Here is a 70,310-nt window from a genome sequence, read left to right as displayed (position 1 = left end):
GCAGTTTCTTCATTTTAATAGCTTTTTTAGGCTAAATTACTCCATATGGTCTCTTGCTTTATGTGAAACTCACACAACAAAAAGCAAAGATTTTGAACCAACCTTCGTTTGTTGCTGTCACTTGAAAAGTAAAACACAAGATAAATGATGCCTTATTCTTTCCTCATGTTTCTAATCTGTTTCCGATAAAAATGCTTATAATGTCTCTTCTTCGGAATATTACTGTCATTCTTCCTTTTTGTTGTCCAGTAACTTCTGATTTCACATTCACTTTTTCAATACTCTTTCTTGCTTTAGGCAGAATAAAAGTATGAGAATACAGTCTGTGTTCCTACTCAATTAGTTTTCCCTGAGCTAAGACTTCAGAAATAGATCTAACTATCTGACATAGATAAACCATTTTTTAACCTGAGGTTTCCATACAATTGTTGACATATTGGTGTGGGTATGAAGTGCATACAGCAAATCTAATTTCAGACTTGGATAGAAAATGAGAAACTTCACTGAAGTCAACAGGAAGAGGAAGGGTAAGGTGAAAAGACAGACAATAAATACTCATCTTGGCATGTGACAAGAGACTGCAAGGTTCAAACCTGCTATTCATTACCCTGATGAATAAGAAATCCTGAATAATCAATCATCTGTCACGCACTTCCTTTCCTGACCCTTACGATATTTCTCCAATTAGTCCATGCTGCTACTGTAAGGGTTATCCTTTGGTTTTTCTATAGAATATGTTGGGAATCCAGAACAGTTATTTAGGAATCCCACCATCTTGGTTTATTCCTCACCACAGGTGAGGGATGCTTCTTCCATTTACCCTGAAATATTTCTTAACTCAGCACAGATTAAGGTAAAATAGAATTAACATTTATTTACAGCATTTTAGGCAACACAGCTACAAAGACAAGAAATGAAAGAAAAACAGTTTCATCTACTTAAACCAAAATTAAATAGAAAAGTTCCTCTCTCCGTGTATGTAGATGATCAATACAGTTGTTTTTCCCACATGCAGGTATTCTGTCTTTCTGCATACCTTACGTTACAAGTCCCACTCATTACAGACCCCCTTTCCTGGTGGAGCGTGCTGGGTCATAACTAATCTTCTTTCATAGCTTATCTCTTCTAGAAGCCCCCGTAAGGTGTATACTACTTCTCCCTCTTTTCCCAGATGTAATTAATTTTCTTTTTCCCTTTTCCCTAATCTTTTTTTCCTTTCTTCCTTCTCCACAAAATATATATGTTTGGGTTATTTAGGGCATAATCTTGATGATCCTCCAAGTAAGCTAAGTATTATCTCTTTTTCTTGGAGATGTAAATACCATTTTGCTAGACCAAGTGTCACTGCCTATGCTCGACTGGCAAATTAACAACTCCCTGCCTAAGCCAGGAATAAAACTTCCATCTCCTCTTTAGGGAATCAGTGCATAATTTTCATTGTGAAATTTTTATTTTAGATTTGCCTAACAATTAACTTATGCACTTGATACAAATATTTAAACGGGATAAATGCATTCAGTTCTTTACTAGCTCTTGACTTAAATCAGACATGAAGCCCTTCTGGGGTGACACTTTATCCACTAATTTAGGCATATCATGAAATGAAGTTCCCATAATAACCAAACCTAACAAAAAAAAACCCCCATGTTGAAGATTATCAGGTCTCTGCAACTAAAGATTCTCTTGCAAGCCATAATCTTTTCTAGCCCTTTATATTCTTTCTGTCTCTCTCTGCTACCTCCTGTCCCCCAACCTTCTGACTATTTTGCTCTGCAAAACTGCTAACAGGTCACTGCAAAGGAGTGCCCACCTTCTTAATAAAAACAACTGTCATTTAAACTGATGGATTATAACATGAGGTAGTAAAATCAGAAATGTCTTAATGAAGCTATATGGATTTTAGCCCTTCCAAGCTAACTTAGAGAGATGTAATTCTTGAAGAATCGGAACAATCCTTTCAAATGTAACACTCATCTAGTAACTCTTGCTTTGCTTATTGCTCACTTTAAATTTATTTTTTCTCATTAGCTTTAAGTTGTATTCACCTTTATTTAATAATCTGCTTATCTATGGTTTCCCTTTGGTTTTTTCCCATATGGTTCCTGGTGAACTGCAGAAGCTTCTCGTGTTGTTTTGACAATTTCATTTTGTTTCAGTGATAATAGAGTGTATCATCCCCATCTGGGTTTTTATTTTCAAAATTGCTTCATTGTCTTAAAAAAAACCCCAACTTTCCATTCAATTGATTCCAGCTAATTTTCCCCATTCATTTTTCTATAACTTTATGTCAAATCTCCCTCTATAAAGGACCTCCTGCGAACATGCAAACAGACAACTCAGACCTATGCAAAGGCCAGTATGTGGGTTATAAGGCCACACAGAGCTATAAAGCAGATGGGGAGGAGAGGCCTACGCAACCTTGTGACTGGCACGTCCTCTCATCACCCAGAGTGCCTGCGATACATGGCGTGGAGCTGAAATACAGCTACCGCTTTTCTGCTCTGCACCCTGGCAGATCTGTGCCTGGGTTTCTGCTCTGCCGCAAACAAGATTAACCTACCCACCGGCGAGAGTTGGCCGCGTATAATGGCCATATACATATATACATTTATATACACATACATACCTATCTTATAAGTTACCAGAAACACTGAAAACACAGACTGCTAACATTTCAGCCAAAAGAATAACTTCAATGTTTAGTTACATAAGCAATCCCCAGGTCACTGTTTCACAATCCATTTCAAATTTAAGGAACATGTAACCTTTCTGGAAAAGACTATGGACGGTATTATGTAGTCTAACCAACACCATTTTCATTTACAAACATGAAAAACTTTATCTGAACTTTCAATGTTTATTTATTTTTTCACTTTCCCCTCTCATTTGTTTGTTTCCACACTTGCAGGCAGGAGAAGGTGCATGTCACTTTTTCTGCAGCGTTGTCTTTTGTTACTATTTCACACCACATCTTCTGCTAGTTTACAGACCACAAACAGTCCACAGACCACTCAGGATAGGAAACACTGCTCCAGGTGGCTTAGCTTTAAGAAAATACCTATTATATCTGTGCGTGTTTTCAAGCATATTCAAAACCAAACCCCTTCTGATCAGCTTTGCTGTTCTAATTCCATGACCACACGACCTGGTGAATACTGCATGTGCTGTAACTGGGGGGCATCTACCTGGAATTACCAAGTTGACTCACTGCAGTACGTAACTGCATTAAGGTTCAGTTGCTGATCCTACTGACTGTTCAGCATCATCTGCCGGCGTATGTGTACTCCTCTCCCTGTGCAGTATTATCATCTTCAGACTCTCCCTTTTCTAGCTTTGTTAGAGTAACTGAAATTATTAGAATGCTTGGAAGAATTTAAATTACATTTTTTTGGCAGCCTACTTTTATCTGAATTAGCAGTGTCCCAGTTTGCCTTCTTATTCTGACTAGGAGATACAACAAATTTCTAAAATCAGTTCCCATCACTTGATAGAATAATTTTAGCATCAGATGAAACTAGCTTTGCCTGATTCTAGGAAATGCCCTTCAGTCTGCACAGGCTACAATATCCTCTATCGGGTTTCTCCTCTGCTGCGGGTCTACCAGCATCAAAGAGAATCCTCCCCACGCCCGATTCTCCAGCCGCAGTGGGCATGTCAGTAGAGCAAGTCTCTCACAGGATTATACAAAGTGCACCTTAGACACTGGAGCCAGGGGCTCAAAGCTCTTCCAGCTCCCCTATGAAGCAACAATTTAATTTCCCTTTCTTCATCAATTCTTCATTCTCTCGTGATGTCTTGGCAACATTTTGTTCCCGTTCAACATTCATCATTAGCTTCTTTTTTTCTCTCACTTCCTTTTATATTTCTTTCCCTCCCCATCTGCTAATTTAAAAGGAAATTGCATGGTATTCAGCATTATCAGCCAATCTGTTTACTCCGCTCTTGTTCAAATGAAGACCATTTCTCACACACTGAGCTGCTCTGTCTCACTCCCATACACACTATTATTATCCTCAAAGCCCGTATTTTCTTCTGTATGTCACCTAGAGAGCTAAAACCATCCTTCCAGAGGTATAGATCTTCCAAAAACTTTGTCTCTCTTTTTAAAACTAAGACGTGGAAATAGAGATCTATGGGGAGGAGGAGAGATACCCAGATTCAGGATTTTTCTCACTCCCAAGCTGTCATGAAACAGTAGGCACACTGGCATGCGTGAAAAAGGAAGAGGAGGTCCTGACACCATTCCGGCTGAGGAGCAGCATTCAAACCCACAGATTCCACACCCAGCCAGGGGAGACCACCTCTGTGCGGAACAAGCTTTCTCTTGAGAAACAGCTTCTCGACGGGCTAGAATCCCTCACCTCCACCACACCAGGCCAGCCATTCTTAGCAGCAACTCCTTGAAGCACTCTAAATAATTACTGTTCCACATTGCTGTTTTTGCCGATACTGACTTGCTCAATATTACGCAGTTCATCATTTCATTACTGAAAATAACGGATTTTGACCTCACGCTCCAACTCTTTAAGATACAAGATTAATAATGCAAAGTCTCCTTTGATCCTTATCAGAGTGGCTAACAGTAAAAAGCTGAAACAGTTCTTGACAGCAACAATGTGACAGTTTTGCATACTCAGGCACAATAAGCGTAACTGGTATTAATGGCTTTTAAAAGCCAGTGAGAAACAACTAACAGGAAAGGCTTTATTAAATCTGCAAGTGCCAGAACTCTCATGTCATGATCTACTGAAATATTTCAGAGAGATGTTATCCTTTAGAAAGGGGGCTAACATTTTGAGTGATGATCTTATTGCATTATTTAAAATATATATAAACAAAAATTGAACTGAAAAATGCATCTGTTTCTATAGAGATGAGATCAGCTGACAAAAGTGATCCCCACTATGAAATGTCACATATGAATTTACAAATTGGCTTACAGATCAGATTTTTTCAAATTCATAATTCACTTGGCTCTAAACAGAGGAGTTTGGAATAAATGAGATAACTGAGATTCCACCTCATCAAATATTATCGTTTGTATTTCAGGCAGATGTTATGAAAATATACGGGTTGCTCCTGAACACAGATTTGATATCCTGTCTCTGCGCTCAAGGTGACCCGTGTTTAGCAAGGTATTCAAGCACATGTGTAATTTTAAGCATGTAAGCAAACAAACTTGCTTCAAAGTTGAAGCGTTTACTTAACTGATGCTTTGATAAAAGCAAGTCTTGTCAAAGTCAGTGAAAGCTGTACAACTGGCAAAATGGCAAAGACCAACTTCTCTGGGGTTAATTAGGAAAAAAATATTAACGTATATGTATTTAGCACTTGGGAATTTAAAAAAAAACACATCCAAATTTTGTATGAGTTTGTTACTATTAATACAAATATTTATGTGCTGAAAGAAGTGGATTCTTGCGTGACGGAAAAGTAGATCAGAATAATTTTACTGAATATTGGAGCTTGACTCCTTACCAACTGCAGGAGGATATCATGCTGTTATATTGTATGTTGCTTAGCAATGTAATGTGGGAAGCAGCATCACAGTCCTTGACAGCACCATTGTCCATTGAAATGCTTGTGAAATATTACCTGGGTTATATAAAGATAGCATACAGTTACAGAAAAATAGCATAAAGTTTCAAAACAAGACAAAGAGGATGAAGGCTGTGAAGAAAAGGCATTGCTATGCCAATGGCAAAAAGGTCTCCCTGGATGATCTTTCACTATCTGAATACATACAGCATAAATTAAATATGGAGAAATCGTTATCTGTAAAATCTCATTACAGCTCTGCTTACGAATGATATGCTGTACTGTAGAGTAACTACTCTCTAACAGGTGAATAGCTCTGAGTCCATATATGTGCCAACGCCTCTACGTTACTACCATATGAAGACGACCTATTGTTTATTGTTCCGATGTTTTGCTTTGGAGGAAAAGTTTTGCACTCTGATGTACTGATGGCTCAGGCTGAGCAAAGTACGGACAAAAGGAGGAGCACTAAGCAAAGATGGATTTGTTCTACAAACAGATTACACGATAGGGTCTCTTATCCATTAGACAAATGTGAATATTCACCTTTTGTAGCTTCACAGTGTACCAGAGGTTACAGGTGTCGCAGGCACACCCTCTGTATTCACTGCACTTGCTTTTTCTCTGGTGCCTTTTACACAGAGAAGTGTCAATCTGCTCTTGCTTGATTGGTTTTGACAGCCCGAGTATAAAAGCCTCTGCCAAGATTTGCCTTCATGCATGCCCTGTAATGTTTCTTTGGCCCATCTTCCAGCCATTCACCATACTTTAACTAGCTAGAGAAAACAGCTTGGGTAATCTGTTTTCTGACCTTCACAGCAGATGCCAAGACCTGTGTTTTGAAGCATACAAGAGTGCTGTTTCATTGCTTAGTGCTGCAACACTCTGAAACTTCAGCATTTCCAGTGATACTCTCTTTTCTCCTGCCTAGTTTCTCCTATGTTCACCTTTCTGTGGTAAGGGCATTGCATAATTTTGAAACGACATGTGAATGAGCTAGTGTGAAGGTGTCATTAATAACTCAAATGGTAATGAATTCCTCTGAACTGCTGCAATAGGAGGTTTCTCCAAAAGCTGGCAGCCCATGTTACGTTACTCTTGCCAGAGACTATTGCTGAAGGAGGGCAAGCATTTTCACGTAGCATGCCTATGAAGAAATGAGCACATGGGCCATCCACCAATATCACTCAATAAAAGTTTCCTTCATCATCACCACTCCCTTCTTGGCAAAGTAGCTGCTACGAGGACCCTGAAGGAGATGCTAGCAATGCAGAGAGAAAATACACAAAACTAGATCTGTACACAGGAAATACCTCACCATCAGATTGAATCTGAACTCCAGTACTTTGCAGTTGATAAGCACTACCATTGGATTCACCACTCTCTAACTAAGTTTTGTAATTTGAAGAAGCATCAGGCTCATATTCTTACTTGGTCATACGGAACAAACCTTAGATTAGGATAGTTCATAAAGACACAGGAGCATATCTGCATCTTAGTAAAAAAAATACTGAATAGACATGACAGATCCTAGGGGCCTTTCCGAGGAACAATTCAATATTCCCTTTTATAGTATTTGGCAGGAAAACACCACAGAGTTTATTCAGCTTGAATTAACTAATGGATTTGAGCATTCTCTTTAACAAAGAGAAAAGATGTTGAGTTACACTGGCTACAGGGTTACAGAATGCTTTGGACGAATCTCATAAACTGATTTACCACAGAATCTGTGATGGCTTTTCTCTGAACTCACAGGCAGTGATGCCTCGTATTTTAAAATGAGAATTCCTAAAATTTGTTTAGAGCATTTATTTTTGTTGCTATATGTATCGCCAATAAACATGGGAAGTTATTTGCCTTTATTAAAAAAGGGGAGATGGGCAAAATAAAAGATATTACACATATAGCAGAAGCAGAAGTTTCAGGCAGGCCATACCCTTCCAAAATGCCAACAAACCCTATTGCATAAACACATGGAGTACGGATTTCTTTAGAGAAGGACCCAATTCCTTCCCACAGAGCAGAACCACATATTAATATAGGAGTTCCAATGGTGAGATTTACCTTGTAGTAAGCCTCACTCATTTTCAGCCAAGAGGAATATGGTTTTGATCTCAATGAGTATGCATTTGATATATAATAACCATTCCCCTAAATCAACATTAAGTGAGTTGTTTAAGCAGGAAAGGCACTTAGCTGGAAGTAATTGCATTTGTCTGCATATGAAAACAGACGAGTTTGTTGTGGAGACCTTCCTGAGCATACAGCTACTAGTTGTAACAAACTGTGCAGAATATAGGCGGTGTTAAGGACATAAATCTCCCTTCGTGATGCAGGAGTTCCAGAGAGACTGCACTGGAGAAAGACCCATAGAAAGAGCTGTTCCCCATGTGTTAACATGTCCAAGAAGGCAGTATTTTCTCTCTCGAAAAGAAAGCTGGAAAGTTTATGCAGGTCAAAACTAATCACTGGGCGGTGTTCCCAAAATCATACTTGTTACCTGAAAAGAATACATTTGATAATTCAAAATAGTGAATGCAGAACAGTGTATGGGTCATCTCTCTCCACTGGCATCAGAAATATAATGTTTTCATGACAGCCTTCCTTTGGTCTTTGAATCATTTAATATTTCTTTGAATTCCTTAATTTGATTCCCTTAACTTAGCTTTTTAAGCTTCTGCCACATATTCGTGGTGTTTGAGCCTTGGCTTCCTTTTATCCGATCTGAAATTAAGATCTAGTCTGTGGCCTCTGTGCCTCTAATGGATTTTCTGGTTAAACATAAGTGAATGTGTAATTCAGCCAGAAGGTTTTTCATAACAGTGCAGTCTTACAATAGATTAAAAGCAGTTAGCTTTTACTAATGCAAGCCCCTTTTTGGATCCAGTGCTTCAGAGAAGTTCAGTAGAGACAGACTTCTTCCTTTATTCCTTACTTTCATCCTCAAGAGAGGTTTTTCAAATTCACTAAAATTCAAGCCTCTTTATGTTTTTTTATGTTATTTTTAACATTTGCAGCTCAGAACCACAGAAGCTGGCTGGCATGATACAACTGCGCTCTGTCTTGTTCTCTGTATAAATAATTTTAGCAAGGAGAATAACATCCCTATTATCCTAATCAATTGCTCAGAATAACTTTCAAAGTCTGCCCTTACATTTTTCACCTTCCCGAGCGTGCTGAGTTCTGGAAGCACCCAGAAGTGGGGAACAGTTGCAGTTAAAGGGTGAAGAGCAAGACCATTCCTGGCTTCCTCACAGCTGAGCCTTTCAGTATCAATCAGCATCATTTACTTGGCTTGTCAGTTCAAGGCCACAAACCCATCTGATATTCATCCTCGTATTTCCCTCTGACTAAGCTAAGCCTTTGGACTAATTCCCTCTAGTCAGAGGATGAAAAACACACCTGAACAACAGATGGTGTATATGAATCTGCTTCCAATGTAGAAGTTCAGAAGTGACCAAAGTTAGGCGAGGCTCCTTAGCATTTGCAGACCAACGCTCTCACCAAAAGACCTCTCCTCTCATACTGCATTTCCTAAGAGAATGACTACAGAGCTACGCACAGTGAGATTTATCAAGACTGAATTTAGCTGACAGCATTTTGCATTTGTGTATCAAAAAATGTAAAAATGCAGGAAAGGGCAGGGAGTCTACGGAATGGCTGCAGGCACTTTAACTCTTCGTTTCATTTCTAGTTAAAATGTCAGGGAAAAAAGATTTCACCAGGACAGTCAGAAGAAATGGCTTTTCACAGCTCTTCAGTGTAACCAAGATCAGCTTCACACAGTTTATTTTATTTCACAAAAATAAATGTTCTAAACAAATGTTCAGTACTCTGAAGCTAATACACAAACTCCAGACTCCACCTGGGCTGGGGCCTCTCTGACGAATTTGCTGAGGCATATTAGCACTTATCATCATGATTTACCTTGTGAAATGGCCACCTTTCTTGAAAGACTGGCATGAAGTTTATATTTATTTCAGAATTATCTGAACAGGTACCTTACGAAAAAATCTCAGCCACTACTAATTTGGATTGAATCCTTACAAATAAAAAGACTTCTATCCTACAGCTTTTCTGCGGAGACACACAACTCCTCAAAGGAACCATTTTAGATAACTGATGATGGGATTAATTTGCATCTTTGCAAGAGAAAGTAGAACTAAGCTGGCCTCAGTGGACAGGAACAGCAGAGCAGTTGCAAGTGGTAGATCAGCAGTGAAGGAGTTAATATGGTTTCTCTTCAGAGAAGAGGATGAGGATGTCAACGCTCCTTTCACCAGCCATATGACAAAATAAGTGATGAGCTGACATGCAGCAGATGCCTGGCATGCAGTTACTTATCTACCACACAAACCAAAGGTTACAGCAAACCTGGAGCTAAGAGATGAAAGAATGGCACCCACTCATGTTCCAAAGGCTCCTTGCCGGCACAGCAGGAAGACTCATCGTCTTTAACGCACAGCTTACCACCAACAAGTACAATTAAGTGCCAACAGAGTACCTAAATATAGGCCACGGAGACACAAAAAGAAAACAGCTTTTCCTAAAAGACTCCATGGTTAAAGTGCAGCAATGATGTGAACACCTATGACTCCCTCAGCCTGGGATTTGGGGTAATGGATATCGATGCATTCAGCCCTTTTAACTGGGATTACCTGAAGAAACCAGTTTCGGCACCAATGCTTGATGGCGCATTTTGGTACTACCTTTTGTTTCCCTATAGAAAAGGCTTAAACTCCCTCTTGTGGGTAATTTGAGAAAATCCGTTTTGTAACAGAAAGACCACAGCAGAGTTTGAAATAAATCAATCTCTCTCTTTTAAATCTTCAATTTTTCCCATACTATGTCCCCTGACCGTTCCAAAACAGGTTGTGCGGTCTCCATCCTTGGAGGTTTTCAATACCAGACAACACAGACCCCTGAGCAACCTAGTTTGACCTTACAGCTGACGCTGCTTTGAACAGGAGGTTGGATTAGAGACCTCCTGAGGTCCCCTCCAACCTGTATTATATCCTATATTTTTATGATCCTATACACACAAAAAGGAGAAAGCACACTCTAAAGAGAACCCAACAATCGCTGCAGAAGAAGAAAAAGAAGTATGGAAGTATATTAGGAACTCCATACTACTCTTTATTTCATTAGTTCCACATGTAGTTGACATCATAATCTGTTGTTGAAGATTTTAGGCAAATTACTGTAGGAAACACGGAAATGTACTTCGCTGTCCTAATTCCCAAAACAGATGAAGAGAGGCTAAGAATGAAACAAAAGTACAAATAAATGTACAGGATAGGGTTGAAACACACTGACAGCAGCATCTGAAATATTATCTCAAGAGCTTCTTCTTATACCTGTACCCCAAAGTAACCACGAACTGTAAACTCAGGCATATGTACTGCTAAATTACAGTTTTGATTCACCACAGCCTAATTCTTAAAATACTAGCATAGTTCTAAGCATCAATATTTACTTTCTAAAAATAAATAAAACAATACAGCTACATAATGTTTTACATCCACAAGTCTCAAAGCACTTTAGAAAGTCAGAGGAGCACTACAGATCCACTGAGGTTACAACTTGTTTGCTTAAAGTTATGAGATAGGCAAGCACACTGGATCCTGTGCTTTGCTGTTGAACTCAAATCATCTAATGAAAGTTCAGCTCAGTTGCTTTGGGTGCAACATAATGAACATTTTATGAGATGGCAGAGATGGATACAGAAGATACAAAGGCAAAACAGAATTTACCACTCAGGAAACGTTCGCATTCAAAGTCTATATGTAAGAATAAACTCAAGAAATAAAAAGAGCATTTGAGTCACTTCTTACAATGAAGCTTTATAGCACCATAAACAAGATATCAAGGCCACGGTAGTCCAAATGCTCTCCCAGTACAGCTATACCCCTTTGTTGTATACGTTTTTAACCGGAGTCAACTACTTGTCCTTGAATTTATTTTTTTAACAACCCAGCAGTCATTTCAACTGTGGGCAAAGGGCACTATAAACACACGCTTATAAATTCTGCAGTGTGAATGAATAAAATAAGAATAGAGGACATCCAAATCCTTCTAGATTGTATCCCATTCATAAATTAAATGCAGACTTCATCCTCTAAAGTTATTTAATGTAATGTGGAATGGTAATTATGTTGAGTGTTTCCTCTTGGCAGATCTAGATTTTGCAGCTTTCTCACCTTGCTCTACTCTGCAGAGTTTCTAGATTATGCCCTGACCTTCTGTTCGACTGCAGTCACATTGTCAACCCTTCCATGGCAATTTAGTCACCTAATCCAGCTCCAGTGCAAATAATGTGCATCTTCATGGCACTTACATTCTTTCTCATAGGAAAGGACCTTACAGCCTACTTCTAATATCATCTGTTTGTCCTTTCAACCATATGAAGTGTTATATTATGGTTGTCTTGGGTTCCCCTCGTTGATAAATTTTCTCACTCCCTAAATGAACAGCATATTTGTCCTACTATCTAGGGTTTTCTCCCTTTTATTTCCAACACCTATGAAAGGTGAGTTGATTGGACAGGAATAACCAAGTCTGGTTTAGTTGCCTCTTAAATGGAAAAACACAGTTACATGAAAGCAGCACCCCTTTTTCCTGGATTGTTCAGCCACACAGAAGGGAACAAATTTATTCTAAAAATATTTTTCTTTTTCCTCCATCTGAGACACTAGCTATTAAGAAAAAGTTCCAGGCTTGCATCATAAAACATTAGAGCAAGGCAATGTTAGATCCTGCTCCTCCTTCTGAACTGCTCAGACAACACAATGCAAAACATGGACTTCTAATGTCTCCTTATCCCTGTTCAGTCTGCATCACAGCACTCAGTCTTTATTACAAATGTTAGAAATACACTAAATACACCAGCCTGTTCACCTGGGAGTAAGACATTCTTCCTGAGAAAATAACGATGCGACCTCCTGGGACATGCAATACGCTTTGCTTTCAGCTCTGATGATTACGCAGCAATAGAGGCACTTTTGACAACTAATAATGCACCCAAATACACTGTCAGACACAAGACAGACAGCTGATGAGTTCTGACTGGTAAAAACATGCCATTAGCACCAGGGAATGACCTTTCTTTCGTAAAACCTCTGGCAGTAGGTGCGTTGGTCCCTGTGGAGGTTAAGCACATCCAGAAGCACTTCCTCCAGCTCTTGTTCTTCGCGAGATTCACTTTGGTAATTAACACAGTGCAGTCCTCCACACAGTGGTTAAAGCCAGCAGAAGGCACAGAAATTTCAGCTTATGTTTGAAAGTTTTTCCTTAACGAACCAAGTCATCTTCAGATGTTATTGTAAAACATAAGCAACATACAGGCACCTCTATTTCACCATTCCTGGATCCCAAGACACAGTTAGAAGAGGTTAAGTTCAACAGAAGATCACTAGCTCTTCTTGGTTTGTACAATAATTAGAAGACTGATTTTCACATAGGTCTTTGAATTCATTAAATTGCTTCAATGGAATTTCTCTCTATGCGTTCCATAATGTAGAGACTGGTCACCTTTTCCCCTATGGAGTTCTGATAACCTAAACCAGGTATGGCTATTTGTACTAGCTGGAGACATCCCCCCTTCTTAAAACTCAAATTCTTGTAAGGACATACTTAAATTACACTAGAACTTTAACACAGGTTTAAACTACCTAGTGACATAGATCTTATATCAAGATTTTTTTTAAATTGCAAGTGAGAAAATAATTTATCATTTCCAAAAAGTTACAATGGCACCCAAGAGCAACAGAAGCTGGAAGAAATGCATGTAACAAAAAATTGTATTTAAAATCAACAACAAAATCCAGAGATATGGGGGTTTTATGCATAAGGCAAATTCTTTGCTCAGAACAACTGAAATCTTTTTTCTGAAGAGGTTGGTTTAGTATATCACAGAACATTTGGCTTGAAACTAACTGAAAAGCTGGGTTTACAATTTGGTATTAAAGGACAATCAGTGAGTGGAGAATACAATGAACAAGACAGTGCCTGATATGAAATGCTACTTGTCAAGCTTGACATTTTATGTCTATATTTATAACAATCTCAAGGAGATGGAGTTTGCTGACAGCAAATCCCAGCCATTAAAGCAGGATAGAACCCACTGGAAAAGTCTGTCTGACTCTGTTTAATTGGGCAATGTTTATCATTAGCATTATAGTCTTTAACATCTAACCGATAGAAATTATTTTTCTCCTTCAAGTCTTTCTAACCTCTCTAGTGTCATAAAGTCTTGTAAGGGTTTTTGTTGTTTTTCAGAGCTAATTACTTTTGGCTAGGTCCAGTGGCACTCCAAGTTCACGACAAGACCTGAGACTGAACAAGATCACTAACCCGTGTGTCAACACAAGGGATCCCACACCGCACTGTACTCTGAAACATAAAGATATTTCATGTCATGCAAGGTGGATGCATGGCACCACTAAGGAAGCACCTGCTTACAGTATGCAGTGGCATAAAGAAACGCTGCTTTTTTGGCCGTAGGAATTATACATATACTTATAGTGACAGACCAAATTTGTACAGTAGGAAGAAGCTGTCCTGTCTGTACAACAAACACCTTTTAAGATTGCTGAGTGTTGGAAGCTGCCCACTGACATCTATCTAGAAGGATAGAAGCCGTGTCGGGTGAAGAGTTTGTCTTCTGGCTTCTATTTGTGAGGGGAAAATGAGTTAATGTGTCATTTGCACTTAGGCTAAGTAACAGTTTGAGACATTTTGGCTACACGTGGATGCAGAGGAATAAAAGGATGAAAAATCTGCAGCGAATGTGCTGACAATAGGGGGCCTCTCTGACCGTACCTACATCCTGGTGTGTTAGAAGGTGCCTGGAGACAGGGTGATGAAAGGAATCCTTGCTTGGAAACTTTGTGCAAGAATTGTTCTGAGCACTGCATGCAACTGAGCCTCCTCTGAATTTTCAGCGCAGCACTAAAGCAGCTGGCAGAGTAGTGCCGGCACAGAGGCAGCTGTTAAGGCACAAAGAAACGAGACTGCAAAGACTGAAGTTCCATATAAACAGCAGCTTAGGTGAAAAACTGAGGTTCTCTTTCCTTATCAACAGATCTTTTCACTGGTAATTAAACCCCCAGAGAAGTATGTCCCTCAAGAGCAGAAGATGGACCTGTTCGGATTTCGGACTCTGCCAACCCTGAAAAAATTGACTGGAGTACAGGGGAGGAAAGCAGCTAATGCGAGGATGCACTGCCTCATTAGACATTTCCAGCTATGAGAGGAGAACTGACATTAGGCTTACTGCCAAGCTTTGCCACATTAGAGGGAGAAAGCAAAAGGACACAGAATAAAATTGGGAGAAGGAAGTAATAAAATCATTTATACCAAAGGGCAAGACTCCTCCTCCTCATCCCTGCAGTCTACCCCCTTATTCTCCCAGAGTGAATTATATGACATAGTTTAGAGTAATATGTTCTCAAGTAAACTGCAGAATGTCTTTCCCTTTCTTTTTTTTCTTTTAAGTTTTAATGAAAGAATTTTATCAAGGCCAACCAGAGAAACATGGCTCATACAATTGGTGAAAGGGACAACATTTTTCTGACAAGTAGGTTTTTGTCATGGCAGCGTATATTCGGAAGACCAAGCTGGCCACAGAATGGGAACATGGGGGAAAATAATTGAATTTCCAGATGAAACATTTTGTTTTGTCTCCATACTAATTAATGGTTTTAGACTAAATTTAAGTACACTTTCAAATATTTTAGAAGAAAATTAAGGAGACAACAGAAACATTCCATTTGGTATCAGACAACAGAAACAACCAATGTGTGTTCCCTTCAATCCACCTTTTTGTTTCTCAGCAAAAAACAGAAGCTGCTTTTTTTGGAACATTTTTTAGTTTGAATGCATATTCAATTATTTGTATAGTTCTGCTTTGAAGTGCCTGTGTTAGACTTTCTTCTTCTCTTATGAAGTTGGTATTTACCCTTAAGGAAAGGAAAACTGACTAACTATAAAATAGAGATGGTAGCTCATGCCTCTTCCTGGTAGTACTGGCAATAGCCCAATAGAAAGAATATATCAAGAGAGAATTAATATAGTGTGCTCGACAGGAAGTAAATAATTCCTGTATATCAGAATAAGTAATGTATTTTACTCTATAGTAATATTGAGACTTTCAGAAGTACCTACTGCAGGCCTGTGCCAGCTTTCAAAACACAGACAACACATTACATACCACACTGAAGGTGCCATCTGCTCCAGAGTTCTTCATTCCTGGGCCTTTTTTCCCCACTCCATGCTACAGGTCACTGTCTCCTCCACTGTGCCAGTACACTTGGCTCATGGATTGCTAGAATCTGGAACACCAAAATGACACAGCTGAAAACAGCCATTGTTTTTTAACAGGTATTTTTAACTGCATCCTTTCAGTGATCTGCTTTATGCAAACAGTTATTCTTCCATTTTGACAAGCTCTAATTGATAGCCGTTCCTGACTTTCTTCTTTATAAATCACTGGGTACAGTAGAAATAGCACAAGTACAAAAAAGAGATTACAAACCTTCAAATTACCTAACTATAGCATATCACACCAAATGTCTACACAGTAGACTAAAATCTCTTCTTCTTTTCTACCATCCACTGAAAGTTTAGATTTCTTCTCCATGCTTTGATTCCTTCTCCTGTGAATGTGTTTTGCACCTGCCTTTTACCTCAATTTCCCTCTTGATCAACCGATCACTGAACATTCATTGGAGGAGGAATCCACTTACTGTCGCTACAGCCAAAACCAACATCAGTTTCTGTCCTGGTTTCAGCTGGGATAGAGTTAATTTTCTTCCTAGCAGCAGGCACAGTGCTGTGTTTTGGATTTAGTAGGAGAAGAATGTTGATAACACGCTGATGTTTTTAGTTGTTGCTCAGTACTGCTTATGCTAGTCAAGGACTTTTTCAGCTTCCCATGCTCTGCCAGGTGCACAAGGAACTGGGAGGGGGCACAGCCAGAATAGTTGATCCAAACTGCCCCAAGGGCTATTCCATACCATACGGCGTCATGGGCAGTATAGAAACTGGGGGGGTTGGCTGGGGAGCAGCGATCACTGCTCGGGAACTGGCTGGGCATCGGTGAGCAGGTGGTGAGCAATTGCATTGTGCATCACTTGCTTTGTATATTATTATTATTATTATTATTATTATTATTATTATTATTATTATTATTATTATTATTATCATTACTATTTTACTTTATTTCAATTATTAAACTGTTCTTATCTCAACCCAGGAGTGTTTCTCACTCTCACTCCTCCAATTCTCTCCCCCATCCTATTGGGGTAGGGGGAGTGAGCAAGCGGCTGCGTGGTGCTGAGCTGCTGGCTGGGGCTAAACCACGACAGTCTCTGAGGAGCTAGTGCTGTTGAATGGAATGTGGGAAATTCATGTGAAAGTGTGTCGTACAGCCCTGGGGAAGAGCAGATTACCAGTGCTGCAGGTGAAAACCTTTTCTTACAACGTGTGAGTAATGAAAACCTGAAGATCGGAACTGCTGAATGGCAGATGCAAACATGGAGTTTATATCTTATGCTTGGTGTAAATGACTACGGAAAAGCTGAAATCTCTATATGTAAATGGCACACGGACATGATTGAAAATGACACCATATTTGTCTAACTTCTGATCAGGTGGTCCCATGCTCCACAGCTAACTAAGCCTAGATGTAATTTTTAACCTACGCATGACAGTAAAAGTTGAATGCACGAATGTGCAGAGGCAGGAACCAAACTGTTGGAGGACTCTTCAGCCAAGAAGGACTAAGTACACAGTAATTTCTTCTCACAGGCAAGAGTACTTGAAAAACGATGCAGGGAGACTACCAGTGCAATTTTGAGCACAGATGCGTGTAGCCAATGCTAAACAGGAACTGCTCTCACTCCTGGCCAAAGAGAACTGGGCAAATAGCTCATTGCGAGTGCCCAGAGCCAAGAGAGCTTCTCGTAGCAGTATGAACATGTTGCTTGTAAGTACTTTACTGACTAGGAATTTGGCACGTTTAGTCCTGGGTGTGGATTGTTGGACCTGCAGATTGCTCAGAGGAAGTAGTTGAAAATTTGATTGCACATACATGATACACCATCAGCAAAGCAAAAAAAATATCAGCTGCAAAATCTGAACTGGAAAATGTGTATCAAACACCGATTTTGAGCATGTTAGGGGGAAAGAAATTCATAAGGTACTGCAAAGTATGTCCTAGTATGCATATTGCTTGGAGAGGCACAAAGGCTGAAAGTCCATGTGATACGTTTCTCATTTTTATGTTTCTCTGCAATCACAGTAGAAACAAATATTAAGCCACTAGCAGTGAGGCTCATTAGGTACAAGTTGCACCATTTCACTAAGAAAAATAATATATTTCTCTGTGATTTATGAAAGCCAAAAGTCAGCTGACTGCTCAGGTCTCTCCCCAGTTGTGTTATAGCTCAAAAATTGCAAATGGCCATTTAAAACACGTTTCAAAACAATTTGTGTCTGAGTGTACATCTTGTTTACAAGAACAAACTACTGAAGCTGAGTAATAAAACTTGGAGAAATGCATTTTATAGTGGAAACACTGGCACAACTTTAATTACTTCAGTGTAACAGGCATCTCTGTGGACAGACTGTTCAGCCACTTCCAGTGTATTTTAAACCTACATGAAAAAGTCAAAGAAGAAATCCATACAGCAAGAAATAGAAACATAAATCCCTTCCAAATGCAAGATGACTTCAGCTGAGAAAGCTTGCAACCCATTAACACGCAGTCCTTTAGATGAAAGGAGAGGCAAGCCGTGGTATTTCACCTGTTGTCCATGTTGATTCCATTCTAACCAAAGTCAAGGGGAGCTTTACTAACAACTTAATATGGAACAAGACCTCAAGTCCTTTGCAAATTGAACAAAACCAGTCATTTAGGAAATAGATTGCAGGCTTAGAAGGAAAGGCATCTTCAGCTGCCGTATAAGAAGAGACATTCATACCAATGTCTGCTCCCTAGACACAATGCATCAAAACAGAACAAAAATAGGTGGAATATCAGTAAGGGCCAAATAATTAGCAACTTCACGGACTTTTGCTAGGACACCACAAATCCAGCACGGGAGAGAAGCAGCGAGCTGGTCATATGCCATAACTGCTCACTACACCACCATTCCAGTAGGTTTATACGTATTGAAGTAAATATACAACATGATGTTGTAACACACTGTCATCCAGAGAACTCAACAGTATTTTGCAGATTTAATGCAACATATGAGCTATAGTGGAACAATTTCAGCCACCACTGGGGCACATTGCAGCAACTGCCTAGCAAGTAGTAACAATGCATGTAGTAAAATCACTGTATCCAAGGGACGTGAGGCACAGATAAACCAGAATGGATTAAGAGGGCTCTACTGCCCCTATTAGCCATATTCATTTAATAGATCTCACTATTAACTCAAGGCCCCATGATACGGTCACTGACAGTCATACTCCTACCAAGAGCACAGACACATCAATCCCTTGACACAGCAAGATAATTTAGTGAGGCACAGTGAAACTATTCATAACTAGAATTCAAACAAGACAAAGGCCAATGGTTTTGAAGGAGATGTCACAGGATCTTGAATGGAGCACAAGGTGTCAGGGATTGTATTATGCTTCCACTGTGATTTTTTTAACTGTGGCTCTGTATTGACTACCAGTAAACACTTGCAGTTACTGAAATCACAGCACCAATCCCTCCTGGCCTGTGGTGTTCCCTAGAGATTGCTTCCTAAAATCAGGACCTGCCCAGTATATGGAAACTGCTGTGAGTTAAATGCAAAGAAAGAGACCATACACAGAAAACCAGCCTCTTTTCAGGAACATCTGCACCGCATATTATACACAAAATAATTGCTCCTACTTCATCTAGTTCAACTAAAAAATAAAAATAAGTGAGATACCAAAATAGCACTGAAGTCAGATTATTCTGGTTTTTATATATATCAAACTTCTCTCATGTTGTAAATGAAAAAAAGCATCTCATTACTTTAAGTAAAATAATTAACAGTAATAATCCTAAAAAAAGCTTCCTGCGTTTCAATATATGGCAAAAATCAGACCAGTGGGGAGTCATAAAGCAATATATCTGTCACAAAACATCAAAACAAAATCTATACACTTTCTTGGGGCTCCCTCATGTTACTTTAGCTATGACTAATAAGAACAGATGTACTCAATATGAAATCGTCCTGCTGAAGCAGTAGAAATACAAGTAAAATATTTCTTTCACACAGCATACCAGAAACTGTTCTATTATCAGATAATCAGCTGCTCAACAAATATTGCATAGAGGCAAGCAATAAAAGTCATTGACTGAAGAGCCGTCTTGACAGCTCTAAAGAAAGCTTGACTAAAAGCTTCTAGAAGCAGTGCTTTATTAGACAGATTTACTAAATATATCAATATCCTCTTAAAAAGTTTATCATCATATCCAGTAATTTAAACGTAGTCATCAAATTTATCTAACCTAACCAACTAGACCTTGTCAACCAAGTTAGATAGTCAGAGGCCATAACGGTTTAATGATTTCTGTTTTCTTTCTAAATAATGTTATTGCTGGCCCTGTGGGGTAAACATTTTGTCCTAACTCTCCTGTTCTACTATATACTACTGCACGTAATATATTTGGAATTACTGTCGCAATTTCAGCTCAGTCAAGACTTGTAGTTAACCATATTGATAGTGTGGACACAATTCCTAAAATACATGGAGGCAAACACAGAAGATTTAGATGCTAAGGAACTATACCTTCCATCACGAGGCAGAGAGTCTGAGCTGCCAGGCGCAAAGCATGAGCGATCGTCAAAACCGGTGACCCTATGCTTAATACAGCCTTGTTACTAAGTTGTAGCACGTGTCCGAAATCAATGTAAATTCCTTCTTTAACCACCTGTAAAATGGGTATAATAAAACTGACCTCTCTGGGGATGCAGGAGATTTCACTCTGCAGCAGTGATGCCAGAACATGTTGCACAATGAACAAAGCAAAAAGCAGTACTCCCTGGTGGAAAAGGACTTTGTCCCATTGCCTTGTCTGTGCCTTGCTGGCTCAGCCTGGGTAGGAGGAAATTGCTGCCACCGCGACAGACGGGCACATTCTCCTCCTTTCCCAATTTCAGAATAAGCTGGAAAATGAACGGGTACCTATAAAACAACCGATATCTTCAGCCACCTTTGGACTGTCTCCCTTCCCACTGCCTAAATAAGTGGATAATCTCACTGGCAGTGACTGAACAGTGGTTTCAGGTACTCTGGCCTTCATTCAGAATTTGCAAAAGTCACAACTCTGCAGTAGTTTGAGGGAGGCTTTTCCTTTTGTATCTCATCCTTTGCCTAGAAGCATCCACTCCCTCTCCTATCCTACCAAGTTATGAGGTCAAAGATAATTATCCGGAGAAGAATTTCCTCTTGCTTAAAGTCATTTAAATTTGCTGCAATGACTATTTAAATGTTGGAATGAGCCACAGCATTTTAATGACTTTTAGGAATCCCCCCTCCCCCTTTTTTTCCCCCCAAACAATCTGTCACTCGCTCCTCTTTCACAGCAGGGCTAAAAAGCACATGGAACTCCAAGAAAGAAAAAGCCCTTATCGACTACTGTCAAAATTCTGATTTAATAAAAAGGGTCTATGTCCTACAAATGTCAGGCGTCCTGCTCATCTTCTATCAACAGATTTGCATCCTGTGATACAGGATGTATTCTCATGTAGCCTAGATAAAGCTGGATTAAGGAGGTTTGCTTCTCTTTGCACATTAATGAAACACCTTGCTACTACACCTCAACCAGCCATTCTACTGTTCGCTGCTCCTTTGCTTTTGCCTTCATGCTTCCTCCAGTTCCCATGAAATAACTCACGATCCCCACTACTGCTCTACTGAATTTTTTAACTGATTTGGCAGAAGTAATTGAGCAAATTACTTTTGAAAAGCAACTGCCTCACGTGATAGATTTCTCCCTCTGTCTTAACATGCCAAGGATGCTAACTGCAGAGAAAGATTTAGCAGACAAACTCTGGAAAGATGAATGTTTATGAGCTTGCACAGTTCCTTGTAAGATACAGGACACAGAAAGAAAAGGAGGGTGGAAGAATACAAGACTCTTTGGGACTGTCAGTGGTCTAACTAGGTCAGACTTCAATGCACATGTATGCTCTCTAGTTCGGCTCTTTGCTTTCTTCTTTCCCAAAGAGTTACTTGAGGTCCTCAGTATCTTCACAAATGTACAGGAGGCTATACTGATCAAGCTCTCTGTCTCTGCAATCAGATTACAAATCAGGGAAGGAAAAAAAAAAAAATCTCTTCTAACTTGGCACGGTGGTAATTAATCCTTTTCAGGCCTTCTGCCAGCAATTTAGCTTTCTAGAATCCTGCACTGGTATCCCAAATTCTGGGGAGAATGCATGCAGAAGTGAAATGAGAGTGGAATTACGAAGGCCAGAAATGCGTGATACTTGTGGGTTCATTTTTGTCTTCTGAACTGTGAATATGTCATTGGGATAATTTCCGTCCGTTAGCTTAAACAGTCTCATGGAGCTCATGTGATGTCATTATTTTACATTGTTTAACTGCTGGCACCAGCCTATTTCTGTTTGATTTTGTACAATGGAGACAGTAAATTTTTATCCCATTAAACTACTGTCACTATCTTTAAAATTATCTAAACTCATATTAGTTACTCCTTTTATTTTGTGGTAGAGCTCCAAAGACCTGGTGTACTCAATCAGTTTAAAGTAACAAATCAGACCAGTCAAAGCAGAAATATTTCATTTCCAGCATCAAGAAGTTGTGTCAGAATGAAAAATCCTGAACTGGTAGCTGCTGTTGGAAACAGTGCTCTCTGCATTATTTTCCACATTATACTTGTGAAACTATTTCTTGCATCCCCCAAAGGAAAGTAGCAGCAAACGTGTGAAATAGTTCAACAAAAGATGAAGAGCCCAAGCAAGAGGAAAGATACTGCAGGTACCTCTGAGTTTTCTGAGGTGGGAAGAAAGAAAATTCCTTAAATTGGAAATAGAAATTTTTCTATTGTTTTCCATATTACTCTTAGACTTAAAGCACCAATTCAGAAGAGAATCTATACTTAGTGTAAAACAGCCTAAGTAGCTCCTGAACTGGACTGCTGGTACAGTACTGGCTTTAATTATCTCAGTAAAAAACAAATGACAAATCACAGACACACAGGCTTTTAAAGTGCCTTCCAAAACTATCCACATCATTCTAGATTTGTAACAAGTCTTCAAAAGAGTTCTTCTAAAGTTCCAAGTATTCCATTTGCTTACAGACAAAGATCTTTTTGTGTGTGTGTGTAATATGTTCTGATTTCTTCTTTTAATTTGAGACTGGAAAAAAGTTAAGCTATGTTTTTTTTAAAAAAGTTTCTCTTAACGTTTTGGGTCAGGTTGTTTAATAATTTACTCACATCTATACAAGAGAAATACAGCAAAACAGGCTATTTTCTGCATACCTACACTGTATCCCAAAAGTATTTATTCCACTACTATAATCTCTACAAACACCTTAGCTGTACTGAGATTTTACAACACATACAGAAGGTGCAACACATATAAAAGGTGAGAGTCAAGTCCCAGGGCTTTTGTTGTTGGCTGCTAGAGCTATCTGTTGCTTTGTAAGAAACCATCACCATGCAGAAGGGTACGATTCCTTTTGTGTGAGAGAAGAGAGACAGCATTTATTACTACTCAGATAACCTTAATTCAGTATTTTTCCTCATTAGAGTGAAAGTAAAAATACATATGTTATTTCATTTGCTCCAACAGTCAACATTAAAAGGCAGTCAAAGATGAAAATGTCTCAGCCTCAACCAATTCTAAACATGACCATATGCTATTTTCATAATGAAGCTACTTGTGTGGCCCGTGGAATCGCGAAGGAATTAATCACAGCTAGCACAATCACTGACTTTTGAACACAAACCTGATTAAGTGAGGATCAGTCTCTGTCATGAACTACTGAAAGATCTGGTAGAAAGTGGGGATGAATAGATTGTACACAACAAATTCTAAGGATGTGAACTGATCTATGGTGATTAAGAAAGTGAAATCAAAGAGCATAAAAGCACGGACAGAAATAGCACAACGGCTTAGTGAATCATAGCTTTCATCTCTGACCAGCATGCTTCACTTATGATACAATGAATAAATGGCACAGTCTCAGCCTTGTCATCATGGCACTACGGTCCCTACCACAGTATTTGTACAAAGGACGGTGCAGCATAGCGTAACCAGAGGTCAGCTCTGCAGACTACCAGGAGGCCACTGGCAGAGCTGTGCGGGAATCTGGGACCGGAGTAACGTAGCTCAGGAGGTCAGGGTAGACATTTACCAGCAGAGGTGACCAGGCAGAATGAGGAGAGCAGAAATGTGAGGAGTCAGGACTGGAAATCACCAGAGATGTGCACTGGAAATTTCCACAACCTATGACCAACTCTTAGCAAGATGTTAATGCTCTCACATTCAGACTAAGTACAAATAATTAAGTATTTCAACAGCTGAATGGAAACATATACCGATATGCTGACTGCTGAGCTGCAGCTTCTTACCAGCAATCTGTCCTAAAAATCTCATCATTAAAGGCAATGATTAAGACAGAAATGTCACCTTACATTTATACAGCAGTTTTCATCCTGAAGCACTTCATTAACTATCTTTCCAAAGATCGCTTTGCAATACTGATTTTGCTGTATTTATCCTCTGTCTAACCAAATCAGAAAAAAGAGGCAGATTGTACTCTTTTTAGAATCTCATCAGATAAAACCTTAAACTGTAGTTTCCATAGAAACACATCATGGGTCTCTCGGTTTCTCTATCAAACCCGTTCATAAACTTTCAGCTTTACTTAATGCTAGATTTTCAAAAACACCAATTAGCTTTTTCATTATTTACTGCTCTTCCAGTCTTTTGTGCTTACATTAAATAAAGGAAGAACAGCTAGACACGGTTGAACCACGTCACTCTTACGTGGAGCGTCTCGCTTCAACTTTATCATTACAGTGCATCTCTGAGGTGGAAAAGTGGTAAAGAAAGGGAAGGAGGGGCAGTGGCTTCATTCACCCACACATAGCCTGTCACCCCAGAATTAATGCTCCCCAAAGTCTAAGGACAGTATCTGAACTATGTCGTCATTGCTCTACTGAGATGCAAGCTTTTATTTTGTGGAAACCCTGTGGCTATTTCTAATGGCAATATGGATCTGAGGCACAGATCTGCCTCACTGAATGAAACGAGAGGAGAGGGGAGAGGGGAGCTGCCAGGGACAGGGGAACAACAGGGAAAATAATATTTTTTGGTAATCTAGAAAAATCTCTGAGTGTCAAGTCCCATTTGCACTTAAAAATCTCCTGTCAAAGGTCGTTACAGATATTTGAGCCTCATATGAACCCTGACTACAGGAAGAACAGTGCCATGCAAATGATGAACACAGGTCTGGGACATTTCATGAGCATTCTGAGACCAGCAAATTCCATATAAAAATATATTTATAATATGTACAAAGAATGATGCCATGTTTACAAAAGGTATAAAACCGATCTGTACTTTAAACCCAAGGATTACCTAGCCGTTCAAAAACTCCATTTTGCATGCTATTGCCACAGGTGTTTCCTTCTACAAAAGCACACAAATATTACGGAATCCTTGTTTTGGCTCATAACATTTCCCCCATTTGGCATATCCATGGGTATGTGGATGACCCGTGGATGAGTTACAATCACTTCACAGACCACCTTCTGATAGGCGACAGGCTTAGAAATAGAGGTGCCCATGATAATGCTTATGTTCTCTAGAATTGAGCTGGCACTTTCCCTTTGTATAAGAGAGGAGGCTTGCGTGAGTACGGAAAATAAATAGCACCCTGTGCGCTGTTTTGCAGTCTACTAACGTGACTAATACCACCCGCTAGACTCTACTGCCACTGACTCCCCCAGCTCAGAGTCAATTTTGTTGTGAATAACAAGTGAAGTAACACAAACATTTGTCTTTGTTTTCTTTAAGTTTCCTTTAGTTCTTTTATGAATCCAGTAGAGTTGAATCACTGCTGCCGGAAAAGTATTTGCAACAGAAAACGTCCTCAGAGGCTTTGTTACTTTTGTCATCAGATTTAGATTATACTGTTTATCCTGAAATGCTTTCAGTGTCTTACATAGTCATCCATTTTAAAATACAGAACTATTAAATACACTAATATGCTGAAATGTGCGGCACTTTTATATCTACTTTTTTCCAGGAATATAATCTCTTATTCTGCAACTAACTCCTTCACGCATGACAGTGCCTTGGAATGCAGTTCTGCTCCTAAATTCTAGGGATGCAGTAGTTACAAGTGCTAAAACCTCCAGGCTATCTAAGTGTGAGACAAACTTGTAATTTCAGTGACATACTACAAGAGGATTTCTTCTGAGACTGGGTCTCTTGAATAGTAAAGTGACATTCCATTGCTGCTTTAAGGCACCTTGATGACTTTGACTTGTTCTACTAGGCCTACTTTTTTTTTTTTTTTATTTATTACCTAAGGCTTTTTCTGTTTTGTTAAACACAAATTTCCTCTTTTGCCAAACCTATAGAAGCAAAGAAATCATTATATTGAAAAATCAAAAAGAGCACTGGCTGGCCAGATGAATTCTGGGTAAGAGCAGAAATGACAAGTAAAACCCTAGCACACACGACTAGCATATGAAATGGCACAGGGAATAGGAAAAAGGTTTCACAAGAAACTTACCTGAGAGCACTGGGAAATTTGCAACTGTTACATCCATTTTTCTTTTTTTTTTTTCTTTTTTTTGTCTTTTTTCTGACAGATCCCGCTGAAGGGGAAGTTCAACACAATGCCAACAAAGCTGGTTCCTACATCCCTCTCCCCACAGCATCCAGCCAAAGGATGAGAGGTGTGAGGAGCAACAGATCACCCTAACCTGGCTCCAGGGCCATGACAGGAGATCTTAGACTGCTAGCAAGTCATGAAAACTCAGTCCTCTACCTCTCCGAACCGTAAGAAATACTTCAGAAAAAAATTGTTATTTCCAACATATTCTCTATAGGCAAATATCATCAGCAAAGACAGTTTCATTTGACTTTGATTTGTATTTGTGGACCCAAATATCCCTTAAGAGGATGCATGGGAGAATTTAAAGGAGTTAGTTTTGTAGAATTTGCTAGATTTCCAAAATACATATAACGCTTGTAGATAGTTTGGCAGTAAAATAATTTGCTGAAAATTTGACCAGATTTTCTTTATATTTTTAATAATGAAAGCATGTGAGGTCAGGAAAAAAAATGCATATTATCTTGTATACTAATTTGATTCAAATCTCAAATGCTCCCAGGAGCAGCCACCGATTGGAGAGCCAGACTGCTGTAGGCCCCTATTCCTTCCCCTTACGCTACATGGACACCAACCACAAGGACTCAGTCTTCCCTCAGGACAAGCTTTGCTCTGGCTGGTCTTTTATACGTATTCTTTAAGTGTAAACAACGTAAAAATAATGAACCTCCCAGACTCAAAGATATTTTAAACAATGTATCTTTTAACTTGGGAGAAATTACTCTGTTTAAAGAAACCCGATGTCAAAACATTCCTGTTTTGGGATTATTGATTCCAACATATACATATTCTATTTCCACAGAAAGCAAATAATCCCATGATATAAAAATAGGCAACTAAATGAAATGCAGACTTTTATAACGTGGGAAATGTTTGTTGCACTAGCATTCTGGTTTTGATTACTTTTAGACGTTTTAGGAGAAACTGATTCAAAGCAGTGTTCTTCAGAATAAAACTAAAATATATGCAGACAGACCAACTACAAATGTATAATGTTAAGTAAGAGAGCTCTCCAGAGACCTAGCTCCAATTCAAAATTCAACAACATATTTAAACACATATACAGTAAGAATATAGTAGATGTCCTAACACACTTAAAGTTCACCCCTAAAAACTCTGAATGGTAAACAGCAATGGAAAACAATGTTTGTAAGAGTCCCTTAAAACTTATTGTAAACTGGGAAAAGCACAATAAAATAAAGCACAACAACATACCTCATTACCAAATTGTCATGTATAATCCCTGTGGGAAGCAGACAACACGTAACACTTTGTGAGCTTAGAAGAGCATGAGTATAACTGAAGTTTCACATAAAATTTAGTATAGAATGAGCAGCTCCAAACAGGATGCAGAAGCTAAACTTTCCACGTCCAGCAACTTTTTACAGTAAGAATCAAAGACAGTTTCAGGAATAGTCTTTGATATTATTCCATAATCATTATGGACTACGGCGTACTTTACTGTAAGAAAGGGTTTTAAAACAAAGACTGAGGTGACAAAAATCAATATACTTAATATGTGCTTCAAACAAGACTGTCACTGGTAGTAGCTGTGGTTAATATCATGCTGACATCTAATGGTAGCTTTGTATACTGCGCTCAGGTTTTTTTACTTCAGAAAAAAATCACATTGATAAACAATATATGGTAAATAAATATACTGATTGTAGACTATTTCCCTTTTGAGAGGTAACAGAAAGCTGCAGCTGCTGCCCACACACGAAACAGAACAGGCGTTTCCAAGGCCAATACCCCTCACAGAAATGCTCTGCCTAATTAACTGCCTACCAGACACATCACAATTCAAGGAAAGATTAAATAAACGCAGGCTTTACTACAGGGTAATACTGAGGAGTTACTGATGACAGGAACTTCCATATTTGAAATCAAACTGCTTTATGTAAATGATAAAGGCAAAATCCAAAGAAATTTTTCTCTTCCTAAAGCCTAGAGATTAATAAATCAATTTTCAAGCCCACTGTTGTCTTCTAGCCAGACAAAAATCCAACTCCTTTATTTATTGAACCAAAAATTAGAATGAGAAGACATTCAGATATTATTATTTAGTAAAGGTTACATTTTTCACTTTCCTCTCTTCATACTCAATCTTTTAGTATTTCAGGAGCCTTCCCAGTCTGCAGAATGCATCTGATTAACTCTTTAACTCAGATCCCTTGAGGCATCTCACTGCTGTGTGGTAAAGGACTTCCGAGTTACTACAGCTACCTGTTATTAATCCTGATGCTTTTCTTAACTTCAGTATTTAAGGAAAAACTAAAATTGTATTAAATAACAAGGTAACATCACTCAGTTCGCACAGTTGAAAGGAAAGGACTTCTTAGAGCTGATGACTTTTCAATTGTTTATATAACAGAAATATTGTGAAATTTTCCTTAGACACTAAAAATGAAAAGACTATTATTCCACAAGGCACTTAGTAATTCATTCTCTAAGTAACAACAAAGGACCGGGTGATATTGTTGTCCTCGGATCACACAATGAGACGGCAGCTCATGGAATTCCATTAATTCTAATTTAATTATAACATCATGATATTTACTATTCATGGTCAAATATCATACCACACTGCAAGCTGCCTCACAGTATTCATGAGCCACACGGAGATGACAACTTGAGCCTGCATAAGAATGATTCTTTATCAGTTCTCATTTGGACAGCTCAAAGGTTCTCTCTTCCTTTTACGTATTTCAAAGACTCACCCTACATGTTGAATATACACAGCAGTTTTAGAATCATAGAATCATAGAATTGTTTAGATTGGAAAAGACCTTTAAGATCATCCAGTCCAACCATTAACATAACAATACCAAGTCCACCACTAAACCAGTTAAAGGTAGAGTAATAATTAATTTCATGCTTGGTGGCTGGATTCTTTTTTAATGAAAGTAAAACTAGGAATCACTAAGGTTGGAAAGGACCTCTAAGATCATCAGTCCAACCATCAACCCAATGCCCCCATGCCCACTAAACCATGTCCCCAAGTGCCACATCTGCCCATTTTTTGAACACCTCCTGGGATGGTGACTCCACCACCTCTCTGGGCAGCCTGTTCCAATGCCTGACCACTCTTTCCATGAATAAATTTTTCCTAATATCCGATCTAAACCTCCCCTGATGCAACTTGAGGCCATTTCCTCTCATCCTATTGCTAGTTATCACTAGTTTTGGACATTTTAGCGTTTTCTTCCATCCTTCTTATGGATGGTTTGCATGGTAGGGAAATGGAAAGAGACATGATGAATTTCAGAGAACATTTTAGTCAAATCACCTTAAACACTAGCTTGCAATTGCACTGCTCACGGTCAGACAAAACTGTTGCTGGCAGAACCACTTTCATCCATAGTGGTTTATCCACTGTATCCACTCAATGGATAAAGAAAGGCATAGCCTACAAAGTTTAGATTAATTTTGCAAGAGTATAGGTAAACTCACACAAAATTGTAGACAATAGAACGAAACAAAAATATTGAGGAATTACTAATATCAGAACAGCAGGTGTCAGCACTCATAAATGCAACTGTCCACAAGCATGTAAGTAAAGATAAAGGACAGAAGGGAATTTTAAAAGGTCATAAGCACTCAGGGATCTTGGGACAGATTTAGTCTTTAGTCTCACATACCGCTAATCTGGATCAGTCTGAAATCAACAAGCAACAGTGCGGTAGTAGGAGTTTACGTGAGAAATGGAAAGGCTGTTCATTAGATATCTCACTCTCACTGAGGGGGAAAGTGGTGGTTTTTCACTGATGCTGTTCATAGCACTCGGAGACTTCAAGAAACAGACCTACATTTCAGCGCTCCACTCACACACGCATTCTCCTCAATCAATCATGCTGCCTAACCAAAAACTTCACTCCTCTAGTACATAATGGAAAGCAAAATTCAGCCTACCTCCAAGGAGGATTCTAACCACAGACTAGTATCAACACTTAAAATAAACCTCTGTGTATTCTAGTAGTCTAATACCGTTTTTCGTTCATAGGTTGCAATGCGTTTTACAAAAAAGCTATCAATCACACACTATCAGTACAGCAGCGCAATAAGATAAACACAAGTTTGCACACACCCCTCCCTGCCCATTATCAATATCCCCTACATGAATAAAGCTTAAAGAATAGCCATGAATCACCCGCACTCCTCCTAATTCCGCCTAATCTAGAACACAACCTTGGGACTTTTTTAAAAATGTGACGATATTTATGACACCTGGTATGCAACGATTGTGTGTGTAATGACGTGTTTCTACACGCACACACCTTGTTCCTGTGGGATGAACCTTGTAGAAAAGCAGCAGAGATCACAAACTTTGGCATCTTCAAAAAGGGGTGAAAGCTCCAAAGTCTCCATCGCTGCCCTGCAATAGGTCAGGGAGAAAAGCACTATTACCTGAAAATTGAGGTGAATTTGTGAAAAGCAGGGGTTTTTTTTTCTTCAGGATTGTTTTAATTCCCTTCCCATTTTGGACACATACTTCAGCAGGGTCACAGAAAGCAATATGGTGCGTGTTAGCACATAACTCCTCAGACCGAGTGGTTAAAAGGCAGATGTTACCAGTCTGGAAGCTGCTCCCTGCTCGTTCTTTTACGTGAGGCCATCCCTCACCCATTAAACCCCAGCAGCTTTCCTCTGTACGGTAAACGAGGCCTGAGGCCAGGGCACTGCTGGAACTTTCCTCGCCGCTCCCCACACGAGGGGCTGACCGCCCGCTCACCTCAGGCGCTTCGCTCCCGCTGCCCCGCCTTCCCCTCCTTCCTCACGCTCCTGTTCCCGCTCCCCTCTTCCCGCCCCGGGCACGGCGCCCGCCTTCACTAACGCCCCTTCCCTGCCTGCTTCCCGCGGCCGCTTTGCAGCTGCGGCCCGTCCCTTGGCACCCCGGCCGGGTCGCTGAGGGGCGGGAGACCGCCACGGGTGCCCGCCGCCGCGGGTGACCGCCGCCGCGGGTGCCCGCCATGGCCGCCCCCCGGCCGCCCGCTCCCCTCAGCGTGAGGGCGGGCCCCGCGCGCGCAGCGCGCAACCGCCGCGGCCCCACCCTTGAGGCGGCCGCCCCGAGGGGCCGGGCCGGGCCGGGCGGGAGAGCGGGAGCGGCGCTCGGCGTTGTCGGGGCTCGGCGTTGTCGGGGCTCGGCGTTAGCAGCTCTGAGGGGACGGCGGCCATGGCAGACCACGAAGCGGGGATGGCGCCTAAGGCCCGGCGGGGGCAAGGTAACCACGGGTGTGGGGAGCGGGGCTGTCCCCGGGGGGCGGCGGGGGCACGGCCCCTCAGGCAGCGGCTCCCCGCCGGCTGCGAGCCCGGGGCGCTTTCCTGTCGCTCTCCGCTTTGCTCTTTCGGTTTTCCTTGCTTTTACGTAGTCGCTGAGGAAAGTTTGCGGATCCTTCGCCGAAGTTAATCCCGCGGAAAGAGCGAGGAGCGGTTCCGCCTCGCCTCCCGGGCAGCCTCCCGCTTTCCGGGGCCCCCCCCGGGGCGGCCCCCCCGGGGCCTGGGCGCAGGCCGGGGCCCCCCCGCGGCTTCCCCGGCGGCGCGGAGCCCGCCCGCGGCCGGCCGGAGCCCGGCGTTGCCCCGCGGGGCCGCGGGTCCCCGCTTCTCACCGCCTGAGGAGCATCGCGGGGAGCTTGGCCCCCGCTGCCTCCTTTGGGGTTGTGTGCGGGTGTCTCTTGTCCCGTGCGGTAACTCGGGGCGCTCAGGGGAACGCGAAACAAATCATTACCAGCAGACTCGCCAGATGTAATCCCCGAGGCACTGCCCCAGTAAATGAGAGGGGAAAAAAGAATTTGGGGACTCGTTTGCGCCACTAGTGCTTTTCACTCGAGCAAAACGTTAGGTCGGTGTGGCTGGAAGAAGTGACAAAAATCAATTACGTTTCCTCAAGCGGGACAGTGAAGCTGGAGTTAATTTTTGCTTCTTGGTGTCGTTGTTCTAGCAGGCTTTGGCCTCTCGGTTAGCAGGCGTGAGTGTAACCCGGGCCAGGAAGTTTTGGAGAATGATGCACTGAAGTAACACAACTAACAGTCCCTGTTCCTGGAAGCCGGAGCATTTTCCTGGTACCAGCCTTGTTCAGAAACAGACTACAGAGAAGTCATGATTTATTTTATGTTTTTGTCATTTGCAACTGGAGAAGGAAATGTATTTATAAGATCACTTTATATGCAAGGGCTTTGGCTAGGTAATCTGAGTTGTTATTTATATAACTGTAGATCTGTTTGGGCCCCGTGCCTAATGGCACATGCTAGTTCTTATATCCTTGGAGAGGATCTACATTTCATTCTGTAAGTGTGTTAGTTATTAATACCTAACAGTGGTCACTCTGGTGCTAACCTTGTCTGGGACTCGGCAAGCCCTTCGCTTTACATGCTGCCGAGGTTGTTTCTTCTGTAGTTACCGTGTGACGTGTTGTTTTGGAGGCTAAAGCTGGCTACCAGTTGTTTTTGTCATAATAAAGTGTCTACGGAGTAAACGGCATTAGGCATAATTTTGGTGAGTAGATGTAACAGTTTTGGCTATTTCCCATGTGGAATGCTTTGGGAAGCATCTGAAAAGACATTTAGTTCTCATTGCAAGTAGTATTCCTTATTAGTCCTGATTGTTTGCTAATTAGCGAACAGTTGCATAACTGTCGTAGAATAACACCCTTCAGTCATTCTCCGACTATCCTGGATTTGACCGAGCAGCGTGGAAGTGGAGATGTCTCTCTCGTGTTGCTTGCTTTGTGTTCAGTCCAGTTGATCTCCCATATGCATTTTGTTTTAAATCTGGTGGGTCGTTTGCTCGGTTATGGGGGAAGATCCCTTCCTCTCCTGGTACCTAGGAGTCTCGCCCATCTGTGCTATTTGACAGTGATGTGCTTGTTCACGTTGCGTAGTCTTTGCAGAAGAAAATAAATCACAAGTGAAGTGTGTGCCACACCTCTAGCGGTAATGAAAACGTCCCCCTTCCACCTCTGCCTCCAGCACTAAGTGTTTGTCGTAAATTGTTAATACTGTTTGATGATCCAAGTGATAATTTTTTGCTAAAGTAATGGTAACTCTTCCAGTCAGCCTTAAAGGGATCGAAGGTTGCTTCAATTAATTTTTTTTTTTTAATATTCTTTGTCCTTGTGGTTTATTTCTTAGAGGTACGTGATCTATTGCACACTGTCCACAAATAAGATTCCTCTGATTAAATTCCAGGTGTGAGTTTTTAATATCTTGATAATAAAAGAGCAAGTATATGGCAAGTGTTTGAACAGAAGCTGTAGGGGAGTATGACAGAGTGTTCGGCCCTTTAGAAAATCAAGCAAGAGAGAACCAAGGTTGAGTAGCTAAAGTTACTGCGAGTTAAAAAAATGGACTTTCTGCTGTTGGTGCCTCTTTAGCATCTGCAGCATGGAGAACTGCTTCACGACTGACTTATAATTAACCCTTGCGACTCTTCTGTGTCAATAGTTGCCTTTAAATTGTAGCTGTTCATGATAGCTGAAGTTGCAAAGAGAGATTATTAAACACTGGTATTTAATAAAATATTAGAATACTAATGCTACTTATTTTCAAGTAGCTTTGATTTATTTTTAGGCTTTCTATTTTTTATAGCTCATGCCTGTATTGGTATGGCTAGTTCAAATGTACCTTTTCAGACTGATATTGGTCATTTCTTTGCAAATTTAAAATCTCTCTCTCTTGTGGAAGAAATTAATTTTATTCCACATATACTGCCTTTAGCATATTATTCCAACAGCTAGCTGCATATATCTATCTGCTCAAAAAATCCTAAACTCAACACTCTTTCTAAGAGGAAAGATGATAGGAATTGCTTGAGATTAGAACCAGTTTTTGCTTTTAATCAGAGGCCTAGGTGATAGCTGGTATCTCTGTGTTTAATCCCTTGGAATGATACCATATTTTGCAATTCCCTAAACTCTATTTGAAATAAACTTGAAGCTTTAAAACCTTTTAAGGAAGGAAGAAAAAAAAAATACGTATACATATCTAAAAGAATATACAACTTCTGGAATGTGGACTTCAAATGTTAATGGTAGCGTTGGGTGAATCTGTAGCACCCATATTTTGTAAGTAGTTTGATTTTTAATTAATGAAATGAGTTCCAGGGTGTGTTTTCCCCATTCTTTTTAGTCTAGTTGTTAGAAAATTATGTGAATGCTGGATCTCCAGACCTGAAGGGATTCTTTTTGTCTGTTGATGCAAAATGATCCAAAGTCACGATGTACCCGTGTTGCTGCATGTGCATACAGCAGTCAATGCTGTAGAGGATGGCTGAGTCGATGGAGGAACAAGATGGGTGGAGGTCCATCTTGTAATGGAACAAACATTGTCTTCCTACAAGGAGAGGAAATAAGCTAGGAAACCTGAATGGGTTTTTCTTTCTATATATGTATTTAAAAATAATAAAGGTCACATGAAAAATTAAGCAGGAGTCCTAAAGAAGTGATTGTGCCACAGTGCAGAAGCCCTCGAGCTGCACAGTTGCTCAAGAATTTTTGCATTTTTTGATCGATTGCCTTGATTTGCACACCAACAGCCTGCTATAAATTCAAGTTGTGGGCTTGTCTGTGTTTTAACTTACAAGAAAATTCCAGTGGAATGGTTAGAGATGGTGGTGTTGGGCTTGTTCTGGCATAAGCGGGGCTTTGAGCATCTTTTCACGGCCAACAGAGAATAGTTGAAACAGGGCGCGTGTTTTCATCATTAAAGAATATTATTTCTTAATATAAATTATTCCTGTGATTCATAACAGTTCTGTGATTAATAGTAACAGCTGTAATACGACCATCGATTTGCCCTTTTCTTTCATGATTATGTTTTCTAGGCCTTGTTCTGCAAGTCATAGCGCCTTTAAAATGAGGGACAGCTCCCAACAGCAGTAGCGGTGGACTCTGGTTTTTAACATCATCTGAGTTTTTGGTGGTGTCTGTTTTTTGAAGCCATTGCATTGTTGTTCTCATCGCTTTTTCAGCAGCTGCATACATTACAGTGTATTAATATTTAAATATATATTCCCAGCAATTATCATTAATGATCATGCATCTGTTATGTGAGCAAGGTTTTGGTTTGTTTTTTGTTTGGTTTTTTTTTTTTTTTTCTTTGAGAGGAGTAAATTGCTCTTCTCCTTTTTGAGTTTAGTTGTATAATCAGAAATGTCACATGAAGAGTCTGGCTTAGGGAGAAGCAAAACCCAGTTCTCTGGAGTTCCCAGGCAGAACTCTCACTACAAAAGCATTTTGCCTTATTTTTCACTCTAGTTCTCTTTAGCTACTCTTGAATGCTACGGATGCAGCTAAGAAATAAAAAGGCAAACTTTTTGTTCTCGCTTTTCCTCTGGATCACACAAAAGTCTGTTTTCAGTAGCTCTCTAGTTGGCTTGTGGTGACTTAGTGAAAAGAATATCTCTTTGAGCTGTTCTTTGACGCTGCCTGCCAAAAACAAAGATATGTTTTGTCTCTGTTAAAAGGTTCACATACGTGATGGGTGAAGGAGGGCTGGGAGGTTATCTGCTGTAGCCAGCACTTAGGGTGGTGTAAAAGCTTTTCTTTTTTTTCCCCTGGCACATTGGGTGGGCAGGGATATGCATCGTCTGAGGCCGTGCATGACACCTGCACCGTCTCCGTCAGTCTCATTTCAGTGCTGTTGAACCGGCTGCTATTTAGAATCCAGTATCAATGAGCCTGACTGAGAAATCTGGCAAGAATGGCCCATCGATGAAGTTAGCCAAGTCCCATGAATGAGATGTTCAAAAATTGCAATAAGAAAGCTCATTCCACAGATGCCAATCATGTTTCTTGTATTTCATGTAGTTTTTCATGAGACAGCATTTCTCTCGTTTTGTGTTGTGAAATACACCACATGATGGGACAATCGTCACTGCTAAATAGTGTGCCCTTACTCAGTCTTGAAATTTTGACGTTATTTGGTTGTGATGTCTACCTTCATGTTCAACAGGGAAGCAAATGGATAATTTTTTTTTTCCATGCTGTAGTTCTGCTAGGAGCAGGTAGGTGGTTGGTAGTGAAGACTTGATCTTAAACTGTAGAGCAGAACTGAAGCAGGATCCTCAGCTCCTTTAGGTGTATAGAAGTTACTCAGTAAAAGAGAGAGTGAGATGTTTCCTCCTTATCAGTGTAGATTGTGAATACTTTTTATGGTTGTAGGCTGACTAATACCTTGTTGCTAAATGAAAGGTAATGTTCCCTTCACTAACGAGTTTACAGATGTTGCTTAATGCTGACAGCGGCTTAATACCGATATGTGTAGGTAATGCATTTCCTTGAACTTTCACAGAGGGGCTGGAAATTACTCCTCTAATCTGGTGTTTCCACTACGTAATAATAAACCTGTGGGGAAATACCTTCAGGTAACTTTCCATAGAGGAGCTTTAAAATGACTCATGATATCACACTTCCTTGAGGGTTATTATACTGGCATGTGACAGGGATACAAATTATAGATAAGATAGTCAGCTGGCTTCAGAAGCTTTGAGTAACTTCATAAAGTTCAAAGTACTGTGTGAGACAAAACCTTAATATTCTCCACCACCTCTGTATTCCATCTTACTGGAAAGGCTAAGACTAGCTCTAAGACCCACAGTCAGTGAAAACGAGGACTGGAAACTTCAGTATTGGTTCCCAGTTATTTTGCTGACTTCTGTGACTTTAGTCAAATACTGCAGATCTAAATTTGCAAAGTATATACTATTGTTTGCTATTACTTTCAAGGTTAGTGTTCTCTAATGACTGATCTGTCTCACTTCCCTCTTTATCTATGGGATACACTGCTAATGCTGAGCTCAGTTGTGGGCACAATAAAACACTCACGTATCTGGAGTTGTTAAAATCAATGGATATTTTTTCCAAATCAAGATTTTGCTTTATAATAAAATGGGTTCTACCTAAAATAACTGTTAGGGTGGAGACTCGGAGACTTATTTCTTTTAACTGGCCAGTTTTGTAGTATAAATTGAATTGTAGTTGTGCTTGGTGAATACAGAAAACAATTCATGACATAATTCCAGGTAGAACTAAACTAAAACGTCTAGATTCTTTAATGCAATTCCTTTTAAGCAAGTTGCTGAATGCAGTCCATTAGATAACAAGACTCCAGTCCTTTCAGTATTAGTGGCATTGATGGAGCTAGGATAACATTTGCATATTTGCAGCACTGTAAGGGGGGTAGAGTTCAGCAAAATCAGGAAGCGTGGTCCTGAAGCAACGTTCTTTCGTCTAAATGTGAGAATTGTTGTCCTTCTAAGCTTTGTGGGTGCTTCTTGGCATTTCGTACTTCTGGCTTTTTAAAGGATGGAGCGTGAAAGGTGAATTTCAGTATCTCCACAGTAGGAATGGGATGGTTACGAGTGCTCGGTTTCACCCTGGGATATCCTCACGTGGCAGTGGCCTCCTGGCAGCCTGTTAGGAGCCTTAGCTGGCAGGATTTCATGACAGAGAACTATCATGTTTGTTTTCTAAGCATAAGGAATCTTACAGCCAAGAAATGCTTTATAGAGACTTTATTTCATGTCCAGCACATCTTGCATCTTATCCTGCTTCCTCAATACAACAGTTCTGCCAATGGTGGTTTTCTTAGGTCTGCACCTGTGACAGCTGGAACATAAACCAAATTCTAAATGTCCTGTCACCAGAGTTGATAGGCCATGGGGTATTTGTGTTTGACTCATTAAGCAAGCGTTGCTCTGACTTCCTTAGACAGTAAAAGAACAGGCTTTCTACTGCTGCCTGGTGGTCACTCTGCCAGAGAAAATTGGGGAAGAGGGAGGCAGCTGAGTCTATACATAAATGTTAGCATACTTAATTCTGCATAAATGTTACTTTGACCGCATTCTGCCCTCAGCTATCTTGTGCAACTTCTAGGGACTAGTGAACATGAAAGCAGAATTTTGCTTTTAATTTGACTTCTGATCTAAACCTAATGAGTTTGGCCAGAGGAGTAGTGCTAACAGTGGCTTATCTCGAGGAATATTCAACATAAATATCCAATTGTAGGCACTTTCTTTAACAGGCACTCTTGGTTTTAAAAAAACTGAAAATTTCTGCTCTTCTCTTGCAGATGACTCTGATACTGGCCTTGGTTTTTGTGGCTGGATCCTGGTGATCGCTTCACTTTTTTTCACTATTATTACGTTTCCTGTATCGATCTGGATGTGCATAAAGGTAAAATTGCCCACTGCTAAAACTTTAAGCAATGCAGATGCTTCCTAGCGGTTATTAATGTTCTCAATTTTATTTATTTGTTTTAAACACAAATAATCTAACTCTATTCTTTCTTGAACTATAACAGACAGTATACAGCAGACCCCATGTTGTGCATTAATCTTCCAACCAAAAAGAAAAGTGCAATTACGGGATTTAGTCAAAATTATTTTTGCATTGACATCTTTACTACATCTACCCAGTTGTCATTAGTATATAAGCCGGTTTGGAAGATCAGAGTAATTGCAAGCACACATAATTACTCTTGGAGGACTGATATTTTATTTTATTTTTTTAAGGCGATCTCTCCCTATATATGTATGTGTGTAAATATGAAGTATGTAAATATAAACATATAAGTATGCACATAGATGTGGCTGTATGTGACAGATTCTTAGAGAACATGTCATCTGTGATCGCTTTGAGCTTGATGTTTCCAGTTTCCAGACCGGAGGCAGTAACTCCTGCTTTGTTTTGGCTAATACACCGCATCAGAACTAGAGCTGGAGAAATCTCTGCTGGGTGACATATACTGCGCTTTGCTTTGTTGTTGCCAGGATATTCCTGATGGCTGCTTCTAGCATGTGGTCCTGCCCACGTGACGTGCTGTTGCTTCTGCTGTTGATAGATGGTGCCACAGTCTGAAGAATATTTCTTGTGGAATATTGTCCTGATTGTTCCTTTTGCTGTTTGCTTTTTGACAATGAAATTCTCAAAAGCGGCCAGTATAGAAATGAAATGTAATGTATGTTACATTTGAGACTTAGGACCGGCTTAGACTAGAGTATACATAGTTTGGAATCCATCGCATGGTTTCTGGAAACCCTTGTGTGACATCCAACTGTTTATTACAGATTATAAAGGAATACGAGCGAGCCATCATATTCAGACTTGGACGCATCTTAAAAGGGGGAGCAAAGGGACCAGGTACGTCCTGGAAAGCATTCTTAGTATTTGTTCCAGTTAAATCATCGGCAAAGTAATAGCTGTCTGGAGACATTGCATTAGACTGGTGAATGGATTTCTCAAGAATTTTGTAACTTCCAGGAAGAGGATGTGTTGCTTTATATGGAGAAGATGGTAAACTAATTATCCGTGAGCCTTACCCAGATCTCCTTAGGTAATGGTCTTCAGGTGGAATCAAAAGCACAGAATGTAAAGGGAGGAATAATGGCATCAAATGTACCATTTTAAAAAAGAAATTTAGTATGTCAGTTAAAACCCAAATGGTCTGAAAGCCTCAGTGTTCTTCAAAAGAAATAGAAGCAATTAAATTATTTGATAGTTTTGAAAAGTTTCCTATGTTAGAAATTCTGATGAGATCTGAAAGAGTGTTATTTTCAGCTGTTGCTCCTGCTGCTCAAAGTGACAGAAAGGGGCAATAGCAGCTTCTTTCATCTTCATCCAGGTTTTGCAACACTTCCTCATTGCTGTAAAGCTGAAGAATTACAGTGATCCACCGGAACGAAAGGAGGTTGATAGTTTCTGCTTGCCCAAGTTAGGCCCCACAAGTAACTATGTGGGACAAATTTTGAAAAGTAGCTGTTAACAGTTCTGGGGTTTTTTTTTCCAAATGTTAAAGATCTCTAAAGAAGTTAGACCTGAAGAAATTGAAGTTTCTCGGCATACTTTTTTTGAAAATCTTATCCCGGTTTGAAAGCCTCTAACGAACATGCTGCTGAGCTCGTTACAGAGGGCTATGCAGCTACAGTGGGTGGATTTAAGCTTATTTCAGTAGCAAGTTTCTTCTGTTTTAATGACCCATTTTCACACCACCTTGAACGGATTTTTTTTGTATAGGTTTGTTTTTTGTCCTGCCCTGCACAGACAGCTTCATCAAAGTTGATATGAGGACCATCTCTTTTGATATTCCTCCCCAAGAGGTGAGTTTGCACTTCCCTTTGTATCTGTTAAAGCGTTTGCAGAATTTTTTGCACTTTCTTTTTCCCTTTCCCCCCCTTTCGGTATTGGGTAGCATGTAGTTTTAATGTAGATTTCTTGTGCGGGTTCAATGTGAAGAATACATATATCCTTTAGTAATCTCACTCAGTAAGAGAAGGTCACTGGAAGAAAACAAATTATGCTGTCCTCTAAGGAACAAATAAGATAACTTAATATTGCCGAAGAGCTAGCGTGGGAGGGGTTTGGAATAAAGACTGCTGGACTTCGTGCAATTGTTTCTGTGAAATCTGGAAGATTTCCAGAAGCAGCAGTGATCTTTCCTATGCCAATTTATCTAGGTGTATAAACTATTAAATTATTATATACATCAAATGCTATTAATAGCAGCTCAGGGTAACAGTCCACTCCCCTACGTGGGTTTTGGGTACCTGTTGCTTCTGTGTCCTGCTATGCAGAGGAACCTTACGAAGGGGTACCGCCCCTAATCTCATCGGATGCTGTTCAGTTTGAAGGCCCTAAAGAACAAAAAAATTACTTTTATTTCTAGTCTGTTTTGCCTTGGACATCTTAATTTTTTTTAGCAGAATCTCTCCACAGCATTAAGCTAGCTGAACTCAGTGATGCCAACTCAGTGGATAACAGAAGAATAAAAAACAACTAGCCCTTTAAAATTAAGTTAGCGAACAATTGTATGCTGATGATTATAACTCTAACCCTCGTGTATCTGGTGTGTTTTGCAAGACAAAGATGCTTGACGCAACCTGTCTGGTGCATCTGTTTCCCATCATATTTGCTAGTCGGTTTATTGCTCGTCGTTAGTTGTAGATTTAAACAAATGGCCACTGTCATGGTACACTCTAAAGGGTAATTGGTAGAAACCTAATCACTGGCAGGCAAAATGTGCTTCCAGCTGCTGATGTGCCATTAGCGAAGCCATCGGTTCTGCAGTTTTTCTTTTGACTTGATTAAATTATGCTTATGGATTTAGGTTTGTTTACGTTCTGTAGGTGAAAGCAGAAATATATTTTTATTTGTACAACATGATTTCTGTGCATGACACTCATTCTTTGGTTATCCTACCCTATTACGGAAAGCCTGCTAAAATAGGTAGTTTGGGGAAGGACAGAGCAGGTAAGTCTTGAAGGTTAAATAACTCGCATGTCCCCCTCTCGTCAGATAACATAATAGCAATTGTCCAACATGGAATTAGGACACCTCTTCTCATGATCGGGTGGCATGCTTCGATCTCTTTTTAACTTTAAAATATAATTAATATTAATGCTTCTTTCTGGTGTACCCTCTTCTAAACCTTCCAGAATATCTGTCTCTATCTTTGCAAGCACATCCTTTGCTTAACCGTACAAGTGTTAAATTCAGTATGTCACTTGAATCAAGCTCTGAGGATGGTCACAAATTGGATTTCCTCTGCAACTTGTCTAGAAATCACCACATACTCGTTTAGTAGCACAAGGTGGCATTTCAATCAGAAGTACCTCCAAGAAGGACAATGAACTGCTAGATAAGAATAGAGATATTTCTAATTAAATGTTGAAGTAAGGCTGACACCCGTGCAGCTGAAATACATCAGGCCGTTGGGACAGGCAATTTTGTTAGTAGCTAAGACATACCTCAGTGAAGCCTTCCAGTCTTTTCTAAAATGTCTCCTGGGCATGGCTCTCTGCTTCTCTAAGCGTCTATACACCAACATCCTTTTTTCCAAACTTTCTGCAATTCTACAGAGCAACTTAGGCAGTGAGTCTCTAGCATTGGCCATTCCTACGTTATGGAGTAAGCAGTTACTGAGAACTGCCTTCAGCTGCAGTCACACCTGCGGTGTGGGAAACTCTCCTGTGTGGTGTTTCTGTGAAACTGCAGCTGAAATATGCTCCTCCTTCCCAGCCTGCTTTTGCCCTTGTTTTATAAACTGACGTGCCTGCAGAGTTATGTCTTGCTAAATCAATAGTCTTGCGACGGAAATTAAATACAAGTGAAAATCTATTAGTGTCCTGTATTTGCAATGACACTCATTATTAGCTTTTCCTCTCTGGACAGAAACATCAGATGAGCCTCTCACCAATATTTCCAGTGTGTGCTCTTAACTAGAGTGCTTTAACCCATTTGGAGTGTAGTGGTCCCATATCCCCATCTCTGCATTTAAACAAAATAACTTTGAATGCTGATGTTCTTAGAGCCTTTTCCGTTACCTTGCTCCTTCATTACGTACCTTTTGCACTCCTGTACAGTCGGTCTGCCTCTCGCACATCTGTTACTGGAAGCCTCGCTGAAATTCAGCACGGGGGGACCTACCTGGTTAGGATACGTTGCTAGCTTCAGAATAACAGGTTAAAGTTTCCCAGGTAAAAAGGCGTATGTATTTCAGTGTAAATTATTTCTGATTTTTTTTTTCCCCCTCCCCCTGTCACTTGTCTGAATTGCAGATCCCTCTGTGAATTTGAAAAACACATTCCATCAGCTTTGCCATAATGGTATTTCTAACTCACTTCTTCAGTGAGAGGTGTTCTCATCCCGTATTTAGCCTTACTTCTTACTGGAAGGTTTGTGCATCTGTACCTAGACATGTTCACAGGCAGCACACGTATATAAGACCTTTTGTTTTCAAGACAGTTGCTTTACCCTGGAAAAACTAGGAGTCTGTCTAGTAAAACAAATATGTAATTATCATAATAATAATTAACCATGTATTTATCAACTATCACATGCTTTTCCTGTTGCTTTTTAGATCTTGACCAAGGACTCTGTGACAGTTAATGTAGACGGAGTGGTTTATTACAGAGTTCAGAATGCCACCCTTGCTGTAGCAAATATCACAAATGCTGACTCGGCCACCCGGCTTTTAGCACAGACTACTTTGAGGAATGTTCTGGGGACCAAAAACCTTTCTCAGATTCTCTCTGACCGTGAAGAAATTGCGCACAGCATGCAGGTATGAGCAGCTTTACCTAAGCGATCCACCAAACAATCAGTTAAGCAGCAATCCCATGGATAGCTTACAGGTCGGGATTTCTTTTCCCTTCTAAGCGATAAGCCAAGTTGTGATGTGGAGCTTTAGGCAAAACCCTATCAAGAGCTGTCAGGATGGCATTCCCTATAATAAAAATGAGGGACTAAAGCAATACCAGACTGGTGGGGCTAGCAAGTGGGAATGAGGAGAGGAGGGCTTCCCTGGCTCCTTACGTCAGTACTCTGCTGTCAAAGGAAATGACGCCACAGAATTCCTTCCATATATTAATCAAGCTCTGGGGTTTTTTGTTAGTTTACAACAGTTAACGCTTTTGTAACTATCAAATCGTAATATAAATACTAAAGCCCCTAAAGTCCAAGAACTGTAAGATAATTCATTTGGTTTATTGGTCATTCTTCAAATTGGGACATTTGTTTGCAGCCAGGTAGATGGCTTAACTTCATTGTCCTGCCTTGCATAGGTCACACTTGATGAGGCAACAGACGATTGGGGCATTAAGGTGGAACGTGTGGAGATCAAGGATGTGAAATTACCCGTCCAGCTGCAGAGAGCAATGGCTGCAGAAGCAGAAGCTGCCCGGGAGGCGAGAGCTAAGGTAATAACATCAATGTGTGGGTTTGAATTTTGTTTTGGTTTTTTTTTTTTTTCCTTCATGAATAACTGAATGCGGTGATGTAGAGGGTGAAGATTCTCAGCCAGGTTGTGTTGTAGCAAACAGGAGCGCAGCACAGGGCAGGGGTTTTGTGGATTTGTGTCTGGGTGCCTGCTTTCTTTCATCTTGGATCATGCAGGTGAGATTTCCTTCAAAAATGCAGACTCTCAGGGGTTTTTTTACCACACTCCAAGAACAAATCATGAACAGAACAACAATTTTGATGTTATTAGCTGGAGCCTGCAGTGAATTAGAAGCCAATCTTCCTTCCAGCTTCTTCCTGACTAGCCCTGACTTCAGGCAAGTCCTTTGTTTTCTGTTTGTTACTTCATATGAGAAATAAACCAGGTGTAATACTTAGTTTTGTCACCCTTAAGCCGACCGGTGACCAGTTTGGTCATGACATCTTACTCCCTTCTGAGGTGGGAGAAGGTGATAGGAAATCCTGAAGTTTGGGGCACAAATCCTCAGGGATTTGTTCTCGGGCTAGGCAAGTCGGCTTTCTCCCTTAGTGCTCTGTGCCCTGCCATCGCCTCCTCTGGCCGTTTGGTAATCCTGTCTTGGAAACTTACTTTGACCTCCATAGATGCAGCTGTAGAGTTTGGTTTTTAAAAAGCGACCAAACAAAAACCCCAGCTGTCCACAAAACTTTTTTTGGTAGACCAAGCTGATAGATGAGGGTTTCTGGTAGATATTATTGGTCTCTTGAGCTGCTCGCCCCTAGAAAAATGGAACTTGCATTCTAAATACTAAAAATTTGTCTTGGCAAAGGGAGGTTTACTAGAGTTCATCTAATGCCATGAAAATTACATCTACTCTTATGATGTTCATCTCGTGTGCACACGTGTGAGGGTTTTTTTTTTAATGCACATATATATGACTGGTTTTCATATCTGCCATTAATTAGGAGTTTCATTAACTATAACCTATCTTTAGGTTCTAATTAAAAAATCTGGGGTTTATTTTCATGGGAAATAAATGCTAAACTGCATTTCATTAGACTTCAGGACTAGCAGTTGTTGAATGTGAAGTCGGTGGTGCACCTAGGAAAAGATCTTTAAGCCTAGATTAATGCTCCAAGTATTAACTTCTACTTTTTTTTTTTTGAAGCTTAATTACTTTGTGATTATGTTTTTATTATTACTTATTCTGATGTTTAAAAGACTGTTGTGCCCTTGCGATAGAACTCTGTAGGAGAATACACACTTGCCTGTGCTGACATGCACGTAAATTGCCTCACCCATGACTTGTCTCTTAAAACGGTGCTGTCTTCTACAGACACTCAGCAAATATCTATATTGTCCTGCTGCAGAAGGGCCCTGCTTCTAAAGAAATGCATGACCACAAATCTGTCCCTCATGAGCTCATAATTAAAAAGAATGAGGGAATAAAAAGGTGTTTCACACTAAGAAACGTGCCATTCACCTAGCAAGCCCTTGTAGAGACAAAAAAATACAGCTTTAAGTAGAAAGTATTTTCAGATATATATGGGGAGTGCCTTCTGGTTTTGAGAGGTAGTGCTGAAAGAAGCACAAAAGAAGTTCTCGAAAGTAGAACAAATGCACCCATTGCATTTTGAAGACACGGTGCCAGCTTTTCTGATCTGGCATCCTGATACCGAATGGGAGGAAAACGGGCACGCGGGGCCTTGGATGCAGGCAGGAGTAGCTTATGTCTGAGCCAGGGAAAAGGCAGAACCGGCGAAGGAACGTGGTAAGGGGAGGCCACTTGATCCAAGTGAGGAGCAGCGTCTTTGGTGTATGACTTAAGGCTGAAGTCATCCTATGGATTTCTAGTTTACAGCTGTGCCAGAATGAACTGACTGGCATTCATTTTGCTTCCACAGGTAATTGCAGCTGAGGGCGAAATGAATGCTTCCAGGGCCCTGAAAGAGGCATCCATGGTTATTACGGAGTCCCCTGCTGCTCTTCAGCTTCGTTATTTGCAGACCTTGACCACCATTGCTGCAGAAAAGAACTCCACCATCGTCTTCCCGTTGCCCATAAACATGCTGGACGGGCTCGTAGGTGCACGTCACTAGGTGCAGTGGGAGGAGAGAGCTGGGGGGGGGTTGCTACACTGAATGTACGCTGAATTCCCTATGTATTGTAGCTTATGGCGGTGTTAACAGAGTGGATGTGCCGAGGAACCTCTTTTGTTACGCTAAGCGTATTATAGAACTTATATGTAATGTTTGTGAATATGGACAGTCAAAATTATTTGAAATTGAAAACCTCTCAAAATGAGTACAAGCAGGTATCTTAAATAAGCATGTATCCATGCTGTCCTGGGTTGGACACCTTTAATCTGTAACCTCCCATTTTTAAATAGTATAGAAACCCATTTGTGGCGAAGATGAGATGATCCAACATTTGGAAAGAGACGTAATCCTTTTGATAAATGGGCCTGTAGCCCTGCAAGGGAAGTGCAACAGCCCTAACTGTATTCCCTTGGAGCGCAGCTAGAAGCAATGAAGTCATCCGATTGCTGTCACGTGGATTGCTTCTCTGGCTTACACAAGGAAAAGTAATGGAAGCTGACGCAGGAGGGAGAATACTGTACTGGGCACTTCTGCAAATCAGGCTCATACTCCCTAAAACAGTCCCCTGCTCCCGAGAAACAGCTGTTAGCCAGCGTTACCAATGTGGACCTTGCCACCTCCGTTCTGCTCCACAGAGATGGCATGAACGCGCCGTAGTTACGGCTGCGATGCGCTTGCGGTCACTGACGGCGGTGTGCCTGTATGCATGTGTGCTGCTTTAAAGCACCGAGAAGTTGTTGGCTCTGCCTTTAGCTGCCTCTCTGAAGAATGATTTATAAAAGCCAAAGTGCCGTCTCCTGCATTTTATCCAGGTCTAAAACCTGCTTCTGCAGGCAGTACGATCTCTGTCAGTAGCGGGGGTGGTGCTGTTTAACAGAAGACGCTGTACTGTTCCGATACCTGTTCTAGCAAACCTCTGCTTTACCTGTCGATGCTGCTGAGCAGACCTGTAGGATTTGTTGTGACATTAAGGGCTTAGACTTAATACCAAAAGCATGTAGTCTTGAGCTGTAAGTCTGTTCAACTGTATTTGTATTTTGTACCTGTAATTCCAGATCAAAATGAGAAGAATTAGGGTCTGTGGGGGTGGGGGAGGCACTTTAGGTTGCCGCTGTCGCTCAGTTTAGCATCTGACCCTTAATTATTGGGAGGTGGCAACAAAAAGCCGAGACCAACGATGGAAGTGCCCTTCTCGCACTGGCCAGCATGAAGTTCCTAACTTGGTTTTTATGTCCTTTCTGCTACGATGGGTTCTGTACGGACGGGTACAAGTGAGGGCAAGGGCTGTTTAACCGTGCCTTGACAGGCTGTGTGCAGCGCCCAGGCGCTGTAAGGGCTCGAGCCAATTGGCGCTGTTTCTCCTCTGCCTGTTTGCTGTGAACCTTTTTTTTTTTTTTTTTTTTTTTTACCCCCCACCATGCACAATAAAAGCAATCTACCCCTCTGCATGCGTGTGTGTGTCAGTACTTCGGCTGAGGCAAGCTGAGCTTGACTTCTGGGTGGGAGAGGGGGGAGAAATGCAGTTAACAGAAATGTCATAATTAGCAGTGCTGTGCTCATGCACTTGAAGCGGGAAACGGAGTAACTGTACGGCTTGAGGTTAATCCCTGGGGAAGACGAGTGGATCTGTAACTCCCACTGGTGCTGCCGTCGGTGGCCACCCCTGTGAATTCTTGTTGACACCAGGAGCACACTTTTGGCTCCCAGCCTGAATTAAAAAAACCATGCTGTTTACTAACGAGCGACTTTCTGAAAAAGTAGAATGCTGTTAATTTATCGGGGTCTTAAATGCTAATAATTCTGGCGAGGGGAAAACAAAACGATCGCAAAACCCCCCAAATCATTTCTGCAACCATGTGCATGTGCAAAAGATGGCACAAAGAAGGTTTAGTTTTCCAAGGTGTATTTGTTTCAAGCAAGTTCAAATGCGGGAGCTACAGCTTCTGTTTAAGGTTTAATTCTTAGCAACGCACCCCACCGTTTCTAGTCTTTGCATATTCCATACAAGCTTTATTGTATTAAATATAATCAAAGCAAGGAGTAGGGTCAGTGACTGGTCATGATTGTTTTTGGTAATTATTGCACAGCTAATTGGCTATTAACATCATTGCCTTGTTAACATGCATCCTGCAGGAGGAAGTAGCTCTCGAAGGCACTGAAGGTACTAAACTTGCTCCGTTTAAAAAAGGGAAACAAAACTTGTTTGTTACTTAGACATCCACGTCGGCCATTGCTCTCTGTAGAGGGTCGACAGACCAGTAGTCATCATCCCAGCCCAGGAACCAGCCAGAGAAGGTCGGCGGCTCAAAGCCTTGCTTGACGACTGTGACTGGAGTTCTCTTATCTCGGCTGGCCGGATCCGTTTCAATGTACCGTTTAGCTGGAAACACAAGCAGAAAGAAATCGCGTCGAGTAGGAGTCTCATGGAGCAACACAGCCGAAACAGCTTAATCGTAGCTAAAAGGATGTTAGAGATGCAATTTCAGATTGTTCATGTAAACAACAACAACAAAAAAAAAAACCAGCCACAAAAGTTTTCCCTCTGTGGTTTTATCTACACCTGTTAGAAGGCTGCCGCGTGGTTGCAGAAAACTGGTGTTAGGATTATGAAATGCTGTAACGCAGCGGCAGCCTACACCCGCTCGCCCGCACGGGGACACCTTTTCAGGGTTAGGGGTTGAGCACAGTGTGGCTGAACGTGCCTCTTACGCTGATCTTAGGGATTCTCCTCCCTTGAGAGATGTGATCTCTTTGATCACAACGTGGAATTTTATGTTGCGATTCAGGTATGTTTCTCAGTATAGCAAATCGCCCGCCTTATGATCAGCTGGTGGGAAAGTAAGAAACGGCTAGTTCAGAGAGGAAAATGTGACGTTACCAGATTTCAAAGCCTCAGTCTTTTCTTCTTCTTGGGCCTCTCTCCCAATCCATACAAAGACCTAAAGAGAAAAAAAAGGTATGAATTATTTATTTCTTTATGAAAGAAAGGACAGTTTAGACGAAGTCTCGGTGAACAGAGCATGACACAGAACATCCTCGCACTGGTGCGCCTGGACTGTTGACCTACGTGACTAAAGCTGTTGGTAGCTAACAAGCAGCTTTTTGACTGCATTTTATCTATGTAAATTCAAGCTACATGAACAAATTACACACTAGCTTAACATCAGGAAAAAGTAGCAGGTGTTTGAACTTTTTTTTTTTTTTTTTTTCTCCACACAAAACATATGAAATTCATCTCTTAAGTTGCCTTTTGGCTGATTTATGCACTGTCTGTTCCTGAAAAAGAAGAGAAAATGTGTCGGTATCTTAAGCTGCTGAATCCCCACAAGGGTTCCGAGTCCTCTCCAGCCGGGAGGAGGACGCTGCCCGCCAGAAGCTGACAGACCGGGGGCGTACCTACGATCCACAACAGCCTGTTTTCCTCAGCCCTGCAGCTAACCAAAGAACCGGCAGGACGCCGGCTCTCCTCCCAAGTTCCGGGCGCAAGTTCTCTTCCATGTCACTAGCCAGGGTTTGTTCTCAGGCCCGAAGGTGAAAGGACTCCAGAATACAACTGCTCTTCCAGCTGCTGTAAGTTGGGCCTCAAGGTAGAGCCAATTTGTGCCTATTCTTTGCTTCCCTCTTCACTAGATGATAAACGTGACGTACCTGATCCCATGTGTCAAGGAGCATGACATCATCCGTAGCAAGGTCATCCTGAGTCAGATCTCCGGGAACTTCTTCGATCTGGAGAACATAAGGTTAAAAGCTGAGCACGTACTTCAAGCACCATTTTACCTTTACAGGAGAAATGCAGTTCACGGAGGCTCTAGTTTCACCTCTTGTCGGTCAGGTGTATTTAGACACTGGCGTGGTATTTGACCACGCAGTTCAGGCTATGTCACAGAGCGTTTAGGCCACAACACAAAAATCAGTCTCCGTCTACCTAAAGAAGCTGTCTTTCGCTCATGCCCAAGACTTGTCACGCTGCCTCTTTGTACTTGAAAGATTCAGGAGTTAAAATTTGAGGAGTCTGAATGCTAGCTGTTAAGCAGGGCAGGAGCAGTCTGATGCTTCAGAAAGTTGCTGCGCTGACACAACAGCGCAACAGAACTAGCCGCTGTCTGCAGAAGCCTGATGCCGATGCTTCCCTTCTGCAGACAACGCCACAGAGGAAGGTAGGGTCTAACGGCCTGTCGGGTGGCTCGGAGCAGACAGGGACTGAGTTTCTCCCAGCTTTGTCAGATGGATGGTGAATTAATTGACTGTCGTCTTAGATACTCACAGTGAAGCGTCCACTCTTGTTGGAGCATGCAAAAAGACGAGGGGGGTGAGCATCCATCTTCTTGTCCTTCAGCCGGGGAGAGGTACGGTAAGGAGCTTTTCCACCCAAAGCTGCCCAGAAATTATCTGAAAAAGAGAAGGAGATACTGATGCTTCAACTGTTCGTGGAAACCACGATAGCAGGACGCTTTGGGTAGGACTTGAAGCGCTCTTCTGTGTCAGAAAGTCCCGACGGCCTACAAACATGAGCGTGCTGTTAAATGCAATGAAGATACTTTGGAGAAGCCCCTCTGGGCCCATGTCCCCATTTCCTTGTTCTGAGAGACAAAAGAAAATACCCATGAAATAATTACTGAGAACGTGCACAGCGACACAGAAATGATCTCAGACTCCATTGCGCCTCCCTCACCTGGCTCCCTGCCCTCAGAAACCTGTACTGGGCGAGCTCCCAGTGTCTTCAGCAGCTCTTGCGCTCCCGATTTCTCAGCGTCGCTGGCTCCTTGGCCTACCCAAAGGTAAGCAGTGGAGGGAGTTTTCAGGACAAAGGCATCGTTGGAGTTCAGCTGACTGGCAGTAGGCTCCAGCTGAAAAGAACGAACATTGCACACGTCAGATGCAATCATCCTCTACGCAGAGCCCATTATCGCAAAATAAAAACCAATACCTATCATTGAATAAACTGCAAACGAGATATTCCATATGAGCATGTGACAGTATAAGATACGTTGTATATTTGCCTGTATCTGAGTGATGAGTTAGACTTAATCATATGAGAATAATAAATAAAAGGGTGTTTCTGTGTGTAATCTACAGACACATGTGACCTATGGCAAGATTGCTTGGGTCTATCATTTTGCCACTCTGTGGTTATGGCAGGAGATCTAAGAACTTGCTGGGGAGACCATTGTAGAGCCGTATCCCTGCTGCTGCGGCTGATGAATCATTAACGTAATTTCCTCTCAATCAACAAGGACAGCCCATCTTGCAGCTAGAAACTTAGGAAGTTGCTGCAGACATAAACCAGCGCTCTTGCCTCACCTGTAGCTATCGATTAGGATTTAGTCTCTCTTTTGTTGTTGCATGGGGTGGTTTTTGTGTGCATTATCTTTCAAAGGAGCAGGGCTCTTGCCCTATGTCCTGGCACGAGTTCTATTTGCATACAGGGTATTGGGGACTTTCTGTCTTCAGCACTGTTGTCACGCAGGCTTAGAACAAGTCACAATGGCCAGATCCAAACGGATCAACAGTTTGGAAAGTACCATAGTACACAGGGTGCAGCATCTAGTGGGGACTTAAGAGAAACGGGTTAAATGTATTCAAGGCGGTTTTTAGAAACTAATTAGAAAATAACGATTATCACTGCTTATCCATGGGAAAAGAGGAATCTTTTAACAGCTGGTCAAGTTTTCAAAGTGCGTTTCAGTTGCCATCAGCTCGGTTTGGCCCGTGTTCTGTTCAAAGGGATCGTGTTCCCATCGCAGCCTAGGCATACGACAGGAAAACTGACTCCCCTTCCACGTACCTCCACCGCTCTGGTAGCTCCCGAGGTGCTGGATCGGACCTGGAACAGCCGCGTTCCCGCAGGTGCCGTCTGGCCTCCTTCCCTAGAGGTTCCACCCTTGTAAACAATCAAGGGCTTCCCACCAAACATGCTCATCAGATGAGGGGGCTCTTTTCCTTGCACTACTCGTTTCTAGAGAAAAAGAAACTTGCTGTCAGGTTTAAGCTGCTGCTGAAGAGTAGCACAAGACATACGAGAAGCGGCCTTTACAACCTTCCTTCCAGCTGGAATGTTCATATAGCGCCCAGCTGGCCACAGGAGCTTAGCTACTACCTCCCGCACAACACCAGCCCAGCGGTTACACTGAGCTCTCACAACTCCCACTTCATTCTACTTGGTGCGAGCGATCCACTGGCACAGAGGTAACAAGTAGCAGCCATACAAACCCTCCCATCTCATACAGGCCGCTTGTCAAACTTTCTTGCGTAACAGCTGGAGCGTAGGTCAGGCACGCAGCCACTCCGCAACACCTACGCCGTGGCTGGAGGCTGCCATTACGTGACTGGGTTGCTCCACTGCCAATTGGCATCATATAAATATATATATATGTACACATATAAAATTTATTCCCACAGTGTTGGTTTTTTGTTGGTTGGTTGTGTTTGCGTTTTCTACCTGCACGGGGCTGCCTCCCAGCTCCTCATCCAGCTGCACTGTGAGGAATGCAGAGGTTGCAATTTCATCTTGAGTGGAATCGGCACCCTGCCTGAAAGACAAAGCAAAATTTGAGTTGTCTTTCCAGCCCTTTTCTCCCCGCCCCACACACACCTTACAGAGATCAAGAAGAGGCAAGGAAAACCTTTGTTACCAAACCTCTGCAGCAGCTCATTCAACATGAAGGAGAAATTCATTATCCTATATTGTAACACGGTGATTGCAGAGGGAGATAAGAACGTTTTCTAGATAATAAGCACAGATTCTTCGGATTCTTCATGCCTATCTGCCATTATCTTTCTAGCAGCTAGTTTAAAAGCATGCCCAGTGGTACTGTTGTCAGGAACTACACATGCAGCCCCTACACAGGCTGCATCCGTTCTGGTTTTAGACAGCTTGCCTGGGCCCTCTCTGCTTGCTGACGAGCAGAAAGACCACTGTGAGACCGCGTGCTGAAAAACTCCTCTTTAAAGGCATGGTCTAGGAACTGTAACAGTCACAACCCACCAGCCGAGGTGGCAGAGTATCAAAAATTAGTTACGGTGGTCTTGAAAGATGTAGGAACTCTGCAAAAAGAACTAGAGCTTGATCCAAAGAAGGGAGTAACTATTACTGGGGTGGGGGGGGAGAAAAAGAAAAAAAAAAATACTAGCACAGTAATTCCTCCCATTGTCCCACGTCAAACAAAACATTCCAGACCTCTGGTATTGTTTTGTTTGCAAGGGAAGGTGAAATTTTATGCCCCGAGGATCCTCTGTAAGTGGGAACCAGCAGTGATCCATTTTCAAAGCAGTGGACTCAGCCCCACATAGCCCCCCACGTTTCCTGATGTGCATCAGGAAAGCTTTCTTACCAAGTGTAAATAATCTGTCCCTGTTTTCCAGCATGCTGGTAAGTGTACAAGATAATGTAGCTATCGCCTCCATAGAACTGGCCATACGTCGAAGGATCCACTGGCACTTTCTCTGAGCCTTCTATTCTCCAAATCTAGAAAAGGAGAGGAGCAGAAATATTCCAAGTTCAACGGGACAGCAGAATCAGCAGACTTTTCTGACAGAGCTCCTGGTCCCTTTTCTCCCCACTTCAGCCTCCCAGAACTTGCAGTCCTGCAGCCCCACCTGCTGGGGAACGCCGCTGGCATTCCACAGCCCCAGCTACGCCTGGAAGCTGGGCACCTTTGGCTTCTCCGATTGTGAGCTCCCAAACCTTGACCGGATTGATCAGAACCATCAGAACCACCGGAGAAAATGCCAGGCAGACTACTAGCACCGCCAGCACTGATGCCCATTTTGTACCCGACACGATCGTTTCAATTTCTCCCAGTTAGACAGTCAGTAATAGAGCTTTTAGACTTTACTGGGGACTTTTCAAAAGTCTAACGTTGGCTAGGACCTCTGTGGGCTTTTGGACAGTACTCAGCCCTTTCAAGCCCACCGCCACTGCTGCTCCTATGCGCAAATGCATGCATCCAGGTGCATGAGGTAGGCGAACCGAGACGATCGCCCATCACACGTGCGATGGCAAGAGCTAGAGTAACAGGGAGGAGGAGGAATAAGAAAGAAGTCTGGGTCCACAGTGCTGGGTGAAGCATTGCCCCTAGGGAAACTATGGGGTCAAAACAAACAGCTCATCTACACCGCTTAGCTGCAGGACTCTCAAGTCCTTGCTGGTATTTCTGGGGTTAAGAATTCCCCCAGCATTTACGAAACGGCGGCATTGACGATTCCCAGGCCTCCAGTTGTCTCCCTGCTCTTGCAGGAATGCCATCAAGTAGCAAAGAAAATTCTGAAAACCTTCCCAAAGGGATTCTGACACTGTTCCTGCTCACCTGTTTCCTGCCAGAGCCGTCATCCTCCATTCCGTGCTGGGCAGCCATGGCCCTGGAGGTGTGCAGCGTGGCAGCATCGAAAGGTACCTTCTCGATCTTGGCAACGTGACCAGAAATGTAAGCCTGCCCCAGTCCTTCTGTCTGGTCCTTGTCCCGCCAGTTCTTGAAGAATTGCTTAAACAGAGGTGTCTCACCACTCTCAGGGAGGACTTGGACCTGAAACAAATGAGCCAGCCATCAGGAGCGGCCTTGCACCCCATCCCACCCAGCTCCCGCTCTGGCTACAGGCTGGCACGAGAATTTCCTGGTACAACTCTTCCAAGATCAGAGCAGTGAAAGGCTTGGTGCCGAGATGTGGTATTAAGAGCAATGTCAGGTCTCACTGACACCATAATCAGAGCCATAGCAATCAATAGTACCTCCAGCTATTACCATACCGCACAGATCTTTTCCAAGAGAAAAAGACACATCACAAACCATCTGTTTTCTGCAGCTTGTGACCACCAGTTTGAAGGGATCTCTTTCTTTCAAGCCAGAGTTATTCAGTCTTTAGGCCTCTGTGTAACTACACCTGGGAGGTCCATACTATCACAACAATATGGGTCTCAATGTGCTATAGGACGCAGAGTCAGTCTCAGGTGAGATCTACGGAAGGCTGGAGGGATGTTAAGCCCTTAGAATCACCTCCCTAAGAACAAGGACAGGTTTATCTACGCCTTTCTTTTTCACTCTTTGGAGAAGGTCATGGAAAAGGTAAAAGAGTATCCGAGAGGAAGAAATGTTAAGTACTAGTTGTGTTGGGGTAAATGCTATTTTAAGGACAGTGTTAGCCCAGGAGCAACACTGCAGTTATCTCCCTGCAGAAGAGCAGATCCCCCAAAACAGGAGCTACTTGAAAGGCTGCTAGTGACACTTCACGTGAGCCGTGCTCTGGAGTCAGCAGCCTGCATGGCAGAAAAGGAACCCCAGTGGTGTCTGGGGGCTGGCCACAGGCGGGCTGCACGTCCTTACCTGGGTGTGTTTCGGATAACCCATCTTATCGATGAACTCTGAAGCTGTTTGTAGCGCTGCCTTCTTCTCCTCAGAGTTGGCACTCCTGCCTTTAATGAAAATAGAGAGAAAAGAGGTCACGTTTTTAAAAGTTCTGCATAAACAGAGAAGAAACTGTCCCAGGTACTTCGACCTTTTGCAACAGTAGAAGGGCCCAGCCTTCCAGCTAGATGATGCCAAACAGCAAATGACAATTGTTCGATCTCTTTTATGCCTTTTGTGATGGCTGAGAGAGCACAATTGCCTCTCTACTTACGATATGAATTTATTTTTTTCTTTCTGGTTCCCAGGACTCTCCCTTTAATTCTCTACACTAAAGACCCTGTACCTCAGCACCTGACATTTCAGAAGAGAGTGCTTTTCTGAGATTGTTAATGCTATCTGAACTCGCCCTGAAAAGCACCACCACCACCAAGTGTATGCTCCCCTACCAGGCTCGAAAGAAGCAGGGATTGGTAACTGGATAAAGATCATAACCAGCTTCACCCTCATCTCTACGGTACCTTTCCAAACAAAGATCTTTCCGTCTGTGCCATGGTCCAGAATGAAGCAGTCATCTGTACTCAGGGCTGCCTGGGAGAAGGGGTTCTCATCTGCCACCAGGGAAACTGCCATGTTCCCAGCCCCGTTGGAGACCTGCCATAACACAGCACAGAGATTAGGCATCATCTGTCCCCTTCCAGCCTCATGGCCACAGTCCAAAACTCAGGGAGTGGAAGGGAAATACATTTGAATGCACTGGCTGCTTCAGGCACTATTGTTTTTCAAACAGGATACCTTTGACACAGCAACAGTATGACAAAAACATAACATCTTCTCTGAAGATTTCAAGTACTTCTAGCAAAGCAGATACAATCAAAGAAAGAAAGACTGATCCAAAATGATAAATATCCTTCGTGCATAAGCAGCCAAGAAATATCTTCTAAAGCAAACCAACTGCACCCAGGAACTGGAGGGGACAGTCCTGGTAACTGTGAATAGGCCTCCCTGTGTCAAGCGGGTTTAATAGTCTGAGTTCCCGTACTTACTAATGGATAAAGGTCCACATGACAAAACATCTTGGCAGATATTCCCAACATCATTACCAGAGACTGCTGTAGAGAAGATTCCTCCCCAAGAGTCTTGGACATTCTTCTACACTTATACTAGCTGATGGCAAATGTTACCTTCCAAATCATTGCTTCATCATGCTCACTGGATGTAGAAAGGGGTAGAGCCTGGTTCTCAGGCTCACTATTTCTAGTCTTTTCCCATCACCTTCCTAACACAATCCCTGATAACACAAAGCAAAACTCCCTTTTTTCCCCCCATTTGTTTCACACTCTGCCTTCCCTTCAAAAATTCCTGGAAAGTCCCAGCTGTCTCACTACAGTCAGCAGTGGTGGAAAAGACAATAGAAAGCCTGTGGGTATGCAGTGTAACAACCAAGGATCATACGTCAAACTTCATAAAAAGCTAACAGCAGAACGAGGCAGAAGCAGGACTCGGCTCAGCTCAGCTCCTCTCTGCTACTGCAGCTCCACCTAACTGCGCAAAGATCCCTCCATTCTCCACAAGGTGACTTGTCGGGGTTTCTTGTTACCTTATAAAGCTTAGCCAGCCTTCTGTTAGCTGTATCAGTTTTGGCCTCATCAGAAGCTCCTGGTGGCAAACTGGGCTTTGGTCCCAGGACCTGTGAGAGAGAGGAAAAAAAAATTACCAGCCAATCCAAGAGAATCTCTGTTGCCCAGAAGCTCCAGCCACAAGAACAAGTAGAAGAAACTTCTAGATCAACAACAGTGAAAATACACTCCGATGTCCCAGCAATGCAGAGGACCAAGTCTACACTGAATTGAGTGTTTACAGCGCTAACACTTCATCTGTAAGGACACACACTACTGAGCCTATCTACCCATCCCACCCATTCTTCCACACGCCGCCCTTCACACTCCAGCACAGATAAATGGACGAGGCGAATAACCTGAAGCATTTCCTCCCGCTCTGATCCTTCCTCCGAAACATAGACCCTGGCGCGACCATTCCGCTCGTTGTCCCGAATCCCCTTGGCCAGCACAGTGGCCTTCAGCCGTTCATGGCGGTTGCTGTTGGAGCCGCACCACTGAAAGATGTTCTGAGGGAAAAGAGAAAGACCATGCAGCTGTGAGAGCATAACAACCCCCTCTCTAGACAAGATGGCAGTATGGCTGGGACTGAAAGATGTTAAAAGGCTGGCTATACTGTGTTTCAAAATGTTCAATACTTGAGACAGCTTCAACAGAGTGGGGGGAAAAAAAAAAATCCTTACATGAACTACAGGCATCTCCTGCCCCTGCAAGTCTGCGAAACTTGTCTTTTACATGGTACTTACACTGCCAAGGTCAAGGATGAAACAGTCCCCTGTGTTGAAGCTCTCCCAGGTCACAGGGACCTCCGTCGCTCGGACTACTCGCTTGCCTTTGACCTGCAGAAGCCTCTGCACAGTTACTTCATTGGGAACCACGTGTCTGAAGCCAGAAGCCACGCCACCAGCCTAAGGGAAAACAAAGAAACAACAATTCATGCTTGTGCTGTTGCTTCAGAAAAAAATAATAATCCTACCGATCTGCTATCAGTGAGCAGTTCTTGCCTCTCACAGGAAAGAGGGTCAGCAGCAGCTTGCAGAGACAGCCAGTTTGCCCAGGCTGGGCTTTTGTATGGCATATATCTATCCATACATCCCAGCTATCTATTCCCATAGCATCTAAGGGATACTGATACAATACAGTTGGAGATCTCCAAATTCGAAGAAGATCTCTCTCAATAAGTTGAGGTATTAATAGGATTTTGACTGGTGGGGCGAAGAGTGTATTTCCATGTGTATTATATGTCCTGCCTACCAGAAATTATCCCAACCTCAGGATTCACCTACTCTGCTGACGAAGAGATACTTGGAATTACTTGTCAATGTAGGCAACAGGACTAATGTCAGTTATCCTCAAAAAAAAGCACAACCAAATTCTAATGAATGAAAGTGACAACAAATGAGCAGGAAATAAGCAAACCAGAAAGACTAGGAAAGTGTTAGGCATGAGGAAATGTAAGTGCTTTGCAAGCATTTGTCCTGATATCACTTTCCTTGTGCCATTGGATTCCTAACAAACTACCGTTCTTGACTGCATGTTTCTACTTCTTCTATTCCACTTTACTGCCAATGGCATGGAAGAGTAACTACCACTACTATTCGTCTACTTTGCCAAAACATTACGTATGCTAAGGAGGTGTGCTAGGCACAGAAAAAGACTGGAAAGGTCAAACTCTGTTATGTAAGTGGGGAGAAATTAAATCTACTGGGTAGGCGTTTCCCATTAATTCAGATTGCTGTTTTTTAAATTCATTCCAGACATCTTGGTACTGTTCTTTCCTCTGCTTCTCAAAGAAAAACAAAACCTCAATTCCTACGGTTTCCTGGGGCTTTGCTTGTGTATTATTAATTCAGCCAAAGCTCTCCCGCTGGGATCTGCTGTTCTCCACCCTGTCAGTTCCAACTCATTGAAAACATCTGGTTGAGAATGGTTTTTCAGCAACTGGAAAAAGGGCAATTCCCATTCTTCTGAGAACTGGGCAGTGGGCAGGATGCCATTTCTTGCAAACTTGATTCAGCCTGCTAGTATAAAGACCCAGCCATCACCTACCTTGTACTTGATGCCAGATTTGAAGTACCCGAGGAAAGTTGAGGACTCGTGGCTTTGCACTTCGCGATGCTGAACAGCCTTCCCTTGAAGGTAGTCATCCATCTGGACAGCGAATATGGCAGCTGCCCCACGCTCATCTTGAGAGCTTTCATCTCCTAAGAAATGAAAAGGCAACAATTTGGAGGGAACGCAGGGGTTCTACCTCTACATTCAACTGCGCAAAAACACCAGGGAGAATGCAGATTACTGGGAAGTTTAGTTCTGCAGAATAACCTTTTCCAAACTTTTCTAATAATGACTCCAAACAGCAGTATAAACTGTATATTTTTCTGGCAGGCTTCCAATACCATCATAACTGCAGCAGCCCCGCTGCTTCCCAGCTGTCTCTTTGATAGGTATCATTCACTTTTCTTTTGCCGTTTCACCCTGTCCTGGAAGGAAACTTGCTATGGAGCAAACACACAGACAGATGAATCTGCAGGAAGACACTATCAGGCTTTATGAAGGCTGTACATACTAATGAGGCACCAGTTCCACAGCAATTGGGCCTCTCCGGAGGTCTCTGGTGTGGGAAACCTACTGACAAATGGCAGATACGGCGAGCCACCATGCAAGTATCTTACATAGCTTTAATGATGATACTGTCAAAGAGTCTTGGTTTTGCAGGGTGTGGAGAAAGCCCTGCAATGTTACTCAGTGACATTAACTGCAGAAGGCTAGTCAGGAAGTCTGAACTTCAGGGGGAAAAATCCCACTCATTGAGTCAGGAGGATAACAACTGACCTCCATCCTTTCAAACAGAAAGGATTTCAGCCGCCCCTTTCATCCGAGATCTTGTCTTCTCTGTGAGCCTCTGGCGAACAGGGACTTATTCTGTCATCTTGATCGGAAAAAGCTATTTCTAGGTACAGAGATAGCTGTACTCACTCCTGCAGAAACCATTTCAAATATTTAAGGTAAGTAGCACTATATGCACCCAAAACTGCATTCTCACTGTACTGCCAGTTGGGCTTTTTCTTTCCCTGGGTAACACTTACTGGACAGGGCTGGTGTAGCGAGAGGAATGGAGTTGTCTGGGCTCCCCGATCAGCGGGGGCACTCCCTTCAGACTTACCCAACCAGAAATGCAGGTCGTACTGGAGGTTCCCACTCCGCTGTTTGATGGTGTTCAGCACCAGATAGGAATCTCCTATGAAGAAGTCTCCATACAGATTTTTTGGCACTGGTACCAAATCAAATTTCTCGATCCTCCAAATCTGAAGGCCAGGTTCCTTCCCAGCCTTCGAAAACTCAGCGTGTTCCACCATGCTGACAGGCTAGGGGTGAGACAGAGAATGTTGTTCAATATGCATAGTACAAGGAAGCGCATGTTTAAATTATATTGCTTCTGATCTCTGAACTATTGTTCCAGGCAACAAGTGAAGTTTCCTTTTTTTCTGAATTTTGAAGGAAAAACAAAAAGGGGGCAGGGGGAAGTCTCTCAATCACTGTTAATTTTCACTTCCAATCAATCCTACTTCCTGGCTTATTCCTGACTTATTCTTTCCTAGACTCTCTTTTCTCTGTTTTCTGTCTACCTCTCCTGATTTTACTCTACATACTTTACTAGTTTATAGCTTTTCGATATGGCACATAAGTGAAAGACTAATCCCCTTGCTGACTGTTCTTTTCTATAAATGCTGCATGATGCTCAAGACTGTAGGACATAAGCCCCTTTTAACTATACACATTGTACATCTTGCACAAATATTCGTTACAGTTTTCCTAAAACTTGTGTTATCTTATCCAGCTCTTTCTGGAAAATTTTGTGAATATCATCGAGGTTAGATAATTAACAGATTTCTTGTATCTCTTCTGTTCTGACATGTTACTTCAGTACTTCTGTGTAAGTGTTCCCTTAATAGGAATTACGCTAAGGTACACAACATCCTCTCCTAAGAACATTGCAATTTTGGTTCAATATGTGTATTGTCATACTAATGCAATGTATTAACAATATGCAATCCATTCTTTTAACAAACATAACGAACACTTTTCTATAGTATAAAAGAACTCACTTAGGTAATACTGAAAGGAAATAAAACATTTCTGTCGTATTGGCAAAGGAAGTTTGTCCATATATTACAGCATGCCTTTGAGTGGTATCAGACAACAGGGAAGAAAAAATGAAAATGTTATATTAGAAGCATCCAGTATTTTGACAAAGAAGATAGTTCACAGTAGCTGATGGACAAAAGTACAATATGCTCAGCTTTCAAGGCAGAAATAAAGAATGTTACAAACTAGAAAGCAAAATAGCAAGTTATCTACCAAAGTGATTCCTAAGCTGAAATCAGATATCAAACAAAGATGGAAAACAGTGAACTTTTAACATTATGATTCCAGTCAGCCTGTCTTAGTTTCTCCCAAATTCCCACTATAAAATTGGACAAACCCCTTAGAAAGAATTAAAAGAGAGTGTGACTCTTACAAGTAACTGAAAAACAAAAGTTTTTCAATGTTTAATTGTGATGTTAATCACTTACCACAGCTGAAAGCACAACAGCTGCTGTAACAACATATCCAAGCCCTGCAACAGACATGGAGCTAACACAGTTCAGCTTCAGAGCCATTGTGCAAAAAATGGTGAAAAAAATATAATTGAAGCCCTGTTTGCCCATTTCTAATGGCAAATGGGCTTCTCCCTCCTTCTGCAGAAGCTGTAGGGAGTCCCAGCTCCCTCCTCCTCTTGCTGCTAGTGAAGACGAACCGCAGAAGCCAGTCTTTTATCAGCGACAAACACACCCACCCCCTCCACAATATAGGGGCGTAACATGTTTGTGCAAACAGACCTCTTGGAAGTCTCAGAGACTCCTTCAGCCATTTACAGATGCTTAATCCCAGCAGGCAATAACTCAAGACAATATGCTATCCATTACAGCCTACAGTGCAATTATGTTCAAACAAGCCAAATATCTAGTCATAAGGCCAGTAAGAGAGGAAGAAATTAAGAGACATCAGCAACAGAGGCAACATTTTGTCAGCTGAAAACTGCAAATACATGGAAAGTTGATGAGACGCAGAGGAACAGAAAGGCTGTTCCAGATGGCAAGGGCTGCACAGAAAGAGATTTTGGAGCTGAGAAGAACAGAGAAGCACTGAAAGGATACAACTGAATAACCTGAGGATGGAGGGAACACACCCTCATCTCTCTGCACCTGTCAGAGAAGCAAGATGCAAAATTCAGCATGTGCTTTGTGTGTCTAGCACCTGAATGCAACCTCCACACAAGCTACCTACTATCAGAGTAATACACTGAGGGGTTTGAGATGGACCGATGTATTTCAGCTCATGAGTTCACAAAAGGGTATTAGTAGGCTGGTAGGTGACAGAGCAAGATCTAATTCACTAATTTCACAACCAAATATTACTGAGGGTGTAGCAAATCCCTGTGACAGGAATATTCAGTTCAATGAAACTACAACATCACAGCAAACCAGTGATCCGCCACCAGTAAGGAGCTTGTTCTTCCAACCACCTCACACCTCAGCAAGTCAATCTATCACATTTTCCAAGTGTTTGCAGTAAGTAAACTGTGCAGAAAGAGTTGTATCCCACTTTCCATCACAGCACCCCAGGAACAGAGCAGCCCTATGCTCTTACCAGAGGGTGGAATGGCTCCCGGAGCTGCAAGCAGCAGCGTCTGTGATAGAGCATCTGCCAAACGCTGCCCAAGGGCTGCGCAGAGACCTGCCTCAGACATGCTCTCTGGTATGTGGCTGTGAATATCCTGGAAGGTCAAACAGGAATGCCAGGAGGAACGTAACTAATGCCTACATGCGGCTGTGCTGCCAGTTACTCTTGCTCTTAACGCACCCAGGGGTGAATTACTGAGTCTGAGGTTCCTTCCCACTTTCAGAATCTCTCAAAAGATGCTTAAATAAGGGGCAAAATTGTCCACCCACAAAATTCCACAACAAAACTGCCATGAGGGAAAGATCAGGCCCCACTTTGTCTGTGCTTTCTCCGCTCTCCATGAGAATATTTTCTTTCTCTCTCTGTCTCATTAGAACACTCTGCTTCTCTGTTGCATTTTGTTTTGAAATGTCACCTTGGCAAACTCTGCTTTAGTTGATGTACCTTTGAAAATTTCACTGGAAATTCTCAAACTGAAATAGATAATAAAAACAACGTCTTAGTCTTGCTGGTGTTTCTGATCTCTGTGAAGGAAGTTCAGAGTGTCAGAGGTCTAAGACCCAGTGAAAAAAAACATTGGAACCCTGACTCCGGGGAAGCCAGCTGTGAAAGGCTTCTGCAGCTGTAGAACACCCAAACCAAGATGACTGGATTGCCTAATGTTAGAAAGAGATGGGTCCCTTCCAAATGGAAAAATACTTTGGACTTTTTATTAATAAATACCTGTATAGTGCCACACTTGAGCAAACTTCACGGACTGATGGCGAAAAGACCTGGGATGATCTTCTTTAGCATCCCATTTTAGGATATATTGTAATCTGCAAATATATGTTCATAAGCATATATGATATTTTGGAAAAACAAATTAATTTGGTCTTCTAATTAACTTGGCCTGTGATAAGTTTTGCCCTCAGTCCAAGCTTGCATTGCCAACTAGTTGCAGAATGTAAATACAGGCAAAAGAGGGGAAGAGGGCTACAATGAATAAATTGTATATTATAGTGTTCTTTGGTAAAAATTAATCTGAAGCATGTCTGAAGGGAATAAGTGTAATACACTCCAACAGCTGGTATGGTTTATTACTGCTGTCAGCAAATGTTGCATTGCTAAATGAAGCCACAGAAATCTGTGCTCTGGACATTTTATTGAGGGCGGATGCCAGATGAGATTGCCAGGACCCTACTGAAAAGGACGTGCTGCTGGAGACATGGGAAAAAGGCAAATTTCAAGCTGATGTTAATAAAACTGTCCAGCTTAGTCACAGAAAGGGTGCTATGCAGAGCCAACGTCTTATGCAAAGGAAAGTTATTTAAGGAAAATAAGGAAAGGGCTTGGAATACAGGATTTCGGTGCAGATGGATCATCTAAATGACACTTGGCTGCACAATGATAAAAACAAGAACTTAAGAAAAGAAGTCCAATGATTTGAGCAAACAGTGGAAGACAACTTCTTATAGTATCCAGATGTGCAGTTAACACAATCACGACAGGCCTAGCTGAGAATGCCATATAATGGGGACTGGCCTATAGGAATAGTTACAGGGATATGCTCCCTATTTACCAAACACGAAACGTGAGACTTGGTATGTGAAGGAAGCCGACACTGTGCAAAAGTCTGCGTCTGGCTCACAGACCAATGGCAAAATTTAGTGATTGCCTCTTCAGGAAAATGTTAAATGATTTTCCTGAGGCTGGAAGCAGCTTGCCTCAGAGGAAAGGCCAAAAAACTCAAACCTGACATTCTTGTCCTGCTGTGCATCCTCTCTGTCACGGTGCCGCTGGAAGCCCTGACAGCTGATGCTTCCACCACCTCCGATCCGGGACTCAGTAGTTTTCTCTCCTGGTATCCAATCCAAAACAGCGCTCTTATTTCCACTCTGCAACTTGTAATAAACAGTTCTCTTTGCCTCCCTCCCTAAATACTTCCATTTATGCTCTTCACATTCATCTCTGTGGCTGTGCCTCCCACTCACCTGTCACAGAGTCACTCTACGCCCTCATAAATTGACGCCATCAGCACTTTGGCCATTTGTCTTTACTCTCCTCTGAATTTGTGTCTGCCAAGAAGGTGCCCAGTTCTGCACTTCTCAGCTGTGGCCCAGCACAACTATACTGAAAGGAATGTCCTGTCCTCTTCAAGAAAAACCTGTGGACACAGAGCCCCAAATCCCTCAGTCTGTCTCATCACACTGCAAAGTCCATTAGAGGGAATAATTAATGCCTAGTTCCTCCACATCACATATACTGTCACATCCTTACACCTACCACCATCTAAAGCATCTAGTGCTGCTCTCTAAAGTATCTTTCTACAAGACAATATCATCCAGTACTGACAGGGGGGAAAAAAGAGGAGAAAAATCTTTATTCTGTTAGGCTCCAGTCTGATCCTGACTCAACCTCAAACATTCAGAGCAGCTTTACTAAAGCTGAAGGAATGCACACACTCAACCAAAAGATCTTCTGGTATTGCCAGAGTATTTCTGAACACAAAATGCACAAGACAGTAACAATAATATTTTAACAATTTTTAAAATTAAATAATTATTAAAGCAAGATTAAATACAATAGAATGGGTATAAGTATTTAGTGGCCAGTTCCCCTATGTGACAGCAAATACTAGCTTACGGGGCTTTCCTCACAACACTTTGTACTCTCATGTTTCTAAGACTATAAAGAGCACATATATTTTTAAGCCATTCAATGACGCTTCTGGATGTTTTTTTTTCTGGATACGTACTGAAGATGGACAATCGGAAAAGAAGAGGTGGAAAATTGCTGGTAAAAATAATTGGTGAGAAAATAAATAAGTGCAGTGGTTCATTTAAATAGACTCAGCTGTAAAGGGGCCTATGTCTTGCAAAGGAAAGAGACATTTTAAGTATTTATATGAAACAGAGACCCAGAGGTCCAATCACTACATTAACAGCATCCTGGTTTAAAAGAAACAGTGCTTGTGAGGGTGAGGAGGCTTATTTTCCTTTGCCTCACAATGCACCAGAGAGAGAACTCTGTCTCCCTCACATTCAAAAAACCACTGTTCAATACTTTACCGTCCTTGCAGCTTTTATTCAGTAACTGGCCACTTACTTACAAGAGAAAAATAAGTGTAACATTTTTTTTGGAGCTACAGTTAATCTGTGGCGATTGACACATGTATATACCCACAAATATAGCAAGGACTTACCTGCACCAGGCTGCTCAGGAAAGCTTGGCTGAATTAAATGAGACTGTGAAGTAAGTGGCGGTGGGCCAGAATACCATGTGGTTGTTCTCATTTACAGCTCCAGTGGCTAGTTCGTGATAGGTTCAGTTAATTTGTCTAAACTTGCTGCATAAACAAAGCCCACACAGGAAGGTCTGCAGCCAACGTAGTATTACACCACAGACCATCTAAAACACCTGCTGCTTACTTCTGGAACAATTTCTGCACTTCTAGATGGCAAAGGCTGTATTTTTTATTTTTAATGGATAATACTTACAGAGCATCAAAATAACTCGCCAATACAGACTGAATTTCTAAAATATGGGGAGAACAGTAAATCTTAGCAGAGTCTGTATCCACACAACACTGATGCTGCAAAAACCAATGCTTATTGCACCTTGGGGGCAAACAGTTGCATTTCCACCCAGCTAATTCTCTCTTTCCGTCTATTTATTTGCCAAAAATTGCCTGGGCAATATGGACAGCTCCAAAGAAATAATAATATATCTCCTTGGGAAAAGACAGACTCCCTTGTCTCACAGGGTTCCAGGCCTCCTAGATCAAGCGCCAGAAGAAGTAAATCGCCACCGTATTTCTGCTGCAACAACAGGAAAACCATAAGTCACTGTGTTTTGCAAGCAGCAAAGTTGTACAATCCTACTAGCACAATCAATCCCAACGAAATCAACAGGTTGTACTTGTGACAGTAACGCTCCCCAAGTAGCAGCTGCAATCTGCAGATCACTGTCTGAAATAATGACACTGAAGAGATCAAACGTACCACAAATAAAGTTATTTGCTTCCTTCACATTTAGCTATTTCTACACTTTGAAGAGACTCTATACTTTCTGACTACCCACACAGCCATTTCTTTTTTCTCTGACCCTTTGCTGACCCATAAAAACTGATGAATTTACAAAGATTGTGAGAGTGAACACTGTAGTCGTTCAAGTTCTGACAATAAAAAACTCAAGACATGATGCTGCATAAAACAGAGAAAGGAAGACAGTTCAGCACAGTATTAACAGCTGATGACAGTGCATACTGAAAATTAAAATACTTGTCTATTCCCTATAGCCTCCTTGCCAAAACAGTCTATATTATGACTAACTCTTCAGTAGGCCACTGAAAATACATCTGGTGGGACTTCAGCTTTGATGCCAAGGTGATAGGCATTGAAAAATACCTAAAATGATAGATTAGAGCAGTTTTCGGTCTCCAGACAGCCCTGAATTCATATACACATGAAACTATAAACAACTCCTTTCCTTCCATCCCTTGAAGAAGCTAGTAAACAAAGCTTATTTGGGACAAGAAAAATTGGCATGGAAGAGCCTCCTTCTACCCTAGCCATGGTGACTCCATAAACTATTCCAGTTCTCTATATGAGGAGCTAATGGTATTCCTAGCAGGTACAGCTTAACAGATGCAGCCAGCCACAAATCCAAAAAATTCAAACTGGCATTGTCCCTTCATCAGCTTCCTCCTTCATTTAAAATATGCATCTGATTCCAAGAAGAACTCAGATCAACAGTCCTGGACATAAAGTACAGCATTATCTGCATGACTGGCAAGTAGGTTTTTGCATTCATAAGTTAAAATTCCTACTAAACCACTTTAGCAAATTAGAACACCCAGATGATTTGAGTATTGTTCACTTTTTCCAGCTGTTTGTTTGCATTATGAGTCATGTCAGCTCTATTCTGGTCTCTCTACCTCTTGAATATGGTCCATTTAGTAAACACAGAGGGTTCAGCCCAGTGCACCAAGGCTAAAAACTTCCACACAAAAGCCTGAGTTTCTTCTCAGCTGCCCTGATGGAAATCGGGAAGATTATTACTTCCATGGGAGAAACTTTTGCAGAATATATAGGTGTCCCATCTGAAACACACCCGGAAAACACCTGCTGATACAATCAACTGTTTAAAAGCCCCACCTTACATGTGAGAGCTCTCGTACGCGAGAGCTAAATCATGCACTTAAATACACACAGCACAGGTAAGTGCAGATCGTCGAAACCGCTGGCTGCTTTCATTCAGTTGTGAGCAAAAATGAATCCTGAATTATACCAAGCACAAAGCATTGTTCAGTGCTGAAAACGTGTCTTAAATGCAAACGTGTCTCAAATGCAAATGTGTCTTAAATGCAAACGTGTCTTAAAGGAGTGCTTATGCAACCCATAAGACATAATCCAGTAGAGTAAAATATGACTCCCATCCCATATGATGTCCCACTGAGAGATCTGGTGGTGACAGCCAAAACACATCCCTGGAGGCAGTGAAGAAGACATGCCTATGGTCAGCTGCAGGGAGATGACACAGATGTTCTTCCTCCAGTCACCAGGTCCTGACTGTGTACAGGGGAAATGATCTGCAACTTTATGTGAACTGTTTTTCCCCTAAGAACTAGCCAATGCATTCCTCCGTAGCACAAAAGCCTGGTCAATCCATTATCCATAACCCAAAGAAGAACAGAGTAATATATTATCACTGGAGAAGAAGGGCTGGAAACCAGAAGAGATGGCTAAAACGAGTCCAGAAGGGAAGCATGAAACATGGCCTTGCACTCTAAGTGTAGCATCAGACACAGGCGACTAGGTGACAGGACTTAAAATAAGCCATTGCTACACGTATGACAAGGACAAGAGAAGTACATGCAAATATTAGGGTTGAGAATAAAAGATTTGTGAGTAAAAAGCACGTAGATGAAATTTGGTCTTACGCCACACGGATGCAGCAGAGCACGTCCGAGTCCTGCAGCAAGCCCACCACGGGGCTTGGCCTCGCTTTGCTGCAGCAGCAGCAGCAGGAGCCTGGGGTGGCTGCACAGAAACTCTGCCTCCGTGAGCTCCTGCCTTCCACATCAGCTCCACACAGAATTTCTCTTTCCATCTCAAAAACCTCCACGTGAGACATGAAGGAACTCTGAATTAACAGAAATTAGTTCCCTTAATATACGTTCAAAATCAAAGTGCTTCTCCACGATCAGGAGCAACAATCACGACGGGAGGCATAGCTGAGAGTTACAACCAATGCAGCATTTTGTTACCTGCATTTACCTGCTGACAGGTAAAAGAGGCTGATGGACTGCTGCGATCAAAAGCTTCCTGCAGTCCTGCACCCAGCACACGCAAGCGCAGGCAGCTCTGCACGAGGAGCAGACAGGACTCACCCATTTCCCCTGAAGTGGTTTTCTTCACAAACACCCACTTCCGAGTATGCCAATGGGGAGACACGCACTAGAGTTCCCCTTTCCGTGTTGCTATCAGTTCTCCTAACATATGCAGGTGTGGCCACTGCTTTCATGACTCTGGCCTGAAGAGACAGACCTCACGAAGTCTGTTTGCAGCTCCAAACCCAGCTGCCACCGCAGCCTTGGCAGCCGGAGCGCCCGGCTCCCATCCCCGCTGCGCACAGCCACGAGAGGGCAATGCTAGGGACAGACACGCCAAAACACTCCCTTCTTCCTCACAGCAAAGCGTTTGCAGCTCTCCCTCTGGTGATTAACAGAGGGGTTTTATTTTATTTTACTTTTAGCAGGATTCGGGCTTCAGAACCACAAGTATTCTCAAAGCAGACAGCCTGAGAGAAGGGAAAGTCCTAATGGTGATAGGCGCAGCAGCCTCCATCCATCCTGAAAGATCCTGGGATGATTCATTTCCTCCAGTGTTTTGAAGGCACTGTTTTGAATTGTAGCTGTATTTTTCCTATGTGTGGAAACATTCAGTAAATAACATATGTTTAAACTTTGGTTTTGGATAGCGTCCCACTGACTACCTCCTAATACAGACAAACAGTTGTTTCTCCCTCTCCCAATTGTGCTGGGACATCAGCTGAGCTCAGGTCCAGCTCTTCAGGTTCTCAGTGGGAGGTGAATGAGGGACAAAAGAGGTGAAGAGGAAAGGAAAGACCAAAAGTATAGCCTGTAGCCAGAAAAGAACACTTCAAAATGGATAAAAGGAAAAAAAAAAAACAAAAACCAAACGAAAAAAACCTTCAGAGTCTATACCATCTAACCCTTCCACCCAGTCACCATCACATCCCAAATTTTGATCAAAAAAACTGACAACCTGGTTTGAGTATCTTGACCAAGGATGCAGTTACCAGCTAAGTCCTAAGTTCCCAAGGAGGGGAAAAACAAACAGACAAACTAAAATAACGGTTATCCTCCAGAGGGAAGCATGAGCAGGCAGAAATCCCCAGAATACCAACCAAATGAACCACCGCGACGTCAGC

General features: G+C 41.9%; 2 protein-coding genes across 4 annotated transcripts; one reads left to right on the top strand and one right to left on the bottom strand.

The window, feature by feature from the left end:
* Positions 1-31,579: 31,579 nt before the first annotated feature.
* STOM (stomatin) lies at positions 31,580-47,585 on the top strand. Of its 2 annotated transcripts, none has more exons than XM_075716300.1 (7): positions 31,580-31,628; positions 38,472-38,575; positions 39,469-39,541; positions 40,415-40,497; positions 43,257-43,460; positions 43,960-44,094; positions 45,998-47,585. In XM_075716300.1, the coding sequence occupies exons 1-7, from the start codon at positions 31,580-31,582 to the stop codon at positions 46,190-46,192; spliced, it is 843 nt and encodes a 280-aa protein (XP_075572415.1). In that variant the 3' UTR covers positions 46,193-47,585. The 2 variants fall into 2 exon arrangements, with proteins under 2 accessions (XP_075572415.1, XP_075572416.1); XM_075716301.1 differs by having other exon boundaries at positions 31,580-31,640.
* Positions 47,586-48,094: 509 nt separating this feature from the next.
* Positions 48,095-61,858, bottom strand: GSN (gelsolin). 2 transcript variants are annotated; one of them, XM_009480918.2, is made up of 17 exons: positions 61,724-61,858; positions 60,313-60,514; positions 59,199-59,353; positions 57,896-58,057; positions 57,509-57,658; positions 57,131-57,220; positions 56,052-56,184; positions 55,510-55,598; positions 54,499-54,714; positions 53,524-53,657; positions 52,632-52,722; positions 51,978-52,148; positions 50,865-51,039; positions 50,457-50,581; positions 49,841-49,918; positions 49,071-49,131; positions 48,095-48,572 (listed from the first exon to the last, which is right to left on the bottom strand). In XM_009480918.2, exons 1-17 carry the CDS (start codon positions 61,856-61,858, stop codon positions 48,403-48,405), a joined length of 2,337 nt encoding a protein of 778 aa, XP_009479193.2. In that variant the 3' UTR covers positions 48,095-48,402. The 2 variants fall into 2 exon arrangements, with proteins under 2 accessions (XP_009479193.2, XP_075572070.1); XM_075715955.1 differs by lacking the exon at positions 61,724-61,858.
* Positions 61,859-70,310: the final 8,452 nt, after the last annotated feature.

Source organism: Pelecanus crispus, chromosome 9 (assembly GCF_030463565.1).
Source record: "Pelecanus crispus isolate bPelCri1 chromosome 9, bPelCri1.pri, whole genome shotgun sequence".
NCBI classification, from domain to species: Eukaryota; Metazoa; Chordata; class Aves; order Pelecaniformes; family Pelecanidae; genus Pelecanus; species Pelecanus crispus.
The sequence above is the reverse complement of the archived record's forward strand: the minus strand, read 5'-3'. Positions and strand labels throughout refer to the sequence as shown.

Excerpts from the sequence above, each read along its gene's own strand:
- STOM (XM_075716301.1), top strand. The coding sequence starts at position 31,580 with ATGGCAGACCACGAAGCGGGGATGGCGCCTAAGGCCCGGCGGGGGCAA. Across the intron at positions 31,641-38,471 it reads GGGGCAAGGTAACCACGGGT|ATGACTCTGATACTGGCCTT; the intron begins GTGGGGAGCGGG and ends CTTCTCTTGCAG. Across the intron at positions 40,498-43,256 it reads TTGATATTCCTCCCCAAGAG|ATCTTGACCAAGGACTCTGT; the intron begins GTGAGTTTGCAC and ends GTTGCTTTTTAG.
- GSN (XM_009480918.2), bottom strand. The coding sequence starts at position 61,858 with ATGGGCAAACAGGGCTTCAATTATATTTTTTTCACCATTTTTTGCACA. Across the intron at positions 59,354-60,312 it reads CGACCTGCATTTCTGGTTGG|GAGATGAAAGCTCTCAAGAT; the intron begins GTAAGTCTGAAG and ends TTCATTTCTTAG. Across the intron at positions 49,132-49,840 it reads TCCTTGACACATGGGATCAG|GTCTTTGTATGGATTGGGAG; the intron begins GTACGTCACGTT and ends TTTTCTCTTTAG.